Genomic DNA, 72,089 nt, shown 5'->3' with positions numbered 1-72,089 from the left:
GGATGGGGGAGAGAATTGGAAGGGTAAAAGTGAGAAAACTTGTGGCTTGAGATATAGACAGTTTAATAGGTAAAGCAAAAGCCACGTGCGTGAGCAAAGTAAAACAAGGACTTCATTCACTACTTTCCATGGGCAGGCAGGTGTTCAGCCATCTCCAGGAAAGCAGGGCTCCATCACGTGTAGTGGTTACTTGGGAAGACAGACAACATCACTCCCTTCCTTCTTCTTCCCCCAGCTTTGTATGCTGAGCATGACGTCATATGGTATGGAATATCCCTTTGGTCAGTTGGGGTCAGCTGTCCTGCTGTGTCCCCTCATGACTTCTTGTGCACCCCCAGCCTACTCGCTGGTGGGGTGGTGTGAGAAGCAGAAAACGCCTTGCCTCTGTGTAAGCACTGCTCAGCAATAACAAAAACATCTCTGTATTATCAACACTGTTTTCAGCACAAATCCAAAACATAGCCCCACACTAGCTAATATGAAGAAACTCTCTCCTAGCCAAAACCAGCACAGATGTGATATCACCCAAACATGACATGCCTTTCAAACAGGCAGAAGAATACTGCCCCAACCCTAAAACATGCCTCTGATATCGTGAAGTGGAGAAAACCCATTTTGAGGTGCTGCTTTCATAGCTAATTTTGAAGAATGCAATGGTTAAATAAAAGTGATTAAAAGGGGAGCAAGCAGTGAGGCAGTTAATTACAAAGCAAGTTCTTTTACAGTTTGCAGTAGTGTCATCAACCTGTAATCTACCATCTAACTTCAATGTTTTTGTTGGGAGGAAATGGAGAAGTGAAATTTAACTTTCTAATCTGATATATAATAAAGGAATAGTTCATCCTGGGAATGAACACTTTCTAGAGCAGAGGTGCCCAAACAGTTTCTTCTTTCTCCCAGAAAACAAACCTCTTCTCACTCCTTTAATCCATTTTGCTTTCCTGTGTCTCCTTCATTTAAATCAATGCAAAACAAGCAAAAAAAAATATTTATTTTTCTTTGTATTATCTGAAAAGGATGGCTGTTAGGAAAGAAAAGTGCTCCTTTAGAAATCAGGGGGTTGAAGTGCTTTAATTTCAGCTCTCATGATTAAGGCTGTACAGTTTAATAATTGAGGGTAAGTGAGGCTGGCATTCTAGAAAAACTCAATACAGATCAACTCACATCCAGTTATTTTCTCATTGCTACCCTAGAGAAGAACACCTGGATTACCAAAATAGCAAATAGTAGTGGAGGTTCATTGCATATCACAGCAAAAATTAAGAGATAAGCTAAGAAAGAGATAGCTTCTGGTCTCAGTCATGCAAGTGCTAGAAATGGATTTACTAAGGATTTCATCCCACCACATTTTTTAGCCCTCAATCATTTGATTTTGGTTCCTATGACGGAAAACACCTACAATGTGACCTCATCCAATCTTTAGAACAGTCCCATTAACCTGTAAGGGAGATATCAGGAAAAGGAGTATCACTAGAAACCCAAGTTCTCTTTATTTGATGATAGATTTGATCCTTAAGTGGAATTACCAGATAACAAAAGTAACAAGTGAAACTGGACACGATCTCTTTCTAGAAGACTTCATTGCACTTCTCTCTCTCCCTGGACTATTTGGGCATTAGGATCTTGCTTTAAGAAAATCGGTTCCCTCAAGACTAAAAATCTGAGTATATGTTACATGCCAGAAGTAGGAAAATTTTACCTACCCCATGTGAATTTTCAGCGACATCTAATAGATGCATATATTTTGTATGTCTCTATATATGAATATTATGTACACACATATGGCAATATCTAATTGACATGAAGAAAAAAAATCCTTTTTAGAAAAGATGTTAAGCTGTGTAAAGGTGTGATATACATATTAAGAGCCAAGTTAGAAAGGACTTTTGCCATTTAAATTGCCAAGTTAAATATGGTACAACTGAACCGAACCTGTCCCTCCAGGCATGCATAAGCGTTTGCTTGGGAGCTCTTGGAAGCTAACTTAGCACCAGTTGTATCTTATTTAACTTGGCCCTATAAAGGGCTAACCCTTTAGCAACTTGGCTCACACTGCCTGTATCACACCTTTACATGACTGACCTTCCCCTCTCAACTTTCCCTCATTTAGTGCATGCTGAATGTTTTTGATCAAATCTGATTTACGTTATTTTGGCCAATTAGCATGAAAGACAAAAACAAAACCTCTAAAGGACAGGTCTGTGAACATAAAATATAATTGGATGGAAATGGACCTGTTCACATTCTTTTTGCCTTAGCTCAGCGTGCGAGTGTTAAGTGTTAGCTGCCTGGTTTTGCCTGTCGGCTGTGCCACCCTACAAGGAGCTTTCCCCAAAGCCTGACAGTTGAACCTTCTGTGCTCTTGCGCAGGGCTTGTACACCTCGCTAAAAGAAGCAGCTTTCCCCTGCTTTAGGAGAGGATCTGGGTTGGATGCAATTATAATGGGAAGTGGAGAGGGCAGCTGGTGCCTTACTGAAGACTTCTGCTATCATATGTCAGGGCATGCGTGTGGTAGAGCCAGATGGTACTGTTAAAGGTACAAAGAGGTCCAGGTCTTTCTTCTTCTGATAAATCCATGCTTGAAAGAGACTAAATTAGAGCATGGGTATCCTGTGAAAAAGTATCAGTGGTGACTATCACAACGAAGAAAGAAGAATTTGGTAAAAAAAGGAATTTGTTTTAACATTAAAATGCTGTTGCTGTATAGGCCATGGGAAAGAGAACTTCTTCAGATCTCAGATCATGCATATTTAAAGACACTCCCAGGTAGACTCCTATCATTTGAGTCAGCAAAATCAGAATCAATGACAATAGAGTCTGATAGAAATATTGTGTTGCAATCTTTGTCGATTATTACCTACAATAATTAAACGCTTAGAAGTTATAGTAATGACAGCAGTATAAAGGCTTAGACAGATTAGATAGAAAGAACACAAAATGACTTCCCTGAGGTGCGTACATCATCACACACATGGTTTCTTCCCATCTTATGATCTAGCATGAAAATCTAGTCTATGCAATAAAACCTCTCCATTCAAGGTGGTGTGTGGATGGAGCTGCAGGGTGAGCAAAGGAAAAGGGGTCAAATATGGCCCCCAAGAGCACTGGGGTAGATAAAGATGGATTTATTGGTGGGAGGAGAAGGGAATGAGTGTGTCACCCATCTTCTTGGTGGTAGTGACTGTGTAACACACACAGTGCACAACATCCTTTATGCTGCTCTGCCAGCACCTAGCCCTCCAATAACAAAATTTGCACATGGATGAGTAGGAAAAGAAATGCACAATAAGATCTGCTAGCCAGCAAATAAAATTTAGAATAAATTGAAGTGATGCTTCATATTCCTGCCTTCTTTAAGCCTCTCATATTAATTTAGGTCTTGATTACACGTGACTTGTCCTACTGTGAAATGCGCCATGGGCCTAAGGTCTCAAGGGTTATCACTGCTTCTTAAACATGTTGTGTGGAATTTGTGGTAAAATTTTATTCCTTTTTTCCATCTAAAAGGTTTATAATAACTAGTTACAGTTCAAAGCATTATTAAAATTAATGAATAATATAATAGGAAAAAACACTTACTAATACTCTTATAATAATTCACCTCTATCTCCTCTTATCCTCTTCTGTTTTCTTCCCTGAAATCAGATAAAGTATTTGTTGGCTGACAAGTTATAAGAGTATATAACCATCATCTGATTGACACCTGCCTTGAGGTCTAAAAAGAGGTGTTTTGTGAAGCTCTTACAAAACTTCAACCCAAAATGTCACCATGCTTTATTACACATATAATACATCACAGGCAGTGAGCAAAAGACATGAGAATACTAATAGTGACGTAAGACCTGGTAATAGAGGAAATTTATTTAATCAAACTGTCAGAGGTACCTAGCGGATGGCCCGAACACTGGGCTGTGAGGTAGCACAAAAAGTCCAGCAGCTCCTTCCAGTCTTACCCAGAGAAGGGAAAGAAATATTCCTCCTATCACCAAATCTTTAATCCGGAAAATGCAAACATGAGGTACCAAACAGGTAAATGAGATCAATACCACCAGGAATTAACAAGGTACACTTCTACATCATGTTTCTAGCTATTACCAATCTTCAATGATAAGGAGGTATGTGAAAAAAAAATTGCAGAAGAAATAATTTCTACAACTGTTATTAGATCAGTTGAAGATGAATTGCCAAGAAGCACAGAAAACATTGCACCTCTTGATCTAAGTAGAATCTACAAACCTAGTACGTCGTCAAACGTGCATGTCTGCTGTGTAAACTTTTACACCTGAACCTAGACTCGTGTCTCTGATCAGTGGGGAGAAAAAAGGATCCCATCATTCTCAGCTTAAAGATGTGTATAATAGACCAGATAGATAAACTACATTTTAAAAGTTGTCATTTCTTTCCCTTGATTAAAAAGGGGACTCTAAGGAAAGTAGGCCAAATATAGACCATTAAAGTTAGGAAAAATAAATCACAGTCTAAGTAAGTAGGCTGTACCTTTTTCACAAGTGTAACAATGAAAATTTATTCTTGCCTCTGCCCCATGCCAGAGTATTGGAACATATTAATGAAATAAAAAACACAGATGCAAAGAAAAGTCAAAAAATTGGAAAACACAAACAGAAATATTACTTGAAATAAACTGATTCTACATTCTAATTTTCTCTGACATGTACTTAAATTATAATAACTTTAGTCAACATCACCTTCCCTCTTCCACAAAGTCCTTTCTAGAAGCCCCTTCCCACCCAATCCAAATAACCAAGAGTGTTTTTAGGGATACACTCTGTACAAATTAGTCTTCAAAAAATGGTCTGAAACTTTCCTCATCAGTTTAGTATATTATAAATAAGTTCTGGTTGGGTCTGTGAAAATGCAGATAAGGATACAGGCTGGAGACACCCTTGATTAGAACCATTTACTGAAGCCACAGCAGTGAGAAGCGTGACCCTGGAGCCCTTTCTGCCCCAAGAGACTGATGGCCCATGCACTGGACTATGTGAAACAGGCTTCATTGTGGGATGGAATAAAAGACCATTTACAGCAGTGGAAAAATTACACAAAATCCAACTGACTGAAGTAGCAGAAGGAATACAGTAAACACAGTGTTTGGGAAAAATACATTGAATTTTGTGCAAATGAGCTCTTTCTTTTCAAGATTGCCCAAGAATTAATTCACTCTTTAATATCGAACATTGCTTTCTGTCTTTGAAGTGTTGTGGCGTGTGAAGGTGGCTTGCACAGCTCTCTGAGAAGCAAGAAGAGAATGATGAGAAGGCTGGATGGCCACACGCTGTGACGACGCAAAGCTAGTGCGGAGGATGGGGGAGGTATCCCTTGTCTGGACAGGATCTGCTTTTATAACAGTTTGACTCTGAGGTTGCAGCACATCACGGAGGGTGGCTCCCACCTGCAAGCTGAGCAGGATAGGACTCAGCGGCTGTGGCCACATGGTGGGATGGGGTACACAGGTCCCACTGGGCAACGTTGGTGGAGGGGTTTCCCTCCCACCCTGCTATACATGTGCCAGCCACCGAGCTGCCATTTTAACAACTGGGTGTAAGCTGGAAACTTGGGCTTCAGGTTTAAGTTCAGGTATAAGTGTTTAAGTGCACAGGCAGGTATTTAGGACCTGCCCACTGTGTTTCAGCAGGGGAAAATGCTAGCAGTGTGAGTGTGAGCTGTGACGTGCTATGTATAAGGGTCTAAAAATTGGTCCTGCACCAACTTATTTAACAGTATATAGTTAGGCTATGGTCCCATTTCCAGCTAAGCCCAAGGAAGTGGTGTCTCCCACAAGAAGAATGAGGAGGACCTTTCCTAGTGCCTGGGACATAGCCACTCTGCAGGACTCTTGGCTGTGTGGGGTGACCATCCTGTGGGCTCTGTGAACAAGCAGGGTGACATCTCGCAGTGCATGCAAAGGCAGTGATCAAGGTCATTCTTGTCCAAATCAACGAATGGGCCAAGGCAGACTGGCCAAGGACGTGTCCAGGAGGCTAGTAACACACTGAATATTTGTTTCCTCTTGGTCTCTGGGTTGGTATTTTCATTGAGTTGGGTAAATAAAGACCCTTTAATAGAAGCAAATGCAGCTTGACAGTACGCCATCAGTGTACCCTGTATCTACGTTTTTCAGAGCTAAAAATTAAACCAATTAAGGTCTGTTTTTATACTCCACCTTGGTATCTCATATCTCTGATGTCAGTTTTCAAGAACAAGATATGCAAAGAAGCAATAACTTTTTCACACATTTTGCAGTAGATAATATTTATGGTCTTCCTTTCTTTTTATTTGAACTCGCTGTGCTGGCATGCGCTGCTGTGCAGTGAAACCATCTGATCTCAGGGACTGATTACGCAAAATGAAACTCTTGAGCTCAGCTCTCCTGCTCCCATCATATGTCACATTAAGTGCTGATATTTTCACATTTCTGTGTAAATATTTCACATGATTTCAGCAGTTTAGCTTCAGGACATAGAGTGAACAATAAGAGACAAGACAAAATAATTTAGGCTAGTTGGGAGGAAGGAAGAACAAATGCACCAGGATGGTAATTTTTCTTTGCAGTTGAAATAGTAAGTGACAGATCTGAGATGACCTGTGAGTTTAAGTAAGTCCACAGTTCCCAGGGTTTTTCAAGACTATTGCGTTCTATTGGTTTGTTGATATAGGATGGGGCATGAAATTCACCCCACAATTTCTGCAGCTAAAACCTACTGTTGTTCTGAAAAGAAAATAAGCTTTTATTACAGTGCTTCAAGAGATGGAGTACTCACTATCATCCTGGCCAGTACTTCAAGGGATCAATTCAAATCAATATAAAATACAAAAAAGGATTTATGTTATCAATGTTAAGATCTAAAATTAGTCTAAAAGCTGAATTCACAAATTCCAATCATCTATGCAGAACCTTTCTCCACACAGAAGTAAGATCTACCTGCATGGGTTCAATATCAGAGTTAGGGATGAAAGAGAGAATCAATTTGTGCAAGCTACTACTTAATGAGAGCACAGTAAAATGGTGTTAAAATATTTTATATTTGCTTAGGCTGCTTTCTAACCTTTGCCCTAAGAAAACATAGATTATATTTGCAGCAGTTACAGTGCACCACTACTTAATGACACAAAAACAGTGAACAGTACTGTTCAGCTGTTTTGACACGTTGATTTCTGTGGAAGCTCAGTCTGGCATAAATTCAGTGAAACAGTGCATTTCATGAAATGTATATCTCACTTTTTCTGACTCAAACTAACCAATCAAATTAATGCAGGCTGAGAAGATAGGGCCTGTACTGCAGCCAGTAAAACTAAAGTTGACTTGAAAGTTACAGAACAAACCTGACTGAAATGTTTGTTTAAAGCAACAAAACTAGGCAAATCTTTGTATATTTACCAGCATACAGGTTGAAAGGGAAAATAAATTATTTTCTTTTGATTCTTTGCGGTTTAGCAGTCGTCCATGGCTCACTTGCTAATCCAAAGTGCATATCTTTCAGTTGAACTCCTGTCTCATATCTCCTGAAATTTATCTGATAAGAAAAGCCATTTTTAGCTTTGAAGTTGTAAAGATGAGGCTCACTGGTAAAAGTGTATGGCACACCCTATTTGATTCAGCATGTAATTAAAGACAGAAGGAACATTAAACTTCGTGTTCTGATGGGAAATCTTGAAGCTGTTATTTAGTCAACTGTTTTGATCTCTAAATTTTGAAGGTACATTTTCAGAAAGAAAAGGAGGAATAATGAAAAATGTTCCTTCTTTGGCAGTTCTTGATGTCAATAAGAAAGGCACCACAAACTCTTTTTCTCCAAAAACTGTTCTGACTAATTCTGATCCCTCTTCTTAGTTTTAATTCAGAGCTCTTCTTGGTCTGATTGCAGTGCTGCAATCGACATTTCTGTTTTTCCTTGTGTTATACCCATTTCTGTTTCTATCCGCTCAGGCTCTTGCTCCAGTCAAGAGTTAATGTAGTTGCTCAGCTCCCACCCTTCTTCCATTATCTGTCTTCCTCATTTCTTTTCTTTCCTTATAGTGTCCTCTATGCATATACCTGCTTGTGTGTTCACACGCATATTCCTGGAATAGATAAAACCTTTTTTGTGCCGGCTCTCTGCTAGTTATATAATCAATCTCCTGCGAGAAGCCTGTGAGAAGCCTGCACGTCTCTGGCTGTGCCTGGACTTCTAATTTGTTGTTAAGTGTCATGCGATATGTGGCGTTATCTACCAAATGCTGACAAAGGGCTGGTGTGTACAATGGCACCTTTCTGGATGGAAAATCCAGAAAATTGAAACACCTTCTGAAGAAACCAGAACAAGTGCTGTCTGTGATGTGACTAGCACATGCTCAGGCACATCTCAGCCTGAGGCAGAGGTGCCTTTACACAGCCAGAAGGAAGATTACCTCGTTATATATATTACTGTTAAAGGAAAGAGGACGAGGGCCTGATTCATGCCCATACCACTGGCGGCTGGCCTCTGCCATTACCAATGGATACTGCAGAAACAAACAGCAACACAGATTAACTGCAGCCTTGTGCTCAGACTTGTTTCCTGGCCACCTTGTCATTTAGCAGCATACCCTTGTGCACAGGGTAACTTCCACTGACAAACTGGAGCATGTAAGGACTTGAAGTGTCAGGGTTGACACTGGTTGTTGCTGACACACATTGCTGTGGGATGCAGCTGTGTTGGTCACTCTTTGCCTGTGTGGCCCTCTCCTTCAATGCACCATTTGAGCGGTGCTCATGATTACCTTCCCTCTGGCCGAAGAACTTCTCCTGTGAGCAGCCCCAGGGGCAGGGGATGGCGTTTGTTCTGTCTGTTAGGTGTCTTGTAGTCCTGTGATACTGCACTGTTGATGGCAAAGTGCTCTTCTAAGGGGATAAAACACATGCCTCCATATTAAATTTTGTGATTAAAGTAAAAATCCACACACCTGCTGGCTCAGTTCAGTTATTTTGGTGGGGAGTCTGGTAGCAGTACTCTACTGTACGGTGCTCTGTATGCTCCCCCTGGTGTCTACACACTATTCTCTGTGTTCTTGGATCATTTTTATTTCAACCTTCAACTGAAAAGCAGGAATGTAAGCAGTTTTATTACCTCCAGGGAAAGTCATCATGCTGTTTGGAGGACAGGACTTTTGCTTCTGAGAATGGCCAATCCCTCAAAGATGTGGTACGGTGGAAGCCAGTCAAAAGCAGAACTACAAGGACAGCTCGGTGCACAGGCTGTGTGCTAAGGATGCTGAGATATGCTGAGCACAAGTGTAACAAAAAGAATTAAGTGGTTGAGCTTTCTTTAGGGAATTGGGAAATGTGATTTAAATCTCATTAGATAGAATAGGAAATTGAACTCTGCCCCCCGCCCCCACCCCAGAAAAGGTGATTTGGTTAATGTACACTGAGAGGGAGAGGACAAGGGAATAGAAAATGGGTCATTAACAACAGCTGCGTATAAAAAAAGCAGCAGAACCCCCCTGTTGCTCTAGGACTCGAGTAGGTTTGCTCAGAACACGACTGTTAGGCTGAACCCCTGAGGAGAAGCTGGTGGGGGATCTCCTTATTTCTAGGACCTGGCTGGGCTTTGGGGTAAATTTATTTCTGACCTGAAACGGTGTTATAAGGCACTTTGAGAGTCTGCAAGCATGTGTTACTTAAACTGTCTGAGGAACTCCTAGATAAAACTGTAAGGTGTCTCTAGATTTCAGGCACCTTTGCTGAATAGTTTAGCATTAAGTACAAAAAAGCAGTTTTGCCCATTTGCAAAGGTGTTTATGGATCTGACTGAGTAGCCTCACAGCACTAATCCTCCTCCTCCTCCCCTGTCAAGATGTCCTTTCTTATCATGTAGGAAAATGCAGAAGTGACTCTTTATCATCGTATGCATTTGAGTCACAGATTTTTGAAAAGCGTGTCTAAAGGCAGCACATCACCTCCGAACCTTCTCTTGTAGTTCTCTGCAGTTAAACACAAACAACTCATGTAATAAAATTAGCCTTCATAACACAGCGAAAAGTAGAAATTCTCCTTTGAAAACTTAATCCCAGGGATCTTTTTCGTTCCCTCTCATAGCCATTAACTTATTTAACAATAAAAATATATAATGTTCAAAGTGCAGTATAAATGGTACCAAGATCAAATTGTAAAAAAAAAAAGAACATCACATCAAAGATATAACATTCTTTTGGGATGAACATGCTCATTTTTTTTGTATAAATGCAGGCTCTGCTCCACAGAAGTAGAAATTGCCCTAACTGAAGTATCTACTTCGTTAAAGCTTAATTTATCATTAACAGCATGAGTCACAGCTGCCATAGGTCTACAAGGAAACAATAGGGAAAAATACATGGTCTTTACCCTGAATTCTCTGGTCCCACTAAAGCCAGATGGTTTTGAGTGTTTAAAGAAAACAAATGAGTTTGGGCATGTACTGTTACATCTATACCAGTAAATAAGCCAAGAGAAGAGCATGGGCTTGAGGACTGTCTCACGATTGTTTGCACCCTTCCTGGCACAGCTTCAGCTGTTGTGACCTGGCATTCTTGAGTGGCGCCAGGCTAGGGTGATGAGGGGGACTATTTCCAGAAGGGAGCCTAAAATGTGTCCCTCCTGCTCGTGGGAAAAGAGAGCTGAGCTTTGTGCATGTGAGACGGACAATGCCACTTGGTTTTGCGGTCACAGACTGCTCCCTGGTTTATTTTATTTATTAGAAAAGGTGTAGCCTAAACTTGTGCCTCTGTTGTCATGTTAGCTTGGATTTACGCCTGAGCCCAGCCTATTCTCTTGTTCATGCAAGTCTAAGCGGTAGCTTGTGGTCTGACTCTGGTCTGGAGGGAACCAAGTGGGGAAAACTAAGCACAGAGAGTGAGACTGGCCCATCCTCCTGCTCTGCCCTCACAGATGGTATGAACACAGCTGGTGCAGTCCAGCTGGCTGGAGAACAAGGGGTGAAATGGTGCTCTCTGCTTACTGCTGTTTGACCCCAGCTTCCTCTCCCAGCCATCCCTGACTCCTCACTGCCCAACTCATGCAGTTGAACCCACTATACATTTAGTAGCACTGCAGTGTTTCTCGGTAGGCGCTTGCAAAGACCTCGAGGAGGATTTGCTATCTCGGAGTGAATATGTTGCAATGACTAGTCTGACCATATGCCAGTGATGCTCCAAATACCATAAGTGATTTTGGTGTTGTGAACAGCCCACCTGTTTTATGTTTTCTGACTGTGGGAGGTTTTTGTTTTGTATATCAAATGGTTTCTGTGGAAAAACTCTGAAAAATACAACAGAATGGGTGAAGTGGTACAGAATAGAAAGAAAGTAATCAATGTGATGACTGGTCCCTCTATGGACAGTTAAGTATGACTTCATAAAAGAATTTTCTCTGAATTTTTTCCTATCCCTCCTATTGTTCATTTCAGTATATACTGTTCTGTCCTTCCACTCAGATGTTATTTCCCTTTCAATAGGAAAAATATTTGAAAGCAGCTTGTGGTTTTCCATAGATTTAATGATTACTGGAAATGACTGCACAAATAGACACAAGGAACTCAGAGCTCCAGTTAGCTTGGCAATGACAGAAGCAGGTGCTTAAGGAAAGGGTGTAAGAGACATGGACACATATATCTGCAGCTTCCAGCAAACAACTATTAAAGGACTTTACTATTATTAGGACTTTACTATTATTACAACTATTAAAGCACTATCAAGTGCTAGATTTTGCACCTGGGACATGGCAACCCTGGATGTACATACAGACTGGGGAACAAGAGGCTCGAGACTAGCCCTGTGGAGAGGGATCTGGGGGTTCTGGTTGACAGCAAGTTGAACATGAGCCATCAGTGTGTCCTGGCAGCCAAGAGAGCCAACCGTGTCCTGGGGTGCATCAAGCACTGTATTGCTAGCTGGTCGAGGGAGGTGATTGTCCTGCTCTACTCTGCACTGGTGTGGCCTCATCTTGAGTATTGTGTGCAGTTTTGGGCACCACAGTATAAAACGGATACAAAGCTACTAGAGAGAGCCACGAAGATGGTGAAGGGTTTAGAGGGGAAGCTGTATGAGGAGCAGCTGAAGTCACTTGGTCTGTTCAGCCTGGAGAAGAGGAGACTGAGGGGAGACTTCATCACGGTCTACAGCTTCCTCACAAGGGGAAGAGGAGGGGCAAGCGCCCCTCTTCTCCCTGGTGACCAGTGATAGGACCTGAGGGAACAGCAGGAAGATATGCCAGGGGAGGTTTAGGTTGGACATTAGGAAAAGGTTCTTCACCCAGAGGGTGGTGGAGCACTGCAACAGGCTCCCCCGGGGGGTAGTCACAGCACCAAGCATGACAATATTCAAGAAGCATTTGGACAACGCCCTCAGACATATGGTGTGAATTTTGCAGTTGTCCTATGCAGGGACAGGAGTTGGACTTGATGATCCTTGTGGGTCCCTTCCAACTCGGGGTATTCTATGATTCTATGGCTTTCTGAGCTGAAACTTGTACTTTGAGCATCATATTAAATTGCCAGCAATGACTTTATGGTTCACAAATTAGTCTTTTTTTCACCTCTTTCTTAAGCCCACTTTTTAGATACTGTGCATTCATTTTATCCATTTTTTTTCAAACAATCATTAGATTTCTTAAACCTGAAATATGTATTCATCTATATGTAAGCTGTATGTTTTATTCTGTTTCCTCAGTAGGTGTACTTTTACGGAAAATTAGCCCGTATCAGTTGTGGGTTATTTTATGAGTTCAGGGTATATTTTTAAAGAAAGAGCCTTATGTGGAAAGAATTTGTGTTCTACCTACAGCAGATTTACTACTGACATTAGAAACACATCACCAGCACAACCTGTAACCCTGACATTTTCATTAATCCCTTGCAGTTAATTCCACTTGTGGGGAATTAATTGTACCATCAAATTATTTAAACAGAGCCTTACCATCTCAATATGACCTCCTTACATCTATTTTGAATTCAGATGGGGGAAACTGGCTTTTAAAAACTGTGATGAAATCTCCCAAATGAGTAATACATAAACTCATTGCAGAAGAAGGAGACAGAAGGTCTGCAGTCATATTTAAAAGAATGTATCAGATTACCTTAATGATATCTGATCAGCATATTTAATCAGCATATCTAATCAGCATATCTGAAGCAGTTAAGTTATATCTATAAAATATGAAGCAATGTTAAATTTGTGTGAGATTGAAAGACTGGGTGTGTAATTGCTAATATTTCTCATGGTCAGGAACAATTGCGGTGAATGAAAAACAGTGTACGAGGTTTGTGTGCTCTAAGGAAAAACAACTAGATTCTGCTTGCCTGTAACAGAAATTATTCCTTTTCATAACAATATCTAGGATATGTAGTAACCAGGGGATATACCACTTAAAGGAACTGATCAACTCGCTGTTGCGGTCAATAAGAGTGTTTCTCAGCGTTGAGGTTTCTTTCTCCTTTCTTTGGAGTTTTAAAGTTTTTGCTGTGATTGCAAAAGATTTCTCAACTGGTGGGTTATTAGGAAGTCAAAAGTCCAGTCCTCATGGCTGAATCCCCAAATAATTGAAGTCCAAAAGATGAAGATCTTTATTTCAACTTATTGTTTCTAATGCCTCATGTTTTTTTAAATCAATCCTTATCTGAGGGAGGATGCTGATTTATGATATTTCAAGTGTTACTGGCAATTGATTAATTCATTTTACATTAAGTCCATTATGAGCAAGTAGAGATATCACTAATGTTTTTTTATATGCTCTTTGTTTACATAGACATAGTTTAGAATGTCCTCACTGCATTTTATTCCTAGCCCTTTCAAAGTCCCATGTAATTCTGTGGAGAGATGCAGGGCTGGGAGAAGTTTCGGTCAGTTCCAAGAGGCAGCTGGAAGTAACACTTTGTTTGTTTGTTTTTCTAAATTCAGAAATATTTTGCAATATATCACAAGGGTCTTTTTATGGGCTCGCAATTATCCCATGTGGAGTGCTGACCCTTCATCTGGCTGTGGTGGGATTTGTATAGGTCAGGGGAAACCCTGCAAATAAGGATGACTTGCACAGAAGTCACAAGGAGGATTTGCCTGCCTAAACAAGTGTCTGGTACCATTTTAGATGCTGGAGGGCCATGGTAGATGCAGGCAGGACACAGGACCTACAGAATACCTGTGACTTTCTGGACTGGCAGCAGAAAGCCAGGCAGGACACCCCAGGGCGTCTCACATCACACTAGGTGCCTATGTTCAGGCAACTGAATTTCACACCCGATTCTGCATAATCTCTTTTTCTCCTTCCAGAACTCCTCCTGTCCTAAACCTACTGTCTGAGGGGTGTGATGGCTTGCTCTCCAGAAATATCTGTCTTTTGCTACTGACAGTACTGACTGCTTGTTTTCAGGGAAGGATGAAGGTCGATGCTGGAAACTGACTTGTAGATGGCTAAATTTAATGGAAATTAAATGGAGACAGTAATATCATTCCACAGTGCATATCTATTCGTGAACACATATTAGCACTCGTTCAGGGCTTTCAATTATCCATGTTCTGCAATTTCAGTTTGAAGTTTGGCAAATATCCTGGCAAGTAGCTGTTATTTTTATATTTGATATTTTAAGTAAATTTAGTGCTCAGTTTAACTGAGATGTTAGTGCTTCTGGAGCAGAATGAATATTCCTTAGGAAACAGAAGCAGAGATTTACTTCTACAGCCCTTCAGTTCTGGCTTGGAAAATCCAGTCAGGCTTGCTTGGTTGCCATTTGGTTATGGTACTATTACATTATATTTGCTTTAATTCTAGATGTAAGCAAGCAATACAGTTAATCTGGGGACAGCAGGAGCATTCTTGCCAAATACCGAGCAATGAAGGTCTGTGCCTTGGGAGGTAAGGAATACTGATTATTGTTTTAGATTTGCGTCAAATGTACAGTATGTTAATTGGTTGGACTACAAGAAAATAAATTCATTTCTCCTTTCTGAGGCTGACAAAAATAATACTGATTTGCAGAGATTATAATAGTGGTTTTTGAACATCATAACCTGATTAGTCTGAAACAAGAAACTCATTTAACATAAACTGCAAATCAATTTGCTTGTTAATTCTATTCAAATTGCACTCTCTTCTGACCAACACAGCATGCTATATGACAGAACCACTTCTTCTACCTGTCCTTTGGTCAGCTGAGAAACTAGTTATAAGTTCATAAGAGATTAGAATCACCATACAGACCTTTTTTTGCCTACTTTTCTTTTTCTCAATTATAAAGACCTATCTTCTTGGTTAAAGGAAACATACTGGATGCTCAGGGACTTTATGTGGAAAAAGAAATGAAGACAAAAAGAGGTATTTAATTTCAACTAGTTTTTCTTTTTTCTGTCTGAGAGTAAAAAAATTATGTATTTGGTCTAAGTCAGGCCATCTAAATCTACTTTATAGAGACAGAGAATTCCAGTGTACAACTCATCCTGTAACAGGATTCTGAGACAGTGGGCATGATTAACTCTGTGGTGGTGTGTCTCTCTCTCTTCGCTGACTAGGGAACACATCTTTATACCCAGCTTTATGAGTACAGACTTCGGTTTGGCAAATGTGACTGCTGCATCCTTACAGCCCTTGTACTACAGACCTTGGGATGACGTAGACATTAATTCAGCTGTCATTTCAACTTTTAGGGTATGTCTATCCTTAGACATACTTTAGCTCATTTACCTGCAATGGCTTGAGAACCAGCAGCACAGCAGAGTTAAGACTCAGGAACTACCCAGGCTCTCTGGACATGAATGACTATCTAAAAGTAGACTAGCTGTGTTAACCTAGAATCTGCTAAGGCATCTGTATGACACCTTAGCCTGAACTGATCCATGGTTACCAGCATGTGTAAGAGTTAATTAGATGGCATATCTGTTAGCCTGAACATCATTGCATGATGCTTTTAAATTGCACATTCTGCAATGTCCCATTCACAGGTTGTTTCAATGGATAGAAGATTGCTTAAAAAAGTGGTGACTAAGTGATACTGCCTTTCTTTGAAAGGATTTTCATGCTGGAGAATGTGAGAGGAGATGATGCTGAGCAGGCTTAACAAGCTGATCTTGGCAAGCTGGGGTTTTTATTTGGACAAACACCAAGACAACTGCAACTGCAAGGCTGGAGGCCACCAGCCTCCTTCAACTGAGAAGCCCATATCTCAGCATTTATATGACTGACAGTCAAAGACACATAACATCTTTCTGGAGACCTTTGGGGAGAGGACACAGCTTCCCCAAAGACCCTTATGCTATTGTGATATAGCCCACCCCAGCTTCAGCAGTGATGGATGGACATTGATGCTGCCCAGGCTTCTACAGCTGGAGATTTAGCGGCTGTCACGTCAACATAAGCCTGCTTCTGGCAACATTAAAAAGCCCTGGGGTTTTGTTTTAGGTTTGATGTGCTCTAGAGGCATATGTTGGTTAAGACCGTTGAGCTGGCTTTGCTTCAGGTAAAGCTTGGAACACATGACTCTTGCTAGATGTAATTATAATGGCTGCAGAAACTGCAGTCTCCCTAAGTGGACACATACATTAAAAAATGTATATAAAATATGACATCAGACATCCCATGTTCATTTAATTTTCATCAGGTTGCCCAGAGAGGTAGTAGATGCCCCATGCCTGGAAACATTCAAGGTCAGGTTGGACAGGGCTCTGAGCAACCTGATCTAGTTGAAGATGTCCCTGCTCATTGCAGGGGGGTTGGACTAGATAACCTTTAAAGGTCCCTTCCAACCCAAAGTATTCTATGATTCTACAATTCTATGATTATTAAACATATTCATTTTACACGTATTCTGAGATGTTTTTGTTACATCTCAAAACCATAAACTTCGTCTGCATGTTAGTTTTCAGTCTCAATTCTTTCCACCTTAAATTACTCCAGTGGGCAAAATTATAAATAGTTTCTGACTTTATTCAGTTCAGTGTTTATACAGTTGCTTTAAATACACACACACATAGTATAAGCAAGACAAACTATTATTCTTCAATACATTTTCAAAAATCTGCTTAAAATATGCACAGAAACATTGAAGTTTAGCATGGGGAAAGAGCAGCAGCTTGGTGTGTAAGAAAGACATGATCCTAACTAACTTCTGCTGCTTATTTTTTGATGGATGCAGGATAAAGACAATAATCTTTTTACTACAGATGTTACAAACAGCAGCTTATCCTTTTCTCGATGGATGTGCTGTTTCACATTTATGATTCCTCCATAACAGACTTCACTACATTTTTCTGTTTAATCTTCATTCTGTAAAACATAGCATGCCTTGGTATGTGCTAACTCCCACTAAGCGTTAAACTCCTCCTTGGAGTTATGACCACTCTGAACTCCCCCGAAAAGTAAAGCAGCTTCAAGACTCCCAGAACTCAGGAACATTTCGAGACCCTTTCTCCCACGTATGGTAGATAGAAATAATTTATTTGTTTAATACTGGGCACATTTCTGTAGCAGTGGAAAGCTACATGTTGGGAACTTAAATTCCACAATTTCAGTTGTGTTTGTAAAAAACCTGCCACATTAACTCATAACACCTCAGAAGGTCCATTTGAATATGATAAAGAGTTGTATAGTTTATACGTGTTGATAGTTGTCTCATTCTTGAATTTTTTGCTCAGCCAACCTCTCACTCATTTCAGCTGAAGTTCTCTGGACATTTTCTTCATGTAAGAGCTACAGGACTAATGTTACTGAATATATCCATAAAAAATTATAGCTGCAAAAAATTTACTGCACTGTTTCTTTTAGAATTATACTAATTTTCTCCACACACTTAGGACAGATTTCCATATGTACTCTTGAATTTTCAGAGACATATAATGTATTTGTAAATCCAATTATTTCTGTCTGTGGTTCATATAATTAAAATCTTAAAGTTATCAACTACATCAGTGTCCACATGTCACAGACACCTGGTAAGTCCAAATTTATTGAGTTCATAGAATAACGAAAATATATAACCCTCTACAAGCACTACTGTCTCATGTTAACAGTGGTGAAAGTAGTCCTGGATGATTCAGGGACAATTCTGTTCCACTTTCAAATGCCTCCCTTTCAGCGCAGAAGTTGATAATTTCTTACACTTCCAAAATCTCTGCCTGCTCCTTTGTATGCAGCTGTCACACTAAAATTGCTCTAGGCTTATGTCCTCAGCTTTGTCTCTCTGTTCATGTTTCTAGCACCTAAAAGACCCAGACTGAAGATGCAAAGCTGTTACTTTCTATTACTTTGGGCAAAAAAAAAGAGTCATAACATACCTTGCACTTGTTAAAATTATAGCTTTAGAATAAATTAATGCTTCAAGCAATTAGTACAGCACAATGACTTTAGTCTGCCCAGACTGACCTAAATGAAACTTTATTTCATTATTAGCTTGTTCCAATTTCATGGTTGATTCATGTTCAGCAAAAGTCCTCCAGCCTTATCAGACCTTCCACAACAACTCCTGTTGCTGCTCAGGCACTTTTTCAAGATTTGTCTTTGTTTGGTGTGGGGACTGAGACTAGCAGACAGATTTGCAGGATCATAGGCTGGAGCTGGTAATGCAAATATCTGCTTGTTTTTTTTTAACAATAGCCCACCTTTATTCTGCCTTTCTTTAAATAAGCCATAATAAAACATTAAATATTTGTAGGGAATTAACTTCAAAACCAGATTCTACAATTGTGGCAGAAACCGTGTTCAAAATCAATGTAGAAATCTTTCATAAGTTAATAATTTTAAAGTCTTACTGTACAATATCAGCAGAACTTCTCCTTTTGTTAAATATTTCCATAAAGCAATGGCATGTGAAAAAAATGTTTTAAGTAAACTGTATATCTTATATTGTTTCAGCTGGTGGGGACAGAGGTAATTGTCTATTTGGTCTCATTTGATACAAATCCTCCATTTATTTTAGCATGTGATGATATTGATTTTGAATCCTCTTTTTCCTCTGTTTTCTCCACATCTGTCTTTGTTTTGACCCGGTATCTTCTGTAAACACGGTAGCCTGGGAATCCATATATAGTTAGTATTAAATAAAGAAATTATAACAATTGCCTGAAAAAGATACTGTAGTAACATGTAGCCATGCAACATTTTCCTTCCTTATAGTGCTAAAACATTCTGACACCTCCAGACAGTTTCTTTAAAGTTATGTTTAATTATTTTATGTCTGCAGCACTCATCACCGGAAAAGTATGTTTAGAAAATAACAAGGAAAACATTTTAAATTCTTCATTTGGTGTTTGACTGCTTTGTGTTCCTGTCATGTGCAGTAACTTTTAAAAATATTGCCTGTCTCCCTTGGGAAGCCTTTGGGCTCTTGGCTGGGTGTGTGGGACTGACCCTCACTTCTATGTGAGTCCTTTTTGGCAGGAGCTGGGACCAAGTGGTATGTCTGTCCCCATGCCATTGCCTGCCAGAGAGGCCAGAGTCGGGGCTGTGCCTCGCAGGCTGCGTCCCTGGGACAGTGCTCTGGTGTCAGGTAAGATGGCTGGTTTGGGAGTGGGAGCTCAATAGTCACAGCTGGTTTTAGGTGTGAGCAACAGGGACAAGGTCCCAACCTTCAGTAGGTTAGTTGTAGTAGCAGCAGTGCAACTCATGAGAGGTGCATGTGGGAGGAAAAAGGGACCTTTACCTCTAATAGAAGATATTTTCTCACATTAGCTATGAAGCTAATGCCTGTTCTCTCAACAGCTGGTAGGAGGGGGACTTTGTTCATGCTTGTGGGGATGGCCCTGCTGGGCAGCTGCATGTCCAGGCACCTGGGAGTGGTGGAAGAAGATGCATTTGCCCTTCCTCAACCAAGGGTAATAACAATCCTGTGCTCAATGTATTCTCATGTGCCCAGTTGTAGGTGGTGGAGATCCCCTCCCTTGTGCTGAAAAAAAGGGTCTTCCAAATCTTGAACTCAGCCTTGTATATTCCTAGTTATGCACAGGGCACAGCACAGAGGTGATGATCAGTAATCATTTGGGTCATTATGTACTTAACTATTTTCTATTTGATTATTTTTATCCCTGCTTGTTTTCTCCATATCCGTGAAAAATGAAACTGATAATAATAATGATAATTATGCTATAATAGAAAATATCTATACTTTACCTCCTAAAATTAGTAGTGCAAACAACAGCTGGAAAATGCTGTAGATGAGTGGGAAAGTAAACATCAGTTCAAGTTGTTCAGGAGTGAATGAGAGTTGTACTATAGTTGAACATAGCTGACTGTTTTGCATGCCTGTTTCCAGAGACACTGTACGACATCTAAAGGGAACAATACAAAGACAACTGTGAAATAGCAGCCTGTGGGTCCTTATGCTTTTTAATAATCTGGATAAGCAAGAAATATATAGTAATAGATAACTAAGAAAATGGTATCCTTCAGCCCACATAGTCAAGAAAACACTCCACAAGTCATATAGCTGTTACCACCAGAATGCACACAATTTATGGCAGTTCAGCAATTGTAAAGGACTGTGATCCACCTTCAGGCCATGTATTTGGCACTTGTTATCTCCCTCTCTTGTAATGATATTCTAAGTTATAGGTTGCTGCGTCTTCATGAGAAATTTTACTGCAGTCCTAACCCATTTATAAGTCAGGTCTGTTTCACTCATTTGAAGTGTAGGGCATGGGCACTTAAGGGGAAGATGTATGAAAGATTGGAGGAAATAGTATAGCCAGAATCTGTAAATAAAAATATGCACGAGAAAAGTTTTATCTACACATAGTATCCCAGAAACAGGGTTGGGGAATGAGTGACTCTGTAGTGTAGCTAATGTTTAGGGAGTATTCTTGGTATTGATTAATAATTAAATAAAAACTTTTTTCACAGCTGAAAAAAGGCTACAGGTCTTTGTCACAAAGAATTCCATACCTGTGCCAAGACAGACCAGCTATGCGGGCCAGAAGGAATCCCAGAGAATAGCCAGCTGCTGGAAATATGGTGCCAATGACCCATAATTTGGGTGAGATGATCCAGGAGCCTTTGTAGAGTACTCCCCCAACCACAGCAATGAGCACGACGAGGACCGCTCCCACAATGGAACCAATCTGTGAGGGGAAGGAGGGAACTGAATGAATAAGAGACCCCAATGAAATTTAATGGCATCAAACATAGTGTCAAACATGCGCATGAGTGTCTCTGAGTCACCAAAACATCTTATTAAACATAAAACCTAAAGTTTATGGCAATGTAATTCACAGCAGGCAGACAGATTAGATAGCTGCCATTTTTCCCAAACAGGAGATGTATGATGTACTTCAATGTGTGACTACAGATATAGATCAAGGCACAGCTATAATAGGTATCTATAGCAGATACCTGTAAAGCTAGTCTCTTGAAGCCTTGGCTATAATTGTACTTGTGACGTGAGTGAGGAATGGTGCACACTTTAGAAAAATTTCCCCAGAGTTGTTGGGAAACTGACAGCCTAATAGCTAGTATAATGCACTTTTCCTCCCCACTTCTTGGGCAGCCACACTCTGGGGCTTAGTATAGCATATGCTAACTAGACGCTAGATTGTTAGTGATAGGAAATTGTTTGCCAAGTGGATGAGTAAATCTTTGATATGGCTGAAAATTTGTGTTTGGAAACTGGCTGTGAGCTCGTACTGCATTTCTACATAGGCATGGTCACTGAGTTGATCTTATTTCCTGTGGCTGAATGTACTGATATCTTCACTGCTGCTTGCCAAAAAAAGTGATAACTCACTCTCTTCTCAATATCCAAGTTAAATGTCTGCCCTTATGGCATATGTTGCCAGGGATTTCACCAGCAGACTTCTGGGGCTAAGCTTAGGAGAATCCCTTCTCAGCTAAAACGTGTATTCCCATTGAACTGGTTTCATCAGTCTTTGTCTGACGCCTTTTTAAGAGCACTGAGTGAACAAGTACTTTTATTTGACTGAGCTATTAACCACATGCAGCTAGGAAGAAGAAACATGGTCTGGCCATGACAAGCTCTTCTATTTCACCTGGCACACTGTATTTGTGCTCTTATCTCCATTTCTCACTATATGGACCTTAATCTGACAACTACAGCTCAATCTTCACTTGATGCTTCATTGCCCTACATAAAGCAAACTGTCAATGGACCCTACTGTGGGTTGCTCACCCACTTGTAAGAGAGAGGATGAAACAGTGTTTTGCTGAGAGGGCAAGTAGAGTTTCTTTTCATGTGAGTTCAAGTCCACGCTTTTCTGTTAACTGATTAAACAGGAGTAGTACAGTTTTGAAACCAGTACTCAATAGTACCCAAGTTCATAAGGAAGCTGTGAGTGCATTTAAAAATACAACACAATAAGCTAACAGTTTAAGAAAATGAATTGACTTAAAAGGACCTTATTTGTGTTCTATGCTTCTTGAGCTGATAGCAGAGATATGTATATAAGTGGAACAACAAGTTGCCATATTAGTTTTCTTTAAGAAAATTTAGAAAACATATGTGTTTATTAACTAAGAATGGTTAACAAAGGCCAAGGGTACTCAGAACGTCTGACAATCACTTTAAAGCTAAATGTAATGTTCACAATGATTAATTTGCTGTTAACACTAAATGCAGGTAAGTTATTATTATTATTTTGGTGAGAATAGGTTTTGCCAAAAACCCCGTATTTTTTATGCATCTGAAACTATCTTGCAAAGATAGATGAATTTTGTGAATAGTTTTGTTAAAATTTTTTAACAGTTGGAACATTTTCAATTTTTTTTTTTAATAAAAATTGACTTCACACTCAAAATTGCCCCCAAAAATCAATAAACTGGTTTAAATCTAGAAAGTTTTTTTTTTATCCAGAATGTTTTCATTTTTTATTATTTTGCAGAGAAAAATTGCTTCCAGTTGACCTCAATTATTTTCCTTCCAATTTCAGTTTACATTCTAAACTGAACTCAATTGCTAACATAGTTGTAGCCAAAGACAAAAGTAGGTTCTTTGGATAATGATGGTTTCTAATAATGTATGCAACTCATGCATGTTTGTGCAGGGGGAAAGCAATACATTTCCGCAATGTCTCATTTGTTTTCTGCTGAAAACTTCCCGGCTCTTATGAAGTCAGATACTAATACTATGAATAGCAATGTACTGCTTCAGTGATGCCACTGATTCCACAATTTGTCCATAATTACTAATGCTTCAGCCTTATATATCCTACCTTAAGTATGATTTTTGCTTTACTAGGCCATCTGTGGTTAACATATATTCCAAACGAAACAGGAATTATAAGAGATACCAGTGAAATTCCTGTAAAAAAGAAGAGAGAAGTTAAGTCCATGTATCGTGCAGAAGTTCACGACAGGAGGACAGACATGGCGTAGAGCAGCTGGGGGCACAGAGCAAGTCTTCGGAGGATGTTTCTGGTATGTGCACCCCAGAGCACGCATGCACGCTCTACCCACACCTGCCCATTTGCTTTTCTATAGAGTCTGTTATCTTTGGCAGCCTGTTGAAGTAATTGCCATTCTGCTGAGCTACATGCTCATTCACCCGCATCAGAAAGGCAGACAGAAATTTGAGTGTGCTAATCATCACTATCCTGTGATGTGAGTAGCTATATTAAATGTTCATTTTGTCTGCAGGTGTTTCACTACTGTACCATATCAACAACCGGTTTAGAGCTTCTTTTGTTTTGGCCTGTATTTATTTTGAAAGCACAAGCAATGTATGTGATTTTTTTTCCCCAGAACAATGGGAAATGACATTGAAGAATATGAAGATGACTCTGCTGGCTTTTAAGATTAGCACAACATGGAACTGCATTTGATAAGCACTAGGACCACAGCTCTGCAAAGCACTGGAGCATGTATTTCCAAATACTTCGACTATTTTCTCTTTGTAGCTGTATGAGATTTTTGACAGGAAGTCAAATGAAGCCACTCCTGGCAGTGTAGATTGCAGCTTTTCAAAGAGACTCAGCAGTTTTAATCACTTGCTTAATTATCCATGTGTGCTTAAGTACTTTGCCAGATTATGGCCTCAGCACTTAGCACTTTGCAGGATTGTGCCTTAAAGCTGTTACAAACACTTTCATCCAGGGGAAGCAGCTATTCCTGTACAAATGATTCTATATTCTTATCCCAGTACCACATGTCTCCAAACCATTTGGAAAGAAAAACACGCACAATCTCATGATAAATATCTGTACAATATTTATACTGACTTCAAGTCTTTTTTTCTGCAGAGGTGTGGATGACGTCAAGTGATCTAGGTACCTAATTCCCATGGAAGTTGTTGGAAAGTAGGAGGATGAATATTTTTAAAAATCTGGGGTCATTTCTTCATGACTCTGCAGGATGTGGTATAAAGGTGGTTGTTACTAGAGGGAGGATAAAGGAGAGAGTTAGAAGAGAAAGTACTGGTTTACTGAACTCACCAATGCTGTCATAGGGGAGTACAATTGTGCTAGAATCAGTCCACATTTTGGTGTAAATAAAGAGGCAAAGTGGCATCATTCCCATTGCAAGCAGTGTGGAGCAAGTTGTCATGCTGATGCTGCAAAGAAATTTGTTAGAGTGACAGTTCATGTCATGCTAGCCTATAGACTTTCTTATTTTCTTATTATGACTTCACAGCTTATGAAAGGTTGGGCAAGAAATTATGCTGGCTACAGACAATTTATCCTTTACATCAGGTTAGAAAAAAGCCAAATGGAAGGAATGGCTTCTGCCGAAAAGAAAAGAATATAAAATATCAACGTGTTCTGCAGCCACAGCACAATAACTTTCAGTGCAAATGAGGCAGTCAGACAGGTGGCCATCAGGAAGGTCTGTTGGCAAGTCTGTCTGCATGCTTCCTGTCCGGCTGGCTTCTGAGAGGGTGGCAAGCTAGACAGGGTCAGGTGGACATCAAATGGAGCTTTGCATTACACCAGCAGTTCTAGAATGTTAAAATTTCACTCCAAAGTCAACAGCATAAAAAAAAAAATATTTCATCATCTAGGTTGTGTGATGTAATAAAATTCTGTTTTCGGGCTTGCTTTGCTCTAGGCCAAAGAGTGGGTGCTGAGAATTACTCAGTGAAGCTGAGCATAAGTATTGTTGTTTCCTTGGTTTGTCAAAGACATTTCTGTTTTAAAATATAAAGTCTTGAAACCATCAGGCCTGATACACCTTGTACTAAAAGATGCATTCTGCTACAGGAATGAAGAAGGAGGAAAAGGCAAGACAGCTAAAATAAGGAGGAAATTCTTAGACTCTGAGTAGAATGGATAAAATGATGCCTACAAATCACACTCCTCTGATATAAAAACAATGAGAGAGGATTCTAGTTAAGGGACTTTGGAAACTTCTTTATGAGCCTCACTTCTGATTTCTCTTTTGTGTCACTTTCCTCAGAAAAGGGACTACCGACCCTGTCCCACAAACTGGGCAGGTCCAGAGAAATCTAGAACAATTAATACAGAGACTACAGGAATATTTGCATTAATTTTGGTTCCTGTCACTCTCTGCCTCAGAGTCATTGAATAGAACTTTGTAGGAGCCTCTGTCAAGAGAGTTCCTACACACAGAGAAAAAAGAGCCATGGGCTACAGTTAAGGTCAGGTGAAACCCCAAATGCAGAAAAGAGTTTATTTTTCCTGCCTCCATATTTCCGACATCTTCCTACTGTCCCTGTATCTACATCCTGCTCCAAAGTCTGCATGTTCTCTAACCCCAGTCCCCGTGCTCGCAGAAGCTCCCGGGAGAGCTGTGGAGGAGAGGACATGGTGTTTCAGAAGCAGTTGTTCTTGTGAAATATCAAGAAATGTCAAAACCAGATGTCCCTATGGGAAGCTTTAGAGGATATCATCTGGGTCTGAGTTACTAAGAAAGGTATAAAACCTCATACTTTACCTCCCTGTGATTATATGAGCAGTAGAAAATTAATTCCTTCTCTAACTTCTGGTCTAGTTGCACTGGGTTGTTTTGAAGCAGGACTGTAGGTAATGGTGATGGGTTGTTATGTATAAACATAAAATATTATCAGTTAAAAACGAAACCTTGTCTAATATGATGGGCAGGCTTTCTATAATACTGGGTTGGCTCCAGAAAACAGCCAAGCTACTTATACTATTATTCTTCTATCAAGAACTGAAGATGTTGAAAAAAAAACCCAAAAAAACCCAAAAAACCCCTAGAAAACAAAACCAGACATTGCTGTCTCTGCTGTACCTCCCATATCCTCTGGTCCCTGCATTATTGTCACAAAGGTACTGACCAAAAGCCTTTGACTTCTTAAGGTAAAGGTCTTTACTGGCAGAATAACCTTTTATAGGTATTTTCAATTTACTTCACCCTCTGCCAGCATCATGGGATATGAACCTTGCTCATATTTATAGCATCATCAATTCAGATTTTTACCATTGATTTCAGTGGCCTGACTCTGAACATACGGAGCTGAGAAAGCATAGTTTAGCTCAGTGTATTCTTCCAAGGAAAGATTAGGACAGAATTTCAGACTTGTGCTGGATATCTTTCCACCTGTCGTTTCTTAGACCTGTATTTATTGAAATTAAGTGTCTTACAATTCCTAATATCATAGGTCTTTCCTCCACAGTAAGGAAGTTGGTGATTAGCAGAGCTGACCTCATACAAAATTCGAAAGCTGGTATTACATTAACACCTGTATGTGACAGAAAAGTTCACTATTTTCAAAGGCTGTAAAAAATGTCTTATTAAAGCTACAAATATTAACATTCTTAGTCTATTTGCCCTAGTTCCACGTCTTTCTTCTCTTATTTTTTCCATTTCTAGTTCAGACTGGCATATGATAAATTGAATGAATGCTCCAATTTATTTTACTCTGTGGAAAACAGAGAAATGATCCTGTTTATTTTAGAGCAAAGTAATCAGGATATAAAAATAAAAAGATGGCTCATTTTTAAAGGCTGTTAATGAACCCGCCATGGAATCTGCATCAAGAGTAGGGTTCACTTCCCCTGTGTGTTTGTCACGCTTAGCTACAAAGGAGTTTTTCATTGCCCCCAGTATGCAGGGCTGCCTTAGGCAGTGGCTTCTAGCCTGTAAAACTTTCCCTCAGTTTGAAGACTTTGCAGAAGGTACCAGGAGCAGATGGAATTACTGCAAGTGATTTTCATTTGTATTAGTTCCCAAAGAGAAAATCTATGCCTGTCTATTCATTGTATAGAACACAAAAGGAGGGAAAATATTTTTCCACAGGTGGTCTTTTTCAAGAAACATTACTTCAAGAACTATTGCATAGCCACTATTTTGTACACAGCATTTAGATCCTAAAATCATTTGTTATTTTTTTTTTTTTACTGCCCAAGATCTTGGGAGATACAAAATCACAAAAGTAGTTCTAACTTGGAAAGGATTTCATGATCTTTAGTATCTTAGCAATCTTCATAAATGCTATTTTCTGCAGGATCTGAAGATTTACAGTAAAGACATTTTCTAATATACACAATCCTGTTGTGCTGTCTTCCTTATGAATTCTTAATGAACCAAGGATATTTGCTATTCTGCTTATATTTACTACTATTACAGTAACTAAACATCTTTACACGAAGAAAGCTCCACCACGGATGGGCCAGGAATCTAAGAAAAAAATCAGACAGTCCTTTTCAATATAAAGTTTACGATGTAAAAAGCCACATGAAATACTTAGAGAACGGTTGCTCTTACCTTAGGTCCATGTCTCCATCCACCCAGTAGGCGATGACATTGGAGGCTGTGCCCCCTGGACAGCATCCCATGATCATCACCACGATAGCTTGAATAGGAAGCACGTTAAAAGCCAGGGACAGCAAGAAGGCTGTGAGAGGCATAATTCCAAACTGGCAAAGGAAACCCACAAAAATACCCCAGGGTCTTTTTATGTGGCCCCAGAATTTCTTAATTTCCACATTGCAACCCATGGAGAACATCACCAAAGCCAGCATGATTGTTAGAACGGTACTTAAAATTATGCTCAAAGTTTCATTAAAATTATCTTCTGGTAACACACAAGATGTGCCACTGCAAATAGTAGCATTTGCTGGACAAGCCGTGGAGTTTTCTGCCAAAGATCTAGAGTTAAATTGCTGGGAAAGAAAGTAGGTCTGCATTTTGAAATACAGAACTGCTCAGTACATCCAAGGCAAACCTTGAAGCCTGTGTAAATAGCTGTTTGTCAGTGACTCCTTTTAAATGATCCAGGAAGCAATAAAGTGCAATAAATACTTGAACACTCTTGCTGTTCTTGAAGGGTTTGGCACAATGCTGATTCATATAGTTATAAAAATTGCACTTGCTCGGTACGGTAACAATTAATCATTTATTTATATGATAATGAGGAATCCCACAACAAGAGAACAGCTGTGTTAATATTTAAGGGTGTAAAGGGGGCTTATGGTGTAGCTGACCACATGAAATGAGAATCACAGCAGGAAGACAAAGTTTAGATTTCATTCTTTGAATTTCTTGCATGCCTGTGGGAGAGCTGCTCATGCATGCACCGTCACTGGCATTACAGGGGTCTGTGGAGTGAGCGACCGAGACACAGAAAACCATGAGTAGAGGTCCTGAGCTAGGACTTGAAGCTGCAGTTCTTGCTAGGTGATGCAGCATTCACCATGACACACAGGCTCATTTGAATATGGTGGGATCCTCAGTTGGTCATATTTCTAGTGTAATAGAAGTTATGACTGGTGCACAGTGATAACTCTACCATAGGACTGCATGCACGTTTCTGTCACTTTTGGCTCCTAAATGCAACTTTTAGGTAATTTTTCTGATTTTTTCTCAGCTTCCACGTAATCCTGAAGATGGTGAAGACCCTTGGCTGCAAAGTTTCCTGTGATGCAGTCTGCTAAAACGTCACCTGTATTTTCGGCTTTGGCACATGGAGAACTGCCAGTGCCCTGACATCTCCACATCCCTCCAGCCTGGGCACTGGCTGACCACCTGGTGGCTGCTCTTCCCTTCTTGTGTCTCACATTGCTTCCAGCCACATCCACCTCCACACGGAGCTCATGAGCTGGGGAAGAGAGGAGAGGGGAAGGGAGGGAGGGGGGCAAGAAGCCATGGGCTGTGCTTATTCGGGTGGCATGGAGATTTGCGGTCGTCTGGGCACCTTCTGTCAGGCACAGCTGGCACAGCCATGCTTTGTTCCAGCTTGGGCTGGAAATGGCGGGTGGTGAGAGCAGGAGTGTGGGGTGGCGAGGGCGGAGGAGGAAAGAGATGTGTTTTCTGAGCCAAGCATGGGGAGCGGGGATTAGGGCAGTGGGGCTGGCATGCTGCTGTGGAGCCATGGTACTCAGCCAAAGCCGACCGCGTCCCTTCAGCGTGGCAACACGTTCGGCATCTACACTGGGGGTGAGGGTGCAGGCCACCTTTTTTGCCTCGTGTGGCACAAAGGTTAGGAGACAGGTTTCTCGTGACTGGCTTTGGTGTGGCTCATCGGTCTCCGTCATCTCCATGGCTCAACAGGGATGAGAGGCTGAGGCATGGTAGCTTCCCTGGGATCCCTTTTGGGTCTTACTGCTCTAGGATGGGCACTGGGCATGCTGTATGGCATGGCTAACACCTTGTTTGTACATGGGACCAGAGAAATTCATGGCATCCTCAGTGTATTTACCTCCTGCTGCACGTCCCTGTTCTCCCTCCCTGCCTTGATTCACGTCCTTCTCTCATGTGTGCTTTTCTGTGGAAAAACATCATATATCAGCCAGCGCTTAGATATCTTTACTGTGCTTACTGGCCTACTAGGTGGATGCAGTGCAAATATTCATGCATTGGATATCAAAATGACTTTGTGCCACTGATATTCTGTAAGAACAAAAGAAGGCATGAGAGCAGCCAGATGAGTTCTTCAAGGCAAAACAACAGCAGCAACAGCAACAACAACAAAACACTAGAAATCTGGAATAATTTTGATTATACACTGTACCCGAATCTCAGTTTCAAGTTTTCAAAAGCCTACAAAAGTTTTTGGGTTAGTCAAAGGTTTAGCCCTCAGGCTTCCTCCAAAACTGGGAATGTTTTCAAGGGAAGAATTTTGATGCTTCTTTACCTGTACCCAAGCTTTGGGGCAGAAGTAGCTTCAAGTGTAGATCTTTTTGACTAAAATCAAGCTGAAATGTAAAGTGCAACTGATGTCCCCCCAAAATCTCTAGTTTTCAATACAGAAATATTTTTTACTAGGGTAACATGCTAAGCTGTATTTATCTTCAGCAAGCAAGACTGCCACCAAAAGCCTCAGCATTTTGTGCCTAACCTCAGTGTGCAAAATGATGTGTAGCTATTTTTTTTTTTTTTGTACTTTACTACTAAACTACGAACCATTGAGGGGGAGCTGACTGCATTAGAAAGGATTTCCCAGCATGCTCAGATGGCACCTGTTTCTTTACAAGGGGGTCAACTAAATGGCTGTATCTCCTAAGTCACTGTTGGGTACCTGATGGGATAATGTCAGAGTAGTTTTATCCTCCCAGACAGCTGGCAGCTCCTACCCTGTGATTAGTGCCTGTCCTGGTTTCAGCTGGGATAGAGTTAATTTTCTTCCTAGTAGCTGGTATAGTGCTGTGTTTCAGATTTAACATGAGAATAATGTAATAATGCACTGATGTTTCAGTTGTTGCTAAGCAGTGTTTATACTAAGTCAAGGACTTTTCAGCTTCCCATGCTCTGCCAGTGAGGAGGTGCACAAGAAGCTGGGAGGGAGCATAGCCAGGACAGCTGACTCAAACTGGCCAAAGGGCTATTCCATACCATATGCTCAGTATGCTCAGTCTATATTCCATACCATATGCTCAGTCATGCTCAGTATATAAGCTGGGAGGAGTTGGCTGAGGGGGAAGTCATCACTGCTCGGGGGCTGGCTGGACATCGGTCAGTGGGTGGTGAGCGGTTGCATCACTTGTTTTTCCTGGGTTTTGTTCCTCTCTCTCTTTGGTTGTTTTACTTTTCATTAAATAATAATAATAATAATAATAATAGTAATAATAATAGTAATATTCATAGCAATAATAATAGTAATAATAATAATAATAACAACAATATTCTTATTCTTATTCATTATTTTCATTTCAGTTATTAAACTGTTCTTAACCCACAAGATTTCTCACTTTTACCCTTCCGATTCTGTCCCTGCTCCCACGGCGGGGAGTGAGTGAGCAGCTGTGTGGTGCTTAGTTTCTGGCTCAGGTTAAACCATGACAGTGTCAGATCTGTGTGACTATGATACGGCTAATAGAACAACAAGCAAGGTAATAAGGAGTAAATGAAAGGAAGAGAAGGCTACAAGATCTCTGTGTGGCAGAAAACTTATTCTCCTTATTACACTTGCTTTCAAACAGAATGTTTTAGGAGCTTTTATTTTTCAATCCAAGTCTTTTGAAGGGCTACCTAGGCTTTAAAAACACACCTATATTAACATTTTCTGTAAAATCTGTATCAGAGTCTGGATTTGTCCTTGAACTTGCTTCTCGTTGAAATGAAAATTTTTGACTTGAGCATCTTGAAATTTCCAGCAAGCCTCAGGGCCAGGGGTGACTTTCCTAGGCCTGTGATGCTGTGAGAACCCAGGGTGAGTGGTTTGGGAGAGGAGGTGAGGGATCTCTAACTCACAGTGGCTATTTCTCAGGCAGAGCCTCGTTCAGGGGCTTGCTTTCACCTCCTCCCTCCCCCTGCCAAGCACGTGTCTGAGCTGTGAAGTGGTGCTTGATGCCGTGCCCCAGAAACAGCACAGACAAAGTGTCCCTGCTGTTGGTCTCCAGCCTCTGCTGACAGATGAGTGTCCAGCTCTCATTTTGGAGTTGGACTTCTGGAAATGGAGTGGAGGGGGAGACCTTCCTGCTCAGGCTTTGGGCTCGACTGAGGACAAACAGGACATCAGCTACTCACCTGCATGGCCTTGTGGGTCAGCAGGTTGCGTAAACATAATCTGTACTTACTGCTAGGTTTGCCTTCGTTATTTCTCCTCTATTGTATAAGGGATGGTTCTGAGTCATTAGTTCATCAGCTAACTGTATAAAACCTTAGATCACAAAAAATCCTTTCTGGAAACAGAACTGAGCCCTGCTGAATTCAACTTAGTATTAGGCTGACAATGCCACAATTTAGCACAGATGCTAATAACTATTTCAAGACATCCTCATGTGTTGTTAGGGAAATAAAACCATATCCAAGACATTGAAATATTTACAGGCACAATTAAAACTTGGTATGTTGCAGGAGGTACAGTATTATCAAGTAGGCAGGTGACTCTCAGGAGTGCTGGATTTCAAACATTCCTCTAGTCTGTTTTTCTTTTTACAGTGTGCTTCTGGGATTTAATCCACATGCAGGCTAGTGGGAGAAAACAGCAAATTTGGCTGCTCTCTGTAAGTTTCCCTGACATCCTCAGGGAAAGCAGCATTTCAGAGACAGTTGTCAGAGGTACTGAGCTGTACAGCTTCTGTTTTATCACCTGTTTTCCACCTGGGTTATGGTGCTTAACTGGTGAGATGGACTATGTACTGCTCTGTGAACCCAACTGGCATCTTTTGCCTATTCCTGTTGCGCATGTTATTCAGTGTGATTTTAAGCAGTTGCCACTGACATTCAGAGAAGAAAGTGGCAGTGAGCTCAGTGGCATTTTGGTGATGATTAACATCCCTGGTCTGATTCTGGACACTGTCTGTCAGCATACCTCAAATATGAAAACAATCAACACTTGTATAGAGAAATACCAGCCTATCTGTATGTTTGCATCCCAAAACTACCAAATTGCTGTATTCTGAATTGTCTTCTTGAATTTTTGTGGTGATGAGGTTGCCAGCTTGTGCAAGTGAGTTGAAAGTCACTTCAGCAAACAAATCCAGGCAGACAAAACCTGTAAGGATCTGTCCCTGTGCCGACAATTAGATAATTGATTTATCCATTAACTCAAGCAGTTATAAAGCATGAATAGTAGTAAGTGCATACAGAGTCCTACACTGGGAGAAACAATTTAACAGTTTGTCTTTTATGGCTGTCTGGTGCTTATTTCTGTGATGTTTCTCTTAATGAGACTTATGAATCTTCCCTGTCTGCTTAATTCAGGCTCTGAGATGTTTCTTAGTATATTTATGTCTTGGTTAGAGGAATCTTTTCTTTCAGATAATTGATTTCCTAAAGGCAATTACCTGCTTTTTACCACTCTCTTTAAAAGACAGACAGCAGTTATACCTAGTATTGGTGACCTTGTTTATAACTTTAAACTTTAGTGTAACTATAGAATCATATAATCATAGAATCATTTAGGTTGGAAAAGCCCTTTAAGATCATCAAGTCCAACCGTTAACCTAGCATGGCCAAGTACACCACTAAACCATGTCCCTAAGCACCACATCTACATGTCTTTTAAATACCTCCATGGATGGGGACTCAACCACTTCCCTGGGCAGCCTGTTCCAGTGCCTGACTACCCTTTCGGTGAAGAAGTTTTTCCTAATATCCAACCTAAACCTCTCCTGGTGCAACTTGAAGCTGTTTTCTCTTGTCTTATCACTTGCTACTTGGCAGAAGAGACCGACCTCCCTACCTTGGTACAACCGTCTTTCAGGTAGTTGTAGAGCACGATAAGGTCGCCCCTCAGCCTCCTTTTCTCCAGACTAAAAAGCCCCAGCTTCCTCAGCCACTCCTCATAAAACTTGTGCTCTAGACCCTTCACCAGCCTTGTTGCCCTTCTTTGGACACGCTCCAGCACCTTGATGTCCTTCTTGTAGTGAGAGGCCCAAAACTGAACACAGTATTTGAGGTGCAACCTCACCAGTGCTGACTACAAGGAGACAATCACTTCCCTAGTCCTGCTGGCCACACTATTTCTGATACAAGCCAGGATGCTATTTGCCTTCTTGGATGGAAGAATCCAAGATGGCCATCTTCTATAGACTGAAGACTTTTTTGTTTGTTTGTTTGGAAAAAGTTGTACTACATGATTCAAAGTTTATAGAGGGCATTAAGAAAAGAAAATCTCCATGGAATAACAGGAGAGAAACTTATGACATTAAAATACATCTAGCTCAGGATAGCTTCCTAAAGAATACCGAAAAGTCAGCTGTAAAGCTGACTTACCAAATCTTTACATTTACATTTTCACATTTCTCTGTCTGGTGCATACATTTACATTCTGCCTGTTAGACTCTTGAGCTGAGTCTCAAATGAAACTTCGAGGGCACAGATGCTCTCGCATTTGGCTATTGATGAACTCAGCTGGGAAAAAAACGCTGATGTGTTACGTACTTGGATTACAGGTAAATTTAGCTTGCTGGTGCACTAGCCCTGAGAGATGCACTTTACAGCCATGGCTGAACTCCTGCACACACTAAATAGTTGGTTTGAGGGACATGGTTCTGCTATGATTTGTCAGAACTCTAAATATTGTGTGTGCAAGGAGAAATACATAGTGCTTTTGTATTTTCTGATACATTTCAGCCTTGCCTATCTAAATCATGACAGAAAGTGTAATCTTTCTGTAGCCAAATGCAAGCATTTTCAATAGAACAGAACATCTCATCCCAAAAGTGCATAGTTACTACCAAGTTACTACCATAGTTACTACTACAAACCAAGAAAACCTGCTTTGTAATATCTCGGTCAGTAACAACCTTGGATGCAGTGATCACAATATTGTGGAGTTCGGGATCCAGCTGAGCATGCTGAAGGTTAACACCAAGACAAGGGTTCTAGATTTTAGAAGAGCAAACTTCAGCTCGCTCAGAGCTCAGCTGGGAGGGATTCCACGGGAAGCTTCCATGGAGGATAAAGGAGCCAGTGAGTGCCGGGAATTCTTCAGTAATGCTCTCTTGGAAGCACAAAACCAGTTTATACCCTATAAAAGAAAAGGAAGTAAGCGGAGCAAGGGGCCCCCTTGGCTCAACCACGAGCTCCTGGGTCTGCTTAAAACCAAAAGAGATGCATACCAGAGATGGAGAAGTGGAAGGTTGTCCACTGAGAACTACAAGGGCATTGCCAGAGTGTGCAGAGATGCAGTTAGAAAGGCAAAAGCTTAACTTGAATTGGAACTGGCCAGAGACATCAAAAATAACAAGAAAGGGTTCTTCCGGTATGTAACTTGCAAACAGAAACAGAAGGAAAACATAGGCCCACTGTTAAACAGTAGAGGTGAATCAGTCACCAACAATGCTGAAAAGGCAGCATTCTCAACACCTTCTTCACCTCTGTCTTTACCAACACTATTGGATCCCAGGTGTTGGGAGCAAAAATCCAGGAGGATCCAAACATAGACTCACCATCAGTGAAGAAGGAGTTAGTATGTGAACTATTACAGGAGCTTGACCCCTACAAATCGATGGGCCCTGACGCCATCCACCCGAGGGTGTTGAGAGAGCTGGCTGATGTCATTGTGGGGCCACTCTTTACAATCTTTAAGAAGTCATGGAGATCAGGAGATGTCCCAGAGGACTGGAGGAAGGCAAATGTTACCCCTATCTACAAGAAGGGCTCAAGGAAGGATCCAGGTAATTATAGGCCCATCGGTCTTACTTCAATACCCAGGAAAGTCATGGAACAGATCCTCCTGGGGGCCATCAAGAGTCAAATGAAGCACGTGATTGAGAAAAGCCAACACGGCTTCACAAAAGGCAGATCATGCCTGACAAATCTGGTGGCCTTCTATGATAAAGTGACCTGCTCAGTTGACATGGGGTGAGTGGTCGACATTGTCTACTTGGACTTCTCCAAGGACTTCGATACATTCCCCATGGCCTCCTCCTGGAGCAACTGATGTGTTATGGCCTGGACAAGTGGTCTGTGCAGTGGATGAGGAATTGGCTGACTGGCCGCACCCAAAGGGTGGTGGTAAATGGTTCTTTTTCAAACTGGCAGCCTGTCACAAGTGGCGTCCCCCAGGGATCGATATTGGGCCCAACGCTATTCAGTATCTTCATAAGCGATCTAGGTAATGGGATCAAGTGTAGCCTGATGAAGTTTGCAGATGACACCAAACTGAGTGGGGAAGTAGATACTTTGGAAGGGAGAGCCACCCTGCAGGAAGATCTGGATAGGCTGGAAGAGTGGGCTAACAAGAACCTTATGAAATCTAACAAAGACAAGTGTAATATCTTGCACGTGGGAAAACATAATCCAGGAGTGCAGCTCAGACTGGGATCCACCTGGCTGGAGAGCAGCTCCGTGGAAAGGGACCTGGGGGTCCTGGTGGACAGGAAGCTCAACATTAGTGAACAGTGTGCTGCTGCAGCCAAGAAGGCCAATAGGATGCTGGGTTGCATCAAAAAGGGCATCACCAGCAGAGATAAAGAAGTCATTATCCTTCTCTACTCAGTGCTTGTCAGGCCACACCTGGAATACCGTCTACAGTTCTGGTCCCCATTATACAAAAAAGATGTGGACAGGCTGGAGGGGGTCCAGAGAAGGGCCACCAAGATGATCAAGGGTCTGGGAAGCCTGCCATATGTGGATAGGCTGAGAGAACTGGGTTTGTTCAGCCTTGAGAAAAGGAAGCTTAGAGGTGATCTCATCACCATGTACCAGTACTTAAAGGGTAGTTACAAAGAAGATGGAGACTCCTTTTTTACAAGGAGTCACATGGTGAGGACAAGGGGTAACGGGTACAAGTTACTCCCAGGGAGATTCCGATTGGACACGAGAGGAAAATTTTTTGCGTTGAGAACAGTCAATCATTGGAATAATCTCCCCAGGGAAGTGGTTGACTCTGCTACGTTGAACACATTTAAGATTCAGCTGGACATGGCGCTGGGCCATCTCATCTAGATTGTGCTACAAAGGTAGGACCAGATGATCCTTGAGGTCCCTTCCAACCTGGTATTCTATGATTCTATGATTCTATACTATGCAGCTACAGGCAAGAGCATACAAAAGCCTTAGACTTTAAAGAACTTCACTCTTTTTGATATGTGTATAAAGGGAAATCTGCACTTCCATGCTGTTCGGCAAGGACTGTCTGCTATGAGACAAATAACAAAAGTCTGCCAAAAGCATAAGACAGACTTTTGGCTGCCAAACTGTAAGGCTGACCTCTGACATTGATTAAAAAGCTGAGAGAGAGATAATTTCATACTAAATCAAAGAAATGGGTCATGCTACCACCTATAAAAGTGTGAGTTTTTGAATGATTCTATTGGGTTGGAATCCCTTAATAAAATTATATGTTTTTCGTGTTCCTCAGCAAGGACTGACTTTGGACCAGGAGGCCTTTGACAATGTCTCCCACAGCATTCTCCTGAGGAAGCTGGCTGCTCACGGCTTGGATGGGTGCACTCTCCGCCGTGTTAAAAACTGGCTGGACGGCCGAGCCCAGACAGCGGTGGTGAATGGAGTCAAATCCAGTTGGTGGCCAGTCACAAATGGTGTCCCCCAGGGCTCAGTAGTGGGGCCGGTCCTGTTCAATAGCTTTATCGATGATCTGGATGAGGGGATTCAGTGCACCCTCAGGAAGTTTGGAGACAACACCAAGTTGGGTGGGAGTGTCGATCTGCTGGAGGGTAGGAAGGCCCTACAGAGGGATTTGGACAGGCTGCATCGATGGGCCAAGGCCAACTGTATGAGATTCAACAAGGCTAAGTGCCGCGTCCTGCACTTGGGTCACAACAACCCCATGCAATGCTACAGGCTTCGGGAGGAGTGGCTGGGGAGCTGCCTGGCAGAAAAGGACCTGGTGGTGTTGGTTGACAGCTGGATCAACATGAGCCAGCAGTGTGCCCAGGTGGCCAAGAGGGCCAATGGCATCCCGGCTTGTATCAGGAATAGTGTGGCCAGCAGGACCAGGGAGGTGATCGTGCCCCTGTACTCGGCACTGGTGAGGCCGCACCTCGAGTACTGTGTTCAGTTTTTGTCCCCTCACTACAAGAAGGACATCGAGGTGCTAGAGCACGTCCAAAGAAGGGCAAAGAAGTTGGTGAAGGGTCTGGAACACAAGTCTTATGAGGAGCGGCTGAGGGAGCTGGGGTTGTTTAGTCTGGAGAAGAGGCTGAGGGGAGACTTTATTGCTCTCTACGACTACTTGAAAGGAGGCTGTAGCGAGGTGGGTGCTGGTGTCTTCTCCCTACTAACAACAGATAGGATGAGAGGAAATGGCCTCAAGCTGCGCTATGGGAAGTTTTGTTTGAATATTAGGAAAAATTTCTTCACTGAAAGGGTAATCAGGCACTGGACCAGGCTGCCCAGGGAATTGGTTGAGTCTCCATCCCTGGAGGTATTTAAAAGAAGGGTAGACGTGGTGCTTGAGGACATGGTTTAGTGGTGGACTTGGCAGTGCTAGGTTAATGGTTGGACTCGATGACCTTAAGGGTCTTTTCTAACCTTAACGATTCTATGATTCTATGATTCTATGATTCTATGACTAATACGCTACACAAATAATTCAGTACCTTCACCTGTCCTTTCAAAATTGTGATTTTAATTAGTAGTAAGGCTTAATTTGGGATAAGTGGCCAAAAAATTAGATGTTTAAATTCTAGGTCTGATTGATTTTAAAATCTGCAAGGTTAAAGAAAAACGAAGTTGTAATAGGAATTTTTATTCTCTTGGGACCAAAATTGACTCTTCTAATTTCCATCAGAAAGGGAAATGACTTATATTGTTTCTCATTTGCTGTTGTGTTTGCTTATGACATTTATCTTCTGGCAAGTAGCAGGAAACTGGTGGTTTTGCCTGCAGTTCTGAAGCCCTTTCCCAACATCGTCTAAGCCTGGAACCCAGCTGCACCTTTTAAAATTTTTATTTTGATAATTGACAAATGAATTTGATAATTTGTCTTAGACTGAAATAATAATAACAATAAAATAATTTATTTTTTCTGTCTATTATTTTGAGAGGTAAGGGTAGAGCACAGAAGGCACAGAATTAAAGTAGAATAGAACTGAAAGTAAGTGAATAATGCCCATGCATTCACTTGTCAGTGGCGAGGACGTAGCTTATCAAGGAACTAAGCACGACAGAGGCAGATGAGTAGATCAAAGCATTGGGTGCTGAGGACTTTAAAATTTCCCTACATGCAATCTGGGTGTTTTACTTCAGAATAGATTTAGTCTGGTCCCTGATCTAGGTGTCCCTATCATGTGTCCCTTGAAACTGTCTGAAGGATGAGTCATGGGTTTAGATCCGTATGTCCCTATTAAATATTGGAGCACATCTGCAAATTTGAAGTTGGCTTTTTGGCTTAGTTATAACCTGTTAAAAGAAACCAGTTTGCACACACCAAAACTGCTCTGCAAAACAACCTGGCATATAGTAAATAGGAACAGTTTGGGGATTTACTCCAACACTGCTCTCGTGCTTCAGGCCAAAACAACAAAGGGGGTGCAGCCTTAGGCTGTCCACGTCATCTGCACTGGGCTGGCTGATGTGCCATGGGCTATGGGAGATTTGTGTCCTGCAGGGGTGGTGGCCGGGGTGGTGGCCGGGTGGAATATCATAGGGCATCGAAAATACCATTAGACACCTACATTTAGACAGCTGAATCCCAGTCTGGATAGCTGTACTGGAGAAGGTGAATTGTGCCCTAATGTGCCTGAGGCTCCCTGCTGAGAATAAGGTAAGTCTTCTGTGAACAGCTCTGAAGCAGATGGCTGCACTGGGGATGTTGAGAGCCAGGTTTTATAGAGCACATCCTCTAATGAACACAGAAACAAGAAATCTGAGGAGGAGAAATGTTACTAAGTTCCTGCTTTTAGTTTGCCCAGGGAGTTGAATAGGAGCAGAAAGCCATGCAGCTGGAATTGCTTCATGCAAGCGCTGAACAGCACTGCTGGGAATGGGAAAAAGAAGTGAAGGAGACAAAATGCAAAAGTAAAGCTTTAGGGTTTTTTATGTTTTGTTTTGGGTTTTTTTTGTTTGTTTTGTTTTGTTTTTCTTCCCATTGTTAAACAGATGTTTTGCCTTGAATTAAGGCTTTATTAATGAAAGCAGAGTCATTAATTGGGGAGGCTATGCCCCCTTCTCAAAACTGGGCTGGTCTCTGTTAATATGGGAAAGGCAGCTCCTTAGAATTTCTTTTTCTGATTTACAACAGAGATTTGAACTCAAGCCTTCCACATAGCCTGTTGGGAAGTGATGGTCTCAGATTGTCTTCAGAGGAGTGGCTTTACCTGTACAGCTCAGTGGGCAGACCTAGGATCCATATATGCCATCTCTTATGTTGGTACCCTAATTACCAGGGACTATTCTCATGTCCTGCAGATTTATAGAAAGTTCTGTGTCAGGTAGAAATAAATTTTTGTAGTGAACATAAGAGAATAGTTTCTTCATTAAAACTGTCTTGGGTCCACCTGAGGTAAATGGTGGTAAGATTTAACTAATGCTGATTCTAGAGCTTTTTGATTGCGTATGATGAGGTATGAGGGAGAGGAATCAGATAACAAGATGTGCAGGGCCATAGTAAGCACAACTTCCCACCACTTCTGTTTTTTCTTCTAATATTTCTCATCTTCCTTCAACATATGGAAAACGCCAACACTACAGGCAGAGAAATGAAGAAAAATCAAAATGCAAAAGGATATCCATTGCATATATAAATCACATATAACAAGATAACTGTTCTGAAAAGCCAGTCTAAAACCATTACCACCTTCTCCTCAGGGAAAAATTCTATCTGCATGTCCATCTTCTTAACTGAATTTTAATTTGCTTAGAACACTCATCTTCATTACAGTGTGTAATACTGGCCAGGACTGCATAAGGTTTCTAGGCCTTTAAAACTGATTTCAGCAACTTACTTGGCTGTTTTCAGAATACCTTTTATTACCAGCAGGCACTGTTTAAGAGTTCTTTGAGATTTGACTTAATATCTGCAAAGTCAAATATGATCGTAAAACCTTCAAGAATGCTACATAGACACAAATTTCTCTGGGAGCTGTTAGACTCTCAGCACTTGGGTGATTTGAACCACCTACCTGGATATCGGAAATTTATTTTAGCAACACGTTTTTGGAAATTCAGACAGGTGGCTCTTTGATTGTGGGAGTTGAAAGTACGGAGGATGTGGTGCCCTTGATCCTGTGTACCGTAGTGCTGACGCAGTTGAAGATAGGACTGGTACAGACTCTGTGTGAGTGTCTGTGTCATGGGCTTGTGGAAATGTGGGCATAATTCTTGATGCATGCTTGGAACTATACAAAAAGAATTGATGTCAGTAATGAAGTTTCATTATTTAATAGAACCTGAGTAAGGTTTTGGGCCTTCGGTTAGCCATTTGGGTTCCTATTTGGGTGCACAATGCTGAAGATGCAAAAGCTTAACAACGTTAAACCTGTAGGCGTTGGGACCCAAGAGAATCCATGCTTAGATGCTTGGTGTCTTCATGCAAAATCCATCAAAATGGACGATTGCACAAAAGCAGTACAGTGGGGTGGGAGTCGTGCACAGCAATCAGTTGAAAATGCCGGGGGACAGGTCTGTGACATGCACCCGCTCTCCTTCTGCACTGCCTCCTAAAATATAAGAACTGGAATAGGACCTAGAGTCCAGGTCCCTTTTCTCACGAGCTCTGTTTGCTCATGCCCCCTCTCTGTCCTAGTGAATATTTGATTAGGCCACATTGTTCCTGCAAGTGGGCTGAGGCCCGGAGCAGCCTGCTGGCTGTGCCCAGAGCAATTTGCAGATGGCTCGCCTGGGATCTGACTGATGCAAGCTCAGGTCCCTCTGGGCAGAGACGGAAATTTTACTTCTGCTCCCCCTTCAGCTCATGTGAGTTTTTTAACCAGTGGGCCTTGGGGCAGAAAAATGAGCAGAGATGACAGACATGCTTTCTGCATGTTAGTGCACCTCGTCTGTGCTTTACACCTGTCGGTAATGTTGGTGGAGCTGAGGCACAGTCAGGCATAAATGACGCCTCAGTGAAAGCCTGAGGATCTCACCTGGAGTCAGACTCCTGCAGTGGCAGCCTGTTACTACAGTACTCGCAGCTCTTCTTGAGGCATGCATGCTTGCTAGTGTGGATATCTGTTTTGAAAATGCTTATCAAAATTATTTCCATCAGTTCTGTTTTGAAATTATTTCCATGAAAATATAAACTATGTATATAGTTTAAATATAAAAATATATATAAATAATATATAAATAATATAAAAAATATAAACTAACTTTCTTTCATTTCTGACACAGCTGAATGTCTCCTATTTGGAGTGTAATGAATCAGAAAGGTGGATTCATTCCATCCTTATAAGAAAAGGAATTTTTATATGAATATGTAAAAATAAACATATATAAACTACTACATATATACATTTATATATAAATTATATGCAACACGAATAATGACTAAATATAGGTGGGGAGGTGGATTTTTTTTTTTTTTGAGAGAACACCTGTGCTTTCTGAGAATTTCCATGTGACTGAGTGACTCTTCTAAAAACTTTCCTAGCCTCCTTCAGTAAATGATGACATGCTTAAGAAATTACTTTCTTTTTTTCTGGTGCTGAAATAAGTATAGGCAGTATTAGATTTCTGTACATTGAGGTCTTCTGTAGATATTTCCATAAAATCTATTTTCTCTTCGTGAGGATTTTGTGATCAGTCAAAAACCTGGTGACCTGCTGTCAAGTGGCATTAATTAGGAAAAAAATCCCCATGTTATTTTGAATGCATTTATCAGAAATGAGGACATGTAATCTCTAAACCGTTTTTTATGCTCCTAATGATTGTGTGATTCAATGCAGTTTATCTATCCCTTTGCCCTCTATGTCTCGGTTTGCAAATCTAAATATGTGATTATTTACATACACAGTATTCCAGTTCAAAATGTTTGAAACAAGTTTGAATGCTTTTAAAAGCTTCAGGTATTAACTGGAGGAAATTGCTTTCTTTGTCTTCTGATTCCTGGACACTTAGACTATACTTTAGTGCTGTTTTTGAACTGTCCTTGATAAAGTCTGGAAATAATCTTAAAATGAGAATTAGGATGCTCATGCATGGCAAAAAACTATCATTGTGGGACTTCAATGAAATTTATAAGTTGGTGACAAAAAACAGTTATCTGTTCACAGTATTATCTGTAAAAACCTTTCAAATGAGTTTTAAATAAAAGTGCATGGGCACAAAATACTAATGTAGATGTGGCTTTTGCAACAGTCAGGAATATAAAATTGATGAGTGGGACTCATTATAAAAAAATGGGACAGTACCATACTAACCAATGTATTAAAATTTAAAAATTTTATTAACCCTCTTTTAAAGCAGTTCATGTACTTTATGTCAAATTACAAAGTTACAGTCCAAAAATTTTTCATCTACATCTCTAAATGTATGGGTTTTACTTTCCCCTCCTTTTTTTTAACCAATGTGCCCTGGGGGTATCTTGCAATGGAAATAAAAATATTGAAAAAGGAAGACTTAAGAGTACAAGGTAGATCCTTGGAGACTGAAGTAATACCATTAGTGGACAAGCTGAAATAAAAAAGCAGCTCCAATTTGGACACGCAGCCTGGTGAAGTCCATTTACATTATAAAATATTTGTCAGAAGTACATATTTTTTTTAAATACGAAAAAAAACCTCACTGGAAATGAAAGCAAAAAGTCAAAATTTTTTAGGTCATCCAAGAATATGGTTAGAAAAAAAAAGGAATAACTTAGGTTTAGTGCCAGCATCTGAACTAACTCCTCTTACTTTTCCTCTCTGCAGAAAACCTGCTATTTCTGTAGCTTTCATGTGGAGAAACAGTCCTGTCAGGTGGCCAGTTTATTAATGTCATGTGTGTGTGTCCCTGGAGGAGATGTCCTGCCCTGGTCCCTCTGCTGTGAGAGATGCTCAAGGCCAGGCATGGGTGACACATTTTGAGGGTATTGCAGGCTGCAGTGGTGATGAGAACCGGACTGCATTCTGAGCGGGACAGTTACAAGAAGATCATCAAAGCAACACACAAGTGTCACAGCTCAAAGCTTTTCTTTGGCATAGGCTGACTTTCCACATGTACTTTTCGTTAGCTATGCATTGACCTTGAGATTCGATATACACTGAGAATATGGGGGAGACAGACCTTTATCTCTTTAACCTGCCTTACCTTATGTGTTTCCTTTGGTGTCTGGATCCTCCTTCTCTGATCACCGGCAAGAACAAAGAAAACCCCTTATTAGCTTTGTAGATTCCTAGAATCAAGCTTTTAAAAGCAGTCTCTGAAGTAGGAGATAGATAAATTCATGTTTATGCATACAGTACAAATAGTACCATGGGAAAAAAAAGAGCCTTGTAAGATGGAATTTTCAGTGCTGTGAATGCAACTAGGCTTTAGATACACCTGTGTTTGCCAAACCTTGTGTATCCTGATTATGTAAACAACAGGAGCTGAGAACTTCCAGGGAAAAATGTTTCTGTGTGAATGCTATCACCTATATTCAGCTAAGCCTGGGTAAGAGAGAGACCACGGCATGCCAAATAACAGACTTGCTAGCACAGACTTGATAGCAGTAGCATTGTGTTGAAATTGGGAAATATTTATTCAACTGAAAGATAAAATACTCTCTTTCTAATAAGGAAGCTTCCTTTCTTCATGTTCTACAGGTCATCAGCAGTTCTTAGGCAATATTAATTTTCTCCTGATTCTGTGACTGAGTGAAAGAGTAGCCTGAAGGTCTCCTTTTGTTTTCAGAGCTGCTTTCGCTTGTGTTATCAGCACTGAACGCACCTGAGCAAATGGGGCTTGGTGAGGTGTTTAATAGGCAGAACTTTCCAGGAATCCAATGGTCCTACTGTTGCCCTCTGTGTTTGCCCTTAGTGGGACAATAGTGACAAAGACAGACAGACAATGATTAATGTCTCATCCCCCGAGCATTTTCTCCCTCTGAAGTCCCCCATTGGCCCAGGATATTTTTGCATAGTGGAGAGACAGGAAGAGATGAATTCACATCTGAATGCGACATTTTCCCTTTCTGATCCCTAAAAATGAAACCCCTCTGAATAGCTGCAGCTCCACACACAGTTAGCTGGACACCCAAGAACCGCTGCAGGAACTGGGAGCTCTCTGAGCTAGAGATTGTCTGTTCTCTACAGGCTTTCCAGTTGACTACTGGGAACTACATAAGGAGGAGAATTTAACCCTTTGGTTTTGCCATTTTAATGAGAAAGCTGTTGAGTCATCTTTTCCTTTTCTTTTTTTTTACTCTTTTTGCATAACAGGAGGACCTCTGGCATTGGCAACAACGTGCTGTAAGCACAGTGGGTAAGCTTCAGCTAGGGCTGAGGGCTAGGAGTGAAAACATGTTGGTGAAATTAAACTGATTGGGAGAAGGTAATTGTGGAACAGTTTTCTGGAGAAACATGAAAGCTTTCCTTCTCAGGCTTGAGGAGGAGCATAAACGGTGAGCAAGATAAATAAATTGATAATGGCAAGGATTTTCTTTTTAAAATACTTTTTACCCTACACAAGTAACAACAGATTTTTGTAAAATCAAAAATCTGATTCAGTTAGCTATTTATTCTGTTTTGAGACTGCCTTTTCCATCCCAAATGCTTAGGTACTAACAGTCATTTCATACAGCATTCATCGATTCGTCAGCAGTTAAATTGAAATGGGTATATCTCTTCATGCTGTCATCATTCAGCAATATGTCACCATGGAGAGTCATTTTTACCTCAGGTGAAAGAACGGAGTACACTGAAAAGCCTGTCATCATCCATAACTTCTGATGTTTATCGCTTACTCGCATGCTTTATTCAGACCCATGAAGCATATGTGTTTTTCTGATTTTGGCAGTAACATTAGTTTTGTTAACGAAGTTCAGACCTGCAGCTCTATTGCTTTTTCTAAATTGTTGATATACTTTCAGAACCGTGATGGCCTGTGCCTTCAACCTAGCCTGATTAGCATACAAGAAATTAAAGAAATAGACCTTAAATTCCTCAGAAAGTTACATCAAACATATGGAAGAGCAATAACTGTGGAGAGCTGTTAATGATCCACTACTCTGTTCAGCTCAAACCATGGGTATGCTCAGACTTTCCCTGTGTGGGAAACTACTTAGACCAAAGCTGTGTAAGGAAGTGATATGGAGAGTGGAAACATTCATAAATTAGGGAAAGAAAATAAAAAGCATTTGTTAATATATTGGCAGAGTCAAGCTTAGGAGACTCAAACAATCTCCTAAATTGTAGGTAAGGATAAATAAACAGCATTCCCATAGGTAATTATTCATTACCTATTTCAAAACTGGGCAGTATAGTACTTAATTACTTCTAAGGTAGGGCAAACTCACTTCTTTGGCTTTTTAATATATATTTATTATTTTTGGCCCCTGTACTCACTGTAAATGACACAAATGTCCTGACTGAATGATGTTTGAATTAAGCTCCACGACATGCCTGCAACAGCCCATCAAACCTAAAGGTGCAGGCGATTGCCAGCAATAGTTTGACATTTGGTTTTCACATTGAACAATGCTGGACAGCAAGAAATGGTGGAAACGCAAACAATGATCAAATAGTGTGGCAACGGGAGACACTGTTCAATCCCAAAGCCTTCTGACTGTCCCAGAAGGCTTACACCCCACAGGCCGGACTCTGCATTCATCCAGACGAACACTTCTAGCATGAAGAGATTCCAGGTTTTAGTTTAGTAACACCAAGTCGACTGGTAAGAAGTGTGGGGGAAACATCCATAGTTAAAACTTGCAGATTGTGTTACAGTCTTCAAGGTAGTGTGCATGTACTTAATATTCTGTTACATCTGTATGGCAGTTCTCCATTTTCTGTGACTGCGTTAATTAGGCTGGAAGTCTGGACCACTTGAACATATCACATGCTTAACTTATGGTAAAAGAGCTGTGACTGACAGTAAAAGCAGCCCACCAGTTTTGTTTATGATAAAATTTAGAAAGTTAGCAGCAGTAGGAAGGAAGACATCAAGCAGAATGACTACATCACCAGCAAATACTTAGGCTGGAAAAGGTAAACACTTGACCAGCCTCCTTTCACACTCACTTGTCATAAAAAAGTAATGGTGACATTATCTCTGGTTCAAAGTAGCTTCTCTGGATCTCTTTGAAGCAGTTCATGGAGTCTTTGGGGTCTGAGAACGGCAGGTTGAAAACCACTGCTCTGTAGCAAAGTCATCTGGGTCTCAAAGCACTTTACCTCCTGAGAGAAACACAAATTCACATTTTTGCAACTGTGGATGGTGAAGTTCCCTTCCCAACTCCTCAGGCATGGAGGAATGCAAAAAAGCTTTTGCAAGAGCCCACTCCACTGAGATGAAATAAACTGTACAAATCCTCTCCTGCTTGTGAGGACAGGGAGAGCTGAACTCAAATGGTTTTCTAGGAGGCACTCAGTAGATAAACTTGGAAGATGTTACCTAAGCAGTTTAATAAACAGAACATCTTCAATCATTTTCCCGATTTTACTGAAAACTAATAGGAAATGCGAGGCAATAGGAGTACATGTGTATATAGGTGTCATCAAATGTGTATTTTAGTGTATCTTACTATACATTTAGTGTATATTTTACATTGTTTTTTATAATACAAATTTTGAATTTTGAAATTATTCCTTCTACAGCAATGCCTTTGTCCACCTGTGAGTCAGAAGCTCCCTGCCATCACAGACCTTGATTTGATGTAAAAAGTCCCATGTGACAAAACTATGAAGATGTATGTAGCCATGAGAGATCTGAAAGCAGATCATGGTGGTTCAAGATAAGCACTTTATGAAGAACTGGAATTTGTAGAGGTAGCAATATAACAGGAAGCTTGTCCATGGCTTTTTTCATCTTGGGAACTGTGGTCCCCCCATGCAGTATGAAGGCATTGGGCTATTGGTGTCACTGAGCTGTGGATGAGGAGGATGAGAAAGAACAAAGGTAACCTTATCTTGTGCCTGATATAGCATCTTGCCTACGGATATAGCTGAGCCAGTAGCTCTGTTGGTTATTGAGGTCTGTCCCAGTGGGTGTTCACCGTTTCTTATTTTTTTATTTTTTGTCACATCAATGTTAGTTATGAACCTAGCAGATAGTTAGTTAAGCACTTAACAGTTATTTTTTAATCCATGTGGAATACTGTTTTCTGACTGGCATCTGGTCTAGATACTTTCCCCTCCCATCTGGTCCAGCAAGAAGATTCTACCTATTCACCAGGGACTTCTAAGCTTTGTGTCAAAATTTTAGCTCCTTTATTAAAGGGAGAAATGAGTAAAAGTGAAGGAAATTGCACAGCATTGGTCATGCTTTTTGGTTATAAAAGACTCATCTTGCTAGAAATGACAATTTTATGGAAAATTAGTGAGATCGACCTTTTGGAATTGTTTGTCCCACCGCACCACCTCGATACCACTCCAGAGGGGTTCATTAATGGAGGAAAATGATACCTCCCACAAGCAGGAACAAGAATCTCCTTGTCGCCTGGGTTATACACCTTCACAGAAACTGGTTGTTGTTTATGTCACTTCTAATACCAAATCAGCATTTCATTATGAAGGGTAAAACTGTAAGACTATCATAAATCCAGGTAAAAAATGGCATCACTACCTTCCCACCTTTTTCTGCATTGTATTACTCTTCTCTACAATCCTGTCCTTTTGTCTTAGCTTCTGGTGAAGTCCAAAGTGTTAGAGAAACATGCTTATTCTATGGGCCCTGAGATGAAATAAGGATTCTTGGAGAATATGTTTCAATTTAATTTCTGGCAATAGTTTCTACATATAATAATTTTGATTCCTAATGCTATGAAAAAGTTTCAGGGAAATTATTCAGTCTGCTTTTCAATTTATGAACTCCATCATTTCTGCCGCATTATGCTAATTTTGTAAAAAATTGATTGTGGCCAAACCTGTATAGTGACTAGACACTTGACCTTGAATTTTGTAATACTGAGAATTATGTTACAGATTTTTTTATTTTTCTATATGATAGATCAAGAATGCCTGACTCGAAAAAATATTCCATTGTATTTTCACAGTTCTTATTAAAGAAAAATTAACATGATAGTCCTACACGTTTAACTTGACTCCTCTTCTTACATAAAATGGCTGAACTTAATTTAAGAGTTGAAGGACACATGAAAGGCAACTTAGTTTTATGGAATTTAGAAGTTTTACTTTTTTTTTGTTTCTATTCTATTATCCAATGATATGTTTAAAGATTGTGAAACAATTGCTAGTCATTACAAATAAAGAAACGAACATTGCTCTCAAAGGTATCCGTTATGGAATAGATAACAATTAGGAAAAAAAAAAATTATTTGCAAGTGAAGCCGAAAGCATAAAGCAACCTGGCATATAAAAATTTAGGTCTATTAACAATTCTGTTGGGCTCCATGAAGTATCACATTTTTGGTAATGATGACAAAAAGAAAAACTAATGCAAGTTTATGTCAAGTGCTCTCTGGAATTGCTGAATTGCTTTTTTCCTCTCAAAAACGTAAGCCTAAGAGCTTGTATCTGTACAAAATTTTGAAACAATCAATCATGGAAACAGCATCTGATTGCAGAAAACATGATTTCAAAATCAATTTGTCATGCTCCTATATGGATTTAGTGCCTTCCGTGTTTTGACATTTCTCATTTGCTAAAAGCTGGAACGCTACTGCAGTTTCTCTATGTTGTGTTACAAATTAGAAGGTTGGAATGCAAAAAGTTTCTTCTTTGTTTTGAATTTGTCCCGGACTTGGAATTATTTGCTCACTTTTTTTCCTGATGCATTTCTTTTGTGATGCCTTAGAAATTATGCTGTCTGATTTCCATCTGAAAATCATTTGTGACACCGAGTTCCCATCACAAAAAATCCTTGGGAATGGCTTTGACAAAACAATTGGCTTTTGAGACCTGCTTGTTGAGAAGAAATATACTGATGCTCCTTCTAATGTTAAATTTCACAAAGGAGAGGATTGGATTTTGATGCAGCTCTCTGTGCAGTTACTACCTTTAAAGGCATGTTGTTTTATGACCCTTTTTAAAAGTACTTATTTGTGGGAAATTTCTTTATAACACAAATGTATACAGTGAACTGGATACCAGTTGCTTTGAAGGAGATATGTAACATTGTCATATATGTAAGTGACAGGCCAGTGGTCATCATATTCCCAGAAAGGCTCAGCCTTTATTTACTAATCAGCATGGAGATTTACTGTAGGATTTTGAAATGGTGAATAATACTAATGTTGAATAATGTGTCTGTTTTGTACAGCTTAAGCTTTTAAAATTTTTCTAATATGGGTATCTAATGCTAGAAACTGAGATGTTCAGATTTTCTTTTTCTTCAAAGGTGCATGGACATAGTTTATTCCAACAGCTTTTGGTATGAGTTAAAATACATATACTTCTGCCTAGAAAGTTGTTTAATGCCTGTGAACTATATTGCAATGCCTATGAATTACATTAAACTAGTTACTAACGTTCCTCCCCCTCAACCATGAGGTGTGTCGTGTGTCTGGCACTATTTCAAACAGTGTTACCCTCTACATCACTCATCTACAATCTGGGGCCACATTCTTGGGGAAGGTTTGCTAAAGATGGTTCAGATTTAGCACGGAAGTAACCTAAATCTTTATGAAAATTTGTTCACAACTGTCTGCTTTTTTGATACAAGTTTGCATGCTGAGAAATCCTTTGTTGTTGTTGTTATTTACTGTAATTTAGAAATACCTCAAATGAACACTCTTCTTTCTAGGTACCCTGTCAGGAATTTTGCACAATCACTATGCGCTGCTAAAATTTTTTAAGAAGTCCTCTCTCTGTGGAGGGGTGAGACAACTGGTGACCAAAGGGATCGAGAAACACCTCCCCCTCTCAAGCTCTATTTTTCCTTCTTCCCTGACTCAGTCCAGTAACACACAGGCTTTCAGGATGCCTTCCAGCTAACACAAGGGAGGGGTTCTGATGGAGCATATGCTTAGGAAATTAATAAGGATGGCTCTAGGTTTGATTTTAGATAACATTTGCTTAGCTGCCTGGATGAATCAGCTAAATTTCTGAGTGAACTGAAACTCCAAGCAATCTGTTTTGGACTCCATCCCAGGCAGACCTATTCAGCCATCCACTTAATTGCTAGTGCATCTTCATTTATGTACCTCTATTGATTTTAATCTCAGATGATTTATACAAAACCATAAGCAGGTAACAAGCCAAACTAATGACATTTCACTGGAGATGAAGATACTTATAAACTATCTTAACTTGTCCAAAATCTGCTCGTATATACAAGGCACCTCTTGCTGTGGTTGTGTCTTTGAAGTTTGTACTTATGGCTCCTCAGCTAAAGTTTTGTTCCCATTCCCACTACAGGTTTACAGACTGTTTTCCCGAATTTTAAAAGTAAAGTACTTTTCCATTTGACTCCAAGCTACCTCATGGCCTGCTGCCAGAGTTCCCTGATATTTGGTTTTCATTCTAGCTGTTTGTTATTGAAACACTTATTCCTGAATGTGTGTAGAATTAATTTGGCCTGAATTCAGATGCCGGTGTGGTAAGGACCTTTACATAGTTGTGAGTGATGAGCCATCATTAGCTTAATTCATAAACACAGAGAGAAATTAAGTAGTTTCAGAGTAAGATTCATTTCACCTCTTTAGGTCTGTACTTCAGGGTGAAATAAGTCCTAGACAATGCTTTTGCCTGGAAAAGGGTTTATTTGTTCCTGAGATCTCTCTGTAACAGAATTAAGATTGAGGATGCTCTTAGAAGGCCACAGCTGCTACTTCCTTGACTGTGCTACCTGAATGTCCTGGAGCAGGATTAGATCTCAACTCAAATGTTCCTGCATATGTCTGTAGCACTCTTCAAATAGCTATTTAAAACAGCTTTAAACTAATGTCTGCAATGGTTCTTATGCTTGACTATTAACATCACTAACACTGCAACCAAACCAAGGGAGATTAACATTGCACAGACGAGCTGTCTGTCCTACAGGTGTCTAAGCAGTCCATTAACAGAATACTTTGTGTTTTCTGACTTTATTGCAAAGTATTATGTGATCTAAAAGAAAAGTGCAAATGAAAGAAATCATCCTTGTTAAATGAATCCCATCTTATTTTAATTTTCCACTTCAAATCACAATTAATATGTATTATTCACACCTTTTCGTTTCTCTGGCTATATTATATTAAAGCAGAACAGATGCTTTGTGCAGACTGTCCAAGACGTGGAAACAGACTATCATTATTCGTGTTTTTCAGTTGTCCTTCACTGTGTTATATGATAGTATAACAGAAGGGACTCACAGTAAGTAAGAAAGCAAGCAAATTAAGTTAACAATTTTAGGGTACTGTTCACAGAGAGAATCTAACCATTTCTTTCTGCATGTGTCATATCAGACTGCTCATCCTGGGCATCAGTCTGAGGAAACAGTGGATTCAGGTAGGAAGCACCTCAGGAAAGGGAGGTCTCCTTCTACATCATTTAGGCTAGAGATTTGTGGCTCAGGTTCTGGTGTTTTACCTGCAACTACATTCACTACAGTGCATAAAATTGAGGTCTGGGATGAGTTTGGGGATAACTTGCATCCAACAAAGATCTTTGTGATAGAACTCATTTGGGATAGAGTTCATAACTTTAACTTATCTGACTTGTGTAAACGTTATCAGGATCTTAAATACAAGATAATTTTTTAAATCAAGAAGTCTATGAGCTATGATTTTTCGAAGGAGAAAAGAACAGCATCACTTTTGTCTGCAGCTGCTCTCTAGTTTTGAAAGGTAGTACATACCACAGCCCAGCACCTGAGGAATGACAAAGCTTAAGCAAAAGAACTGATATGACTGACTCACTTGGATAACCTCAACCTGTGGTCTCTGTTAGAGGGTTAGTTCTAGACTGAATTAATTCATGTGAAATGCCTACATCTCTGTGATGCATTCAGGCTGTTTAAGGCCACAGAAGCTACGTGCACAGAACAAAGCTTATTCAAAGCCGAGTAGGGCGATGTTTTTCACAGAAGCACAATTATGCTGTGGAAGACTGCGAACAAACATTTCTCTAACAACGTTGAAGAAAGATGAGAAGCTATCTAAGAAATACTATAAGACTACTGAAAATGCTGAAAACATTTATAAATCAGCCTGAAAATATTAGTAACTTTTAGATCTGCTGCTTAATTATGACACTTCAGAATTGTGCATAGTATCGAGTATCATATTGAATCTGTGGTGGAAGTAGAAATACGTTACAGTAAAGGTCGAAAAACAGAAGCATTAAAAAAATATAAAACATGCAAACTCTCAGTTCTTAATCTGCATTGCAAATTGAATTATACAAACTGAAATTATCCCTAACTCTCTATTAGCTCAATGAAGGTCATCTTATAGAATAGCTATATTAAATTGAAAATCATTATCATAAATCTTTGTTGTCAAAATGTACATACGGTCCACTGTGAAAATCAGACAAGTTACATTAAAATGTATTGTTTAAATAATATATTATCTCCTTAGGTTTGAAAAAGTAATAGACTGCTTTTATCTCTGATGTACAAGGATCATCTTCAAGAGACATAAATGTGGCTGAAAAGTCACAGAAGAGAGGTTTTTTTAGGACATATTTTGAAGGAATCTTTTAGAAGAGGGAAGGAAGGAATCTTTTAGAAGATAAGGTTTCAAGACAAACTGGAATAAAGGTATTTCAGAAAAAAGAAATGCAGATAATGATATACTCCCATATGATACTGTTCTTTTGTTCACTTGTTTAACACTGCAGTGGTGCTTTTGGCTTCTCCAGTAATTTCTTGTGCTGCTCTATATACTATATATAGGTCTTGTCCTGCAATGATAAATGTCTTATTGAAAGTACTCAAAATATTTCACGTGACAATTAATTGTAGAAGTCACCCTCACTTTCTTAAGCTCTGACTTATATTGCTAGAAGATGAATACAATCAGTTCTTATACCCCAGCTGAGGGCATTGTAAATGTAGCTGAAAGAATAACACCTTCATAATCTAAATTAGTACCTTTTAATTTAAGCACTTAAGATTTTGTGATCCTCCCTCAACTGCTTTCCAGATCTTTCCAGATCTATGTTGAAGAAGTTTTTCAATTTTCTCAACTTACCTATTGGTTTAAGCTCCCTTTTACCCCCTGAAAAGAAAAAGGTTACCCAGTGCATGATATGAATCACCACATACCTCTCTGGATTGACTGAAGAGAGTGAAGATTGCTAGTCTTTGATTAGATTTCAAACTGTTTCTTTAAACAGGATAAATTTTGATCTAAGGATATACTTAACACTTTGTTGAGCTGAGTTAACTCATAGGTGTTGACACAAGTTACTCCTTCCTGGTTGATGGTTTTTAAACTGTGGGATAAATTTTCAAAGAAAAAGAAAAGAAAATCAATCTCTTCCTACCTACATGAAAATGAAATTCTGCACTGAATAAAATAGGAAAGTTATGTACTGTTTTCCCAAGCACTTGGTGGCTCAATGAAACCCAGCTGAATGGCTTAATGAAACCAATAAGGCTTTATGTGAGCTCTTGAGCACATAACTCATCTGATCACAGCTGAAATCCCTATACTATCAGCTTGGCCTCATTATTTTGGAAAGCACTGAGATTTCTCAGTCATTCTTGATGCTTTATAACTTTAACACTAATATTTTTGGATGAGAAACAGCTTACGAAATATTTCTTTTTATTTGCCTGCTGATGTGTTGCTGCTTAAAATTGCACTGTATAACTAATTATAGCCTTAACGGTGGTACTAACTAATTTTAAGAAGAATAGTATAAAAGACACCTGCATGACATCTTTTAACTTTGCACCCAGCCTATTAATCAAGGAACAATAGAGCTGGAGTCTGAGTATTGTAACATTGCTATTTTTAGATCATGCCTAGCTCTGGTGTCCTCTGTGTGTGTGTTTGTACAGCATGTAATATAGCGAGGTCCTGGGCTGCCTTTAGGACTCAAGTGCAATGCAAATAAATACACACAGACTGTCTGTACAGTTAGTGCTAAGACTCTCTCCCTCTTTTTTCAAAAGAAATTATCCCGAGGCTCGCAGAGAAAACCCTCTCCAACAATCTCTGTCTGGGTATTTACACCACACTCATTGCCATGGTAGTGGAGTGCTTTAATAAGAGTCATGTGCACAGTGAAAGGAGAATATACTCATTAGTGTCTAATGTATTGTTCAAGGTTATACACAGGATATAGAAGTTTAATGAGAACTTAATGGGACTTCTACTACTACTGATTAAGTGTATCTATCATTTTGAGGATGTGGGTAAAACTGCTTAACACTGTAAAGTTAAGGAAAAATGAATGCCCAGTATGTCACTCCCTTCTGCCATTAATCACGTTCATTAGCTGTGTTCCAGAGACAAGATTCTGACCCATTACTAGTGCAGTACTGGGAGGACAACTACCAGTGGCCTACTGATTTAAATAGTAATTAATCATATTAACTACTGTGACTGTTTTTGTTCTTTCTGTCATATATGGCTTGTAGATTAAGCTAACTGTGACAAAAGAGAGAGTCCAGTACTTTAATGTAAATTTAACATCCATGGTGCCTTGCTGAAATCCTGGTTCCAGAGTGGGAGGGGCAGAGCTGCTGAGATGGCAACTGGGGGGAGAAGCAACGCATCGCTGCTCTGTTTTAGAGGGCCTGGGGGAGGTGGTTATCCCAGGCAGGAGCTCTACATCTGTAGGACCCTGTCAGCTACTATATCCCAAAATGGTGATTTATTAAATCCTGATTTATTTAGACTCCTTTTAATATTTAACTCTTATCTTTTGACTCAGGGGGCACCCAGGAAAGCATAAGCAATTATGTCTGCTTTTATGATGGACTTTGTAAAGGTAGGAATGGTATTTTTGATCTGCTTTGTGTCAAGCAGATTTTGTCCAGTGTCTTGTTGACATTTTTCTTTGTCACGGAGCACCCTACCCGTAGTAATGAAAACAATACATTAATGTTTGAGAGACTGGGGTGGAAGAACTAAGTCCAGATCACCAGCTATTCCAAATAGAGAAAGAATTATTTCTTCTGTGTTCAATAGCAAACCAGAGAATGGCTGGCAGTTGCCTTTGCAAGTCAGCACGTGTTAACTTCAAGTTATTTTACTATGTTACTTTACTTTTAAGGGGAAAGTATTTCTGCATGTTTTTGAAGGCACTGAAGAGCTCATGTTCCCCAAACTGAGGTTATTTTGGAGGCCACTGATGTCCTTAGCATAACCTTGGAAAATCCCCAGGTATAACAAAAATGGCAAGTCTCCCTGGGGTGCCCTACATCCTGCAGTTTCCCCAAGAACATTGCTACTATGCCGGGAACTGCAAAGTGCTTCCTCTGGTGGAAGATGAGCTGCTGACTTGTGCGTGCCCTGCAGAAAGTCTCCTGGAGGACACCTGACCTTACTCTGGTCTTTTTACCCTGTGTTGAGGTTTTGACTGTAACCGTCAAATGCTCTTTTTGCTTTTGCTTCTTTTCTAACCTGCAAGAATGCATTTTTTTTTTTTAAGTTGAGAAGGTAATAGGTAGAGGGAAAACCCTCTAAATGTACATGCCTCACATGAATGTAGAGAAGCATTCTAACTGTAGCTAGTGAGGTTAATATATTTTAAACTAAATAATGGGTACAATAGCACTGTAAATACTGTTTAAGGGGAAAAAAAAAAAGGAAGAAAGGAAGATGTAACCCAGCGTGTTCTTGCTCAAAATGCACTTATAGGATTGCTGTTGCTCTAATCTGTGACTTCTTCATAAGTTTTACAGATTTAAGTCTGGCAAGTTTTGTTTACAGAGGAAGAGAGTACTTGAATATTCAATCTGAAAGATGTTTCATCTTTGACTGTAGCTCATTCATTCATAGCTCATATATGATTTTTCTATTCACTTGCTGAAGGCAGTTACATAATTCTTCCTAGCTTAGGGTTTTTATTGAATTAAATTAGTAAACTATGTAATTTTATATAATTGACATGGATTTGTATGAAACATGATTTATCTACTGGAAGTTCTATGAATCATTGTGCCCATTAGATTAAGGCAGTTTAATTAATCATAATCTGCACCCTTAACGGTAAGTACAGAAGAATAAATGATGAGCTTGTTATATCACAGTATTAATATTTATTTTTTGTTGTTGTCTTGCTGATTTCACTTGACTCCAGCATTTGGTTTCAACCAGAGGCAAGCCTCCTATAACAGGCCCTTTAAGTGATATCTTGCAAATATTTTCCCTTTTACTGACGCAGAAGCATTACTGAACAAACAGCCTTTAAGAGGCAACATTGAGACTATTTGTCCTAAAAGCTGGCCTACCTTGAAAGTTTTTATAAGTTGTTAATCTTACCTCAAGCATTTTAGGGCAATTATTTTTGTGGAGTGTGGAACAATGTACATAGATATGGCTACCTAAGTGCTCTCTTTTTAAAGAGGCTTCCAGTTACTATTAATTATCTCAAATGATAGCTACGTGAACTTATTTTTTTCTTTTATATTCTGTCTTGCCTGAATGCTGTTTTTTAAGTTTGATCAAATCCTTCAGGCACTTTCAGGGGTGAACTTGATAAAGCAATTAAAGCCTTTCAAAATATGTATGAATATGTATACTTAATGATTCTCTGTGTCTCCACTTTTGGAAAAGTTCTAGAGTTATAGGAGTCTGGAAGGCTATAAAACTTTTAAATCACGAGTTTGTGCTTATATAACTGTATTTTTATGCTCAGATTTTGTGTCTTTAAGGAAAAGTCATTCATCTTTAGTTTTGGATCACCTGTTATCTGTTGGTTTTTGTTTGTTTCTCTGCTCGTTTTCTGTGTCCTCATAATTAGATCAAATATATTTAGATTTTGTTAGTTTTCATATGCAGCCTGGAGTACATGCTCATTTCAAAGCTAATCAGGTGGCTGCACTAACTTTTCCTTTCACCAGCTGCTCCAGGCAGCCCTGACCACTTGGGCATGGAGGATTTGAGCATTATGTGCTACAGAAATGACACCTGTCGTCTAAAAGCCTTTGCCTTCAGGTCCAATTCTTCTTTCTCAGAAACCCTGGTAGGCTAAGTGTCTCATTTTCTAGAGCCTCAGCCTCATGAGCACTTGGCAGTAGTGGTTCTTATTGAGTGCTCTTCTCCCATGCTTTTAAGGGCTTAAAAAAACCCTTTTTTTTTTCATTTTTCTTTCTGAGTGGTTTCAATTTTCTCTCTTATATGTGACCTCTGAGTCTCAGAGTTTGTGCTGTTTGCTCCAGCCTCTACCTGCAGAAGCGAAATGGGATTCCTCTGCCAGTAAAGCACACATCTCCCTCCTCCTTTCATGCCTGAACTACCTGCCTTTGGGCTTCTTGACCTACCCCTTAAGCTTTTAAATAAATACACACATATCATGAGTTAATCCACAGCAAGTCTAGCTGTTCTTGTTTTAAAGAGATGTGGACACCTCCAGCTGTAATTTAATCTTGCTGCAGCAGTAGCTAACTGACTCCTGAACAAATGGCAGCTACATTTGTCATGCTTGAAAGTACCCTTCCTCTTGATGCACAGCATGCTCACTCATGCTCTCGGAAGCACAAGGTGCAGTTTGGATGCAGCTGTCACAGTGTGATTTTCTGTAGGCTTTTTGCCTCAAGCTTTACCTCTCCGTTGATGTGTCCATAACCTCTGTGGTTTCACCCAGTTGTAATGCCTGACTTCTTTCTCCTGCTCCTGGGGAAAATGCTGCTACTTCAAGTGCTCTACATGTGGGCAAAGTTATCTGGACTTATATTATCATTCTTCTATTAGTGGGTTGTATTAGGTTGTTTTCTTATAACTGAGAATCACCCAGGTTTAGTGATCCTATCTCATCTTCACCTCAGGAGATAGTTAAAATGTGCTCAGTGATACAAAAATTTTCAGAATGTCAACTCGTTGGAACATAGATGGGCTTCCTGTGCTGTTGCAGTCTGTCCTGGTTTCAGCTGGGATAGAGTTAGTTTTCTTAGTAGCTGGTAGAGTGCTGTGTTTTGGATTTAGGATGAGAATAATGTTGATAACACACTGATGTTTTGGTTCTTGCTCAGCAGAGTTTACACTAGTCAAGGACTTTTCAGCTTCTTGTGCTCTGCCAGATGCATAAGAAGCTGGGAGGGACAATAGCTAGGACAGCTGACCCAGACTGGCCAAAGGGCTATTCCATACCATATGATATCATGCTCAGTATATAAGCTGGGGGAAGAAGAAGGAAAGGGGGAGACGTTTGGAGTGATGGCGTTTGTCTTCCCAAGTAACCGTTACGCGTGATGGAGCCCTGCTTTCCTGAGGATGGCTGAACACCTGCCTGCCCATGGGAAGTAGTGAATGAATTCCTTGCTTTGCTTTGCTTTGCTTGCGCGCGCAGCTTTTGCTTTATCCATTAAACTGTCTTTATCTCAACCCATGAGTTTTCTCACTTTTACTCTTCCTATTCTCTCCCCCATCCCACTGGGGGGGAGTGAGTGAGCGGCTGTGTGGTGCATAGTTACTGGCTGGGGTTAAACCACGACACAGTCATAAAGGCTTTTTAAAATTACTAATATTTTCTTGTCAGTAGGGAGAAAGGCAACATATCCAGGGCACAGAAGATTTGAATAGCCATCTGGAAGAACCCGGCTTTCACCATGGATCCTAGAGGGAACATAAAATAGCTGTGTTTCCAGCTTTGGTGCATCACTCGGGAGTCTGGAGTTGGATGGAGTGACTCCAAGCCACAGGCTGCTGAAATTTTAAGGGGGCTGTTTAAAAGCCTGAGCCTGCTGGCTACTAAACACGCTCCAATGTTGGATATGTAAAATTAGATGAACAGACCTTGACATCATTTGATTAAAACATATTTATTTTAACACATTAATTTTTAGATGAGTCTGTTAGAGTAGTCTATCTGTAATGTTTGGGTCTTAATGCCCTTTATGGCTTTAAAAAGGTTTAATAGCTTCCATTAGGCTTCCATTAGCAGTGCCTGAGAAAACAGGAAGGTGCACATGCAGAAAGGCAATGATTTGTTTTTTTATTAGATATGTACCGTAGTGGATGACAGTGTTTGTATACACTGCCCATGAAATCAGGTGGCCATTACAGTACAGATTCCTCCTAATCTTTGGTTCTCAGAGATATGGGTTCAGAATTCAAGTTTAATAGCTTTCTAAGATTAATTTCATAAGGTCATTTGTAAAATAAAGCAACGTCTCCCCTTCAGCCCTTGTCTTAAGTGAAGTTCAGTGATGTTCACATAGGCTCTTCATAAGTTTGACTATATGCTCTGCTTACTTTTGCTTTCTGCATTTTACTACTTAGTCATGCATAGCAGGAGACCTGTAAATATTTCTTGATGGACCTGCAGGGGAAGAATGGGATATATACTACACATTAAGTGGTTTCCACAAAAGTTTAAAAAAAAGCTTTTTTATTTCACATGACTCATACAACAGTATATTTGTATGAAAATCAGCGCCAAATTTTAATTGAATAATTCTGACAACTATTTTCTAAGAAATAAAGACAATGAAGATAAACTTTAGTTCCAAACCATACCTGTAAAGATGGGTTCTTTTTATGCCACAGTTTTCTATATCCATAACCTGAGAAAACTGCACATGCAAATCTGTCTGGTCACCATAGGATCAGTCTTTGACCTTGGTTGAAGGCCAAGAGTTTGGACCCTTTGAAGCCAATTTAGGTTACAGCTAACTTTGTTATTGGAAAGTACAATGCTTTTGGGACTGGCAGAGACTTGCATGGAAAACACACAACTTTCCATATACAGAAAACTAGAGATTTGGGAAATTTTTTTAATTATCTCTTTCCTTAACCTTTAAGTTCTCCTTAGGGCTTTCATCACAATTTCTGATATGTTTTCAATGGCTCTCTTTCCTACCTAAATATAAAAGTAATGTTTGAACTAAACTTGCAGTTTGCCAGACTGTGGTAGTGCATGACATTATTAACTGCTTGCTTGGTGCTGAAGAAATTACAGACTTCTGATTTTTACTTTTTTCCCTAGAGGTGATTGCAGCATTCATCTTAATATCTTATGGGTACAGAATAGTGTTCCAGCAGACAGCAGGACATCAATTACAGATGTGAAGCATGCTCACAGGCATATGGGTCTTATGTTAGCAGCCTGTTCAAAGAATTAAGTAGTGAGGATCCAAGACAGTCCAGATGTTACAAATTTCTATCAGTGGTCATTGCAGCATGAAATCTCATGTGAGTTTCACTTCTTGGAATCATTCAAGGTGAGTTATATAACAAACCTCATAAATTATTATTATCAGGACAAGTTTAATGAGTGATTAGCAGGAAAATTGAAGGATTAATTAACTTGAAATGTTCTTGCAGGGTAGCAAACAGTCTGAGCTTTTATTATGTGAAAAGAAGGTCTTGGCTTTTATACAAGTGGTCATCCTACTTCTTCAACGACCTAATTGGGTTTTTCAGTTCTCACTGGAGGAACAGAATCATTAAAGCAGTGTATAACTCTTGGGCAAAAAATGTGCCTCAAGCACTTTACTGTTAAATTTTTAGCTATATTTTGCCTAAAGGCAGTTGTTAAAACTGATGTTCAGAGTCCAAGTAAATCAGCTGTGTTTTTTTCCTTCTGAACTGAAAAAATCAGGTGTACGTTGAGTCCCTAATTCTCTAGATCTAATTCAGAATTGCTAGCACTTTTATGAAAAACACTTTTCAAGGTCTGTGGAAGCATTTGAATATTATAGATTAACATCCCTTTCCCCAACAGCAATGACAAATTAATTTTCTTGGCTGGTAGCATAATTTTTTTCTTGTCTCTTATGATGGGTGGAAAACATGATGGAGCAGAATGGCTATGGATGCTTAGCAAAGGAGACTAATTCATTGTTACCATAAATAGTGTCTGTAAACATTCCAAGCCCAGTCACTGAAATACAGAATATTATGTCAAACGGATTAAAATGGAAGTTGAGAGTTAAAACTGCAGATTTGGGGGATTTTTTTTTTTTAATTTACCTTTATTGCAGCATAAGGTTTAGAACAACAAAGCCTGAATGATCTAGTAGAAGATGTGGTTGGTTTATGACTTATGAAAAGTAAGAGAATAAAGCACTAGAAAATCAAGAGAGATTGCTTTTAATATCTTTTGCTGTTTGCACCTGTAGGAGTAACAGATAGAACAAAGGAAAGACATGGTGCTGTGGTTGATTTTTCTTGTTACAATAAACACGTACCAGATATGCAAGACTACCACATACTGCAAAAAATATAAACACTATAATCATTACAGAACCCTTTGAAGCCTTTAACATAAGCTTATAATAAAAATATATTTTTAGGGCCTATGGTAAACAGCCCTTGCAATGTTTCTTTGGACTAAGTATTAGCTGCTCTTCCCTCTTCTCCTTGCCTTTACAGGAATGGGGGATGAAGAAAATATGAGGTGCTTGGATGTTAAATGGTTTTAGCCTGTGTCCCACAACAGAGGTAAATCTGTGCTAGAATTCAGTCCAGTACTGTAAGTCACTAGCTGTGCATAAAATATCAATAGAAATAGCTCTCCTGTACTCAAACCTAGATATTGTTTGCAAAGCTAACAGAAGTTTCCCCCTTGTAAAGAGAACATTTTGAGTTTGCTGAATGAACTAAAAACAAGAAGCTAATTCAAACAGCAAAGGAATGGAGAGACTGAAATACATCTCTGGTTTTCTAGACTTTAGACAGAAGTCTAAATTCTTTGCAGGGGGTTGAATAAAAAGATTCCATTTTTCATTTTCAGGGGTTTATTACCTTCTAAAAATATATCAATTTAAAACCTTTTTTCTTTACCTGTTTTTCTGAGCTCAACATTAATACACAAATGCCTCAGACAGCCTATAACTGTATAATTTAAGGGAAAAAAAAGTCCAAAAGAAAAAAAAACCTTCCAAGTACAGAAAGATTGCAGTTCTGCAAGGATTTACATATTTACAAAACTTTTTTCATACAGGAAGAGGGTACTCTCATAACTGCTTGCAAATTCAAGACCTATGTGAGGAATAAACAGTTAATTGAACTGTAGATTTGAATGTAAATCCATTTTGAAGTCTTGAATTCTATTGCCTTTGCTTGTATGAAATAGTACTTTTATCAGCATAGTCCTGATTAAATAAACAATAGCTAAAATGAATCATATTAAGTATTATGAAAACATTTTCTAATAATGATTTTTGTTTCAGTAGTTTATTAAAGAAGTCTGTAATAACTTTTTGCTCAGGATCTTCATGTTTTTACTTGCAACATATTTGGCAGTACCTATTTTTTTCTGGTGAGATTTCTCACCATTATAATGTCTGAATTTGGATGTGTTAAAAACATGCACAAAGAAAGTAAGCCTGTGCTCCTGAAGAGTTATGCTTAACAACAGACTTGTTACTAGTCAGTTTTGATAGTTGGAAAATTCCTTCCTAATTATTTCTTTCATCTGATTTTTTTTTCAATAAATGAGTCTTTTACTTATCCACAAACATGTTTGGCATTTATTGCTTGTCGTAAATATGGTAAATAAAGTGTAGCTGATGCAATCATTTTACTAAAAAAAAAAACAAACAAAAGAAAAAAAAGGAAAAAAAAAGAAAAAAAAAGAAAAAAAGAAGCCAAGCAATTTTTTTGATTACTTAATATTTAAGATGTGGGGTGTCTGCATTTCTACAGAAATGCTAAATCATAGAATCATAGAACAGCCTGGGTTGGAAGGGACATCGTAAGATCATCTGGTCCAATGCTTAAATATTGTTAATTTCAGTATACTACAAAATAGGAATTTTAATTAGAAGTGCATCTTTTTTAAACGTCTTACTTTGAAGTGGGTTTTATGTGAAGTAATCTGTCTGCTTTCCTACTATTAAAGAAGTATATGAAATCAGAAAATTACATGAAAATTGGTAAATACGTACACCAAACTTGGACAGAGCTTCAGCTATGAAATGTATGATTAAACAAAATGCACAGAACAAAAAGAATTTACACTAGCTTTGCAAAGTGATTCTTCAGCCAGAGCTGATGAAGACTGAACATCTGTTTGATGGAGAACTGTTGTCATGTGGTTCCACCGTCTTGGTGACAATGACAGCAGCTTCTGTCCAGAAAGGAGGCCTCTAGCCTTTGCTCTGAAGGGGACTGAGAACACTGTTTGAAACAGTCCCCACTCCAACATTTTCCATTCAGATTAGCACAGAGTTGAGACATATGCAAGTTCTCGACTTGAGCATTTCTCGTCAGGCCTTGAGTACAAAGTACAGCAAAGAGAAAACTTCAGTGTACAGAGCTGAACTAAACAAAGTATTTTTAATAAAAAAAATTTTCTTCTGATTTTTTTTTTTACCTTCTGAAGTGTTACAATGTAATAAAATCTGCTGCAATAAATATTGAAATCAAATGCTGATCCTACTATAAAACACAGTGTTATGAAAATGCATAAGATTATGTGGTAATATTTCCAAAGGTTGCTACCAAAACGGCAATACATGGACTTGTGGAAAGCTTAATTAACCTTTGGTGTTTGAAAAGTTCCTACTTAGTTCAGCCACACTGAGGAGATTATCTAGCAAAGAAGTTGGAAAGTTGATGATTTGAACACAAGCACGCAATTATTCTCACTGGTAGATTATGTGCTGATAGGCTCCAATTATATGCCAAACAAGCCTCTCTGAATCATCAAAGAAGAAATGTTAAAAATTCCCTTGGCTCCCAAGCATGATCCTTACTGCCATATGTCAGAGCGGTTTTCTGACTAGTGCAGGTCCCTGGAAGACACTTCTTTCTCATCCTTGCATTACCACCTCTCAGAGCATCCTAAACAATTAAATGAAAGTACAAGACATTTCTTTGCAGTGTATGTATTAGTATGTTTTTTAACAGGAAATTATTCCAGTAGTCTGTTTTGTTTAAAGATTACTATACTGCAGGGATGGAATAATCTGATGTTAGCTAATGACATTGAAATTATGTTTTATACAAGTCAAGGTCAGTTGGAAGAGAGCAGGAGTTAAACATCCAACACACATGAGAGAATGATGAGTGCTTATAAAGATGCAGGGAAAAAAGATCAGCTGAATCTACCGATTCCAAGATATAAGCAGAAAATTTTTTTCTTTGCCTCAATGTCCACAGCTTGTTGGCTGTATAACAGTTGTCAGCAAGTGGCTGAGAGCTCAGTCCTCTTATGTGCCTTGGGTGCGTCCACAGAAGAGGAGCTGAGTCTGGGAGACTAGCATTGTTTGAGATTTTGACCGTAGTTTCAAGTCTAAATTGAGCCTGTCAAGATCTTCATTTGTTCAGGGATATTTAACCTTCTCTTTCTGGAGTACTAACTGTCCCTTGCTACTTCTGCTTTGCTTTTGAGTTGCTAGGATCAAGGCAGGAGAGGTGCAGGCAACTTCCATGTTTGCAAAATGAAGAACCATTGCTTCTCCAGGGATTTTTTCCATGTCTGGGAAGGTAATGTGCCATTTCTGTATGAAACATTTACATAAATTGTTCCTTATGTTTCACATAAATATATGGCTACTCTTATCTGTCAATGCATTAATAACTGTACAAGCAGATATATAAGACCACTGCCTTCAGATGCTGAATGAAACCATCCTCAAAGGCACTCATTCTTTTTGGAGTGATAGTGGGTTGGGGTGGCTGACCTCTCACTCCCATAACCTCCCCTTTGACAAGTGCTACCACAAGTCATTATGCACAGAATTAGACGTTCACAGTGATTTGAGGTGGTGGGATCTGACCCTCATTAGGTCTTGTTCTATTGTGTCTCTTAGTATTAAAAAAATATTATTGCAAATGGGCACTACACAGATCAAGTCCCAGAGTGTTAGCATTAATAAAAGGAATATACTTATTTTTAAGATAAAATCAGTTTGCTTGCTTGGACAGAAATAAATCTGCTCTGCTTCCTATTAGGAAATTTCTGTCAGGCCCAACCAGCGGATAGAATTCACTGACTCTTGATATATAAGAGGGAGTGTGTTTTCTTGGTTATTATTCCCATATTGAAGATATCAGTTTTATGTTTAAGATATTAATATCAAAGTTTGGTAAGTTTTTAGTCTATAAGACTAAAAGCTTGGAGAGCTGCAAGATCAGCAATTTTCAAAACTCCTGGGGAGGCTATGCTTTGAGACCTGCACTAGAAAACCATGACGTCCACTGTATAGGTTACAGTTTTGGCCCAGGTATGTGTATGTATGCATATATGCCTGTATTGTGTACTACATTTATTTTTTAGATAATGGCATTTTCCTGACTGGTTAACTCTAAGCATTCAGAAGAATAAAGCATAACGTATGTATAAGCATGGCTGTGAGAAATTCCAGACTTTAATTTGAAGGGGGTTTAGAGGAAGGTTACCAATATAGATGTAGAGATTTGAGTCGAATCGAACTTTCATAAAGATGCCTTCCCTTTCTTCTCTCTGTTGCAGACTTTGTATCCCCTCCAGATTTGCTCTTCTTATGTCAGTATCCTGAGATGGAATCCGAAGCCTTGTTTGGAGGACAGAAAGGAAATGTGGGTGGCTGGACATACACCCTGTGGAAACCTGTCTTCCTTGCCTGTGACACAGAAGAGAGAGAAATATTTCCTGGATGACTTTAGATGACACTGGAATAGCAGGTACTTTGTCATGCTCTCTTTAATAAAAGTAATTATAAAATTATGAATATAGATAATCTTGAATTTTCTAGACCTGTGATGTAGACTGTAACCAAAAAAAGCCACCTTAATTTCATATGTGCAATGCGAATATGAACAGAACTCAAAAGGGCTTGATTAATTCTTGTTCTAAGTCTCTTGATTTAATTAGCATTAGACCATGCATTAATTTGTCTAAATATTGTTTACATCTTTATTGTAAACTAAACAGTTGTAATATATCTGCATATCACCTGGAACATACAAAGCAATAGCAAGACATTAGAAAATTTTTGGTTCAAATGCTTTGAATTTCCTGATTAATAATATAAAAATTCAAAATAAGAATTCAATTCACACTTAAGAAAACAAAATTATGGAAAAAAAATCTGTTATTTTGCAAGCTCGTATTTGCGGGCAGCATGTTTTTAATACTGTTCACATCTAACAAAAATAGAATTTTTTTTATACACTATATAAACTGCAGGTTCATCTGTTAATAACAACCTCACTTTTGCTGCAAGCATATAGTTAAAGCAATAGTGTAACCAGATTTTCAGTGTTTTGGACAGTCACACTGGAAATTATGAATTGAAACACAATGGTGTAATTTTTGTATATGTTTATTCCTCCAGAGATTGAGGGACCTCACAGGGTGCCATTAGGAAGTCAGATCCTATCAGGAGTTAACCACATGATGGTTGTTGAGGAATTACAGAACAACCCCAATGACTGGAGTACTGCAGTGCATTAACTGTTAAACAAGTGATAAATGTTCAGCTGCTCCATCTGTTTCCCCAAATGTTCGTGTGTAGGCATTGGGATCCTCATCTTGGTTATGTTTCCTGGGTGCTAAAATAATACAAACAAATTACACAAAGGAAAAAAAAATGCTGGTAAAATTCTGTACCTTAAAAGTTAATCTTTGTTCACTGTATATGTTCTTGAAATATCCATAATCTTCGGACTGCTGCTGAAAAACAAGGAGGTTGTATCGGCTCCAGATCCACAAAATATTTGTCCTACTCCTCTCACAGAGGTTACCAGCTAGCCTGAGATGTTTAAAGTAATCACTCAGCAATTCCACACTGAACAGTTCAGTGTTTTTAACCTGTTAGTGTTGTAAGTTTCTATCTATAAATGTAAACTAGCTAGCAGTAATACCTGTTTAATTGTTTCTCTAGCAGCTCAGTTATCTCTGCAGTGGTAACATGAACCTCCTGGATGTGGGAACCTCCTCTAGGTACAGCATGTAAAGGAGAAGGTAATAAGTCTCCTTCTGTCAGAGTCTTTATTTTGTAACATTTTAGCTACAGTCTATAGGAAGGTGAACTTCTCTGGTGACTCCATGTGGGTTAAAACAAAATCCTGTTTGCCTCATGTATTTGAATAAAGGATTTTTTCAAATATGCATTACTCAGTTCAAATTATTCTTCCTTGGTTTGGTTTCATTGTAAGATTTACAAAAACTTAAAACCTTTCTCATCAACTCCAAGCTTTCCTCCAGGCCATCCTTTTCTATCACTAATCGCAATTAGTGTTGCTTGTTTATGTAATGACCAGTTAGAAGTTTAAAATAAGCTCTCTCGTAATTCCTGCTCCAGAGTAAGAATAACAAAACTAAAACAATCTGACTGTTTCATCCCAGATCCAGGCAGAGAGAAATTACTTCCTTTTGAAACCTGTAATGGCAGGTGGGAGGTCAAGTAGAGTTCTGCTTTTCGGATGTTTTTTTGCAGTGGAGTGTCTCACAAACTCTAGGATCCCTTCATGAATCTTCCTCATACAGCAAGACTGTAAAGAATTTAGGAGGTGAAGGTAGAACTTAGAGCTGAAGTGTATAAAGCAGAAAAACCATATTCAAAGATTTTGTTGTAGTCTCTTAGGTACCTGCATACCTCAACTTCTCTAGTCTGAGAACCTCATGACCTCTCTTTAGTCTAAGCCTGGAGAAAATTTAAAAAATTGACTTCCTTTGCTTAAGTCACCATGGCCATGTCTAGATGGGATCTGAGAGTACTTTTAAGACTCTGGTTCCACAGGTGAGGCAAAGTGAATGACAAACCACAGTGGATCTGGATTCAAAGGTTTATTTAAGAACTAGCGAGACAAGAGTTTTATGCTGCTTGATTATCTGAGGCACCCACTCCCTTGCTCCCCCAAGTGCTGTGGTCACTAGATCTTGCCATCGCTTCTTCGCAGGGACGTCACTGCTGGCCTGGGACAACAGGTCAGAAAGTTGGGTTGGTTCCTGCTGTGCTGTGGCTCATTGTGACCCAGCTTGGGTGCTAGGGGCCAAAGTCACTGGGCGTCCCTCTGCATTCATCTCCATGCAGCTCTGGTCTCCAGGAACTTCCCCCACTGCTAGGACACTTCCTTCAGTTAAGATCTTCACCACCTTCTTTTCAGCCCCAAAAGCTCTCTGTTTTCCCAGCCTAAATAGTCTATGTGGGGAAGCACAATGCATGGTCAGTCTCCTAATTGCTGGCTTTGGTTCATGTCTCTTTGTTAAGTGGAGGGTTCAGGATGTGCCACTTTTGTTTAGTCCAGGTATTATCAAAGTTTATAGGCAACCTGTACTAGTTGCAGCTAGAAAGTAGCAGATTTCCATGAAAGCTCAGAAGTTCAGCTTGGCACGTCCACCCCCACATGCAACCCAATTATCTGTCACCTGTTTGCATTCACAGTTGGAGCTATTTTTTTCTCTACCTTGCATGCTCTCTAACTCTGCACTTAGGTGACATGAGAACAGCATCACCAACACTTACATCCCAAGAGAACTGAGCTTTCGAGAGCAATCCAGGATTCCAGCCACCTATCCTAGGTGACACTTACCCTGTCTGGGTCACTTTGGACACCTCGTGACATATCTTAACTGCCCTGTGAAACCCAAGCTTCTAATGATTTTGTAGCACATTCCAAACATAACCAACTAAACCCCCACCAGATCTTGCTTACTGCTTGTTTCCTGGTTTTCACCACATTCAAATACTCACCTTTTATTGGTTTCTGCTACAGACAGCATCACAGTTACAGTGTTATAGCTTGAGCTTGGAGACTTCTGTTGAATTTTTAGCAGTAGTACAGACTTCCAATGGGGCTCCCCCTGTCCCTCTGCAACTCAGTTCCACATCTGCCAAACCTGAGTAATACTCTTTTCTGTTAAGGGAATGGAGGAAATTACAAAGGACAGAAAACATGAGCATACTTTGGGGTTCCTTTTTGGTGCTGCTTTATTGCAGCATTCTGAAAGAATGTTTAGTGTATTTTATTGTTATCCTTTTATATAGAGTAACTGAAAACAATGTTAGCAAATAAACATGTTTAGAAGTGCATGCTTTCTTCAGGGAGGGCTTACAAAGCAGCTTGTTATGCTCAGATCCTCTCTTCCAGCTCCCCTGGTATCTTTGTATATTCACTGTGCTCCAAATACCATCTGCTGCTGCTTATGTGCCTCATCACTGGAAAGTTAACTGAAGTTCCCCCACCCTGGCACAACAAGTGTACACGGAAGAAATATCTTCTCTATTGGTGAAAAACAAAACAAGAACCACATTACCATAGCAGCTATGGGATGTAAAATATTCATGGTGACCTGTGAGGTCCTAGAAGTTCTTTTCTAAGCTTAGTAATGCAGTAAATACAGCACCCATTTTTTTGCTTAGGTTAATTCACAGTTATGGCTTCCACAAACAGGGTGGAATAAGTCTTAACACGGGAAATTCAGTGTAATGAACAGATTAACTCTGTTTTTCCTAAAGACTGAATACAGTTTCTCTCATGACCAGGCAGCATGCTTTATTTGTGGAAAGTTTCTGCGCTGTCATGCTGCTGAGAACTTCCTCCATGCATCAGAGTGGAGAGCCAAGCAGCTTCTCTCTTCTGAGCTCCAGGCACTCTACTCTAAACCTACTGGATTCACGAAGCGCAAAATGCACAAAGTGCAGTTTGATATCGAGCTGACTCTAAGTGGAAGATTTCAGTTAGTTCAGTAAACATTTTGATTACTGTTAAGTGTTTTGGTTTTGATTAAAAATGCCTAGAAGAAATCTTCCTGTGCTTGGGAAATGGCAACTTTGAAACCGACTGTGCTGTAAATCAGCATTGTGTAAGTGCAACCGGGACCAGGAGATGGTTTTGTGCTGCTGAAAGACTATCATTTCTGTGACCAGTCGAGCTAACTAGAGTGGGGACAGTGGTCCAGGACTGGGCTGGATTATTTCTGTCGTCCCTCAGGTGCTGTCAGTTGCTGGTGTCTAACTGGCCCAGGATGTGTCAAAGGCGACTGTTTACTCATTGGTCGCGTAGGGCACTTAAAATGAACCTTACAAATTTAGCATAAGAAAATATTAAGTATTGAAAATTAAATACATGTGGGAAAGTGGGGGGTTCTTTTCTGCTTTCGTCTTTTTGGGCTCTTGTTTAAGATCTTTAGCTTTTCTCTTTATTTTTATGAGATAAGACTCTAACTTTTTAATTGTAGCTGAAATGTTCTGGTATTCTAAAACTCTGGATATAAAAACTCGAATAAAACAGCAAGTAAGGGGAAAATCAACAATGGTGAAATAGCCAATAAAGCTCTGGGATCTTCTAATTTATGGATCTGCTGGCTTTTGCTTGGATGAAGAATGTGGGACATGTATAAGTTGATCTGAACAGAAAAGTGATACCTGCAATTGCCTTTTTGCTTATTCTTGTGTAGAAATGTCTTAACCCAGTTTCACTGAAAGCTTCCTAAAACATTTGTTATTGGCTAAGCTGCATTTAGTGGATTGGATTTGGGATAGTACCTTCCCATACCTAAGGAATGTTACGCTGATAAAATAATGCCAAGTCTTCTTATTTTATTTCCTATATCTTAATGTGAAATTGGCACTATAATTAGATAATTTGAAATTTTAATAGAACTTTTGTCCTTGAATTAATACAGACAGATCACAATGACCGCGCTGAGTCAGGAGATGAAAAAGAGAAAGGATGGTGTAAACTGCATGGAGTCAATGTATAATAGCAATTTTCGGTGTTCTTGTAATAAGTACTGTCTAAGAATTACACATTGCCTAGGGAGAATTCATCAGCTTGGTGTAACAAATAATAAAGCACATTATCATAAGTGCATGAATTAAGTTAGAATCTGAAAAAATACAGAAGTTCAGTAATTCTAGGAAACTCAATCTGCCTTAGTAATTTCACCAAAATGAGGGCATGTATTAGGTCCCTTATTGCAGAATAATGGAATTGTCTTTAATAACAAATAGAGGTTTGATTGTAAAGCGAGATGGTAGATTTTCATTTTTTTGGCTGTAATAAAGACAAATACATGCCATTATGCATTTAAAATGAACATTTTTACTCACTAAAGCAATACACATTATATACGATATACATAGCAGCAGACTGATAGATTGCTGGGAAGACAGAAAGAATGCCAGTTTGTATTAACACAACAGCACTACTTTACATGGCCCCTACCAGTGTAAATTTAGATCATAATCCTGGCTCTTGATCTACTATATTTAGGCTAAAAGGAGCCATTTCTTCTTTTACATACACTAGCACAATTTCCATTAAAGTCAATGGGTCAAATTGCTCTCAAACACCATTGCCCAAACCCATCTATTTCAGTG

General features: G+C 39.7%; 1 protein-coding gene across 1 annotated transcript; it reads right to left on the bottom strand.

Moving 5' to 3' along the window:
• Positions 1-17,414: 17,414 nt before the first annotated feature.
• SLC10A2 (solute carrier family 10 member 2) lies at positions 17,415-28,095 on the bottom strand. The gene is made up of 6 exons (XM_009470342.2): positions 27,624-28,095; positions 24,371-24,489; positions 23,153-23,241; positions 20,874-21,049; positions 20,103-20,260; positions 17,415-19,005 (listed from the first exon to the last, which is right to left on the bottom strand). Exons 1-6 carry the CDS (start codon positions 28,043-28,045, stop codon positions 18,872-18,874), a joined length of 1,098 nt encoding a protein of 365 aa, XP_009468617.1. The 5' UTR covers positions 28,046-28,095; the 3' UTR covers positions 17,415-18,871.
• Between the last annotated feature and the right edge of the window lie 43,994 nt (positions 28,096-72,089).

Source organism: Nipponia nippon, unplaced genomic scaffold (genome assembly GCF_047370975.1).
Source record: "Nipponia nippon isolate SJK-2023a ecotype South Korea unplaced genomic scaffold, ASM4737097v1 scaffold_2, whole genome shotgun sequence".
NCBI lineage: Eukaryota > Metazoa > Chordata > Aves > Pelecaniformes > Threskiornithidae > Nipponia > Nipponia nippon.
Note: the sequence above shows the minus strand (reverse complement) of the source record. Positions and strands in the feature narration are given on the sequence as shown.

Excerpts from the sequence above, each read along its gene's own strand:
- SLC10A2 (XM_009470342.2), bottom strand. The coding sequence starts at position 28,045 with ATGCAGACCTACTTTCTTTCCCAGCAATTTAACTCTAGATCTTTGGCA. Across the intron at positions 20,261-20,873 it reads GCTGGTCTGTCTTGGCACAG|ATGTCGTACAGTGTCTCTGG; the intron begins GTATGGAATTCT and ends TGTTCCCTTTAG. Across the intron at positions 19,006-20,102 it reads TGCACTACTAATTTTAGGAG|GCTACCGTGTTTACAGAAGA; the intron begins GTAAAGTATAGA and ends ATGGATTCCCAG.